This window comes from Cryptomeria japonica, chromosome 3 (genome assembly GCF_030272615.1).
Source record: "Cryptomeria japonica chromosome 3, Sugi_1.0, whole genome shotgun sequence".
NCBI lineage: Eukaryota > Viridiplantae > Streptophyta > Pinopsida > Cupressales > Cupressaceae > Cryptomeria > Cryptomeria japonica.
The window spans coordinates 787,425,520-787,497,608 of NC_081407.1; positions in this window are offsets into that span (position 1 = coordinate 787,425,520).

Sequence of the window (72,089 nt, forward strand, 5' to 3'; positions counted from 1 at the left end):
ATCCTCTAGCTCCTTCACATTCTCATCCTTTCTCTTTTGTTTGTTTCTGGTTTGTTTATGGACTTTAGTTTTCTTTTTCTGAGAACCCTGGGGTTTCTCCTTCTCTGAATCTTCCGAGACCTCCTCCTCCGAGGAGCTAATCTGGAGAATTTTGCCTTTGGGTTTCTTTCCCTTTGAGGAGGAAGGCCTAGTTTTTAGATATTTCCTCTTCTTACCTACTTTGACTTCTGAGTCATCAATACTTTCCTTAGACTCGCTCATTGGTTCACTATCAGTACCCTCATCCAAGGAAAAGATAGAGTCTGACCCATCCTCCTCAGACTTTGAAATAGAGGGTTGTGGGTAGGCTATTTGGTTAGCCTTGAGATGGTCATAAATAAGAACCATTAAACCCTGATGCATTGTAGTGTCCCCCGTGGGGTTTTCCTTATAAGCTTTTATGGTGGTGTTCATAGAACATAACATAAAATATGGAAAGTTAACCTTCTCGTTATGCCTAAAATGATTTAGCAAAACAAAATGGTAGTCGTATACTTTAGTGAATCTACCATCTAAAGTAATATAGTGCATAATAATAAAAAGGACCTCCCTCCATGGTTTGACAAAAGCCTTAGGGGGATAGTAAGTTTTACTTAGCTTCACCAAGCATTTTTTCTCCTTTTCAGTTTCAAGATATCTATCAATGGCCTCCTTGCTCATTTTTCTATCTTTGTAGTTGTTACTTCCTTCCCTTCGGAGTCTCCTAGCCTGGACAATAAGGTCTTCATCTATGACAACAGACTAGTCTCCCATCTTCAAAATGCCCTTTCTCCAATTTTTACAAAAGAAATTGGTGACTGTGGCATCCCATCCATGAAGCCTCTCCATACATTTTGAAAACCCATGCTTCTGTAGTATGTTCCAGACTGCCTCCTTTTGCTTCCATTCCTTGCAGCTGCTAGGCTCATATCGACATTTGTTTCCACCCATAATTTTGCTATTCAGAGAAGAATGTCAAAACTTGCAGAGAACTTTAGACTGAAAGTTTCTCAGAGCTACCAAATTTACCTAGAAAGCGTGGGAAGTGATAGATTGAGTGTTATAATAAATGGTGCTGACAATATTATAATTGCTCAAAGCACTCCTTTTAATCTGTTTCATTATTAATTTGTCCATCAAAAATCTTTGGGATGCTATGATATCGGTCCTTGAAAATGATTAATTTGACATCCTCAAGGAGGCCTTGTTCACCCTGCCAAGTAATCATTTCATCTTGATTGACCACCACATTGGCTGCCCAGTCAGTAAACCCAATAGCTTCATAGTAGATATGAGAAACTCTGACCTTATCTTGACCTTATCTGAGAAACTACAAGTTCTGAGGTGAACTTAGGGACAAAAGCATCCTCTAAGTTGGTGTATATTATGAACCTGTCTCCCCACATTAGGACCAGCCTCATTAACTTAGTAAAAGGGTATAAACATGTTTTTCTTGGTCCTATGAGGACCTAAATGTGTATAGAAAAGACTCATTTCAACATGAAATTCCTCTGCAAGTTGATGCTAAGCCTTTTAGACAAAAGCAAGGACCTATTAACCCCCTTTTGGAGACCAAAATGCAAAAAGAATTAACCAAGTTAAGGGAAGGTGGGATTATAAAACCTATAGGACATTCTTCATGGTATCCAACTTGGTCCCTGTCAGAAACAAGAATGGGGATATAAGGCTTTGTGTAGATTTTATAAATTTGAATGCTTCCTTTTAAAAGACAATTATTCTTCCCCAAATATGGAAGCCATGTCACAAAGGGTAACTGGTTGTGATTTATTATCAATGATGGATGGGTCCTCAGGTTATAATCAGGTATTAGTAACGGAGTTTGAGAAATTTAAGACTTCTTTAACTACTCCTTGGGGGACTTATGTGTATGTGAGAATGCCATTTGGTCTAAAGAATGTTGGAGCTACTTTTCAGAGAGTAATGGATGTAGCTTTTAAGGATTTTATCAACATCATAATTGTTGTTTGCTAGGATGATTTGACATGTTTCTCAAAGAAGGTAGTTGATCACTGTGGTCACTTAGAAAGGGTCTTTTGCAAGGCTTTGGAGTTTGGTGTATCCTTGAACCCAAAGAAATGTCATTTTGCAGTGACTGAAGGAAAATTCTTAGGGCATATTGTCTCCAAGGAAGGGGTTAGGATAGACCCTGAAAGGATTGTAGCTATAAATAATGTACCTCGGCCAAAGAATGTTAAGTGGATTTAGTCTTTCTTGGGCAAGGGGGATTTTGTTAGAAGATTTATAGCTAACTTTGTTGAAATTGTCAAGCCCATTGTGAAGCTTTTGAAGAAAGATGCAAAGTTTTCTTGGGATGAAGAAGTTGCACAGGCTTTTGACAAAATTAAGAAGGATATTCAGGAAGCACTGGTGCTAAAATCACCTAATTATAGTAATCCTTTCTCATTATTTTCTTTTGCTTCTGATCACACAGTAGTCGTAGTTCTACTATAGAAGGATGATGAAGGATATGAACATCCAATTTCTTTCTATAGAAAATATTTACAGGCTAGTGAGTTAAAGTATGAAATCATGGAAAAATAGGTGTATTCTCTAGTCAAGGCTATTAAAGTTTTTCATCCTTATCTGGTAAATGCCCAAATTGTAGCCTATGTACCACATGCAACTGTCAAGGATATCCTGTCCCAGTTTTAAGTAATTGGAAAAACATGCAGATGGATAAGCAAAATACAAGAGTTTGATCTTGAGATCAAAATCACAAAACTGGTGAGAGGTCTATGCTTAGCCAAGTTAATGACTAATTAAATGATATTCACATAAATAATGTTGAGATTGAATAAGCTTTTGTAACTAGCATTGAGAGGTAGCTATGATATTTAGATGTGGTATACTTCTTGAAGAGTGCCTCATGTCCAGAAGATACGACACATAGTGAGAGGAGAATATTAAAGTTAAAATCATAGAAATATGTTCTTATTCAGAGAGACCTGTATTGGAGTAAAATTGATGGGATGCTACTGGTTTGCTTGGACAAATTCCAAGCTAGGAAAGATCTGAAAGAGATGCACAGTGGAGTGTGTGGATGCCACTATTCAGCTAAGACTACTGCTCATAGAATAATCCGAGTAGGGTATTATTGGCCAACTTTGTTCAAGGATTCTCATCAATATGTTCAAAAATGTGATCCTTGTCAAAGGTTTTATTCTAAACTAAGGTATGTTGATGCTTTGCCTTTGAATTATGTTACCGTTGAAGCAATTTTTTTCAATGTGGCATTGATTTTATTGGAGAGATAATAGAAAAATTAAGAAGAGGTCACAGATGGATTCTTGTGGCTACAAACTATTTCACCAAGTGCATTAAAGCCATACCTACCAAACAGGCTACTAGGAAGATAGTAATTATTTTCTTGATGGATAACATAGTGACAAAGTTGTTAGCATTTTTCACAAAGGGAGATTGTTGGCATTTCTATAAGGATATTAAGAAGGTTGTTGGAGATTGTTGATATAACTATGAAACGATGATTACTGTCCTAATAATATTATTTTGTCATTGATGTCAAGAAATTGATTTTTTGATTCAGTATGATGTTGCCATATCTTGAGAAGTACGTTTTGATAAGTATTAAGAGGTTGGTAAGTGACACAAAAAGAATGTGACAATGAAAGGGAATAATAAGTTATTCAATGGGAAACTATTACCAAGTTAGAAAATGATGAGATCATGTTGTTTTTATTGTTTTGATATCCTACCTATGTTGTTGCTTATAAGTTTAATACTGTACTATGTCACCAAGTAGAGAACCTAGTCAGTAAACCCTAAGGTTATCGCTATCAGTTAAAGAAGGCATAATGTATACCGAGTGAAGTTTAGTATTTACCGAGTAACAACCGAGTTATAACAGATCACATTGGATGATTAAAAGCATTATTTAATGAAGGATGTTGATGAGCTAGAAATTTATGGTTGATTGGAATGCCATGCAAGAAGTTTGTTGAGGATCGACTACATGGAAAATCAAGAGGAAGATCTACAACACAGATTGAACTGCAATAACCTAGCACAAGTTCCAAGGAAGTAATGCAAGTTCGAAGGCGAGGTAAAACATTTTTTAGATCAAAGGATACAATGAACCTAGTCAAGTTTGAAGATCTGATGGCTAAGATTGATCATGGCAAATATGATCAAGGAGATTAAGTGGTTAAGAATTTTTTATAAATAAGAAATTGTTGATAAACAATTGATGTGGGAAAATGTATGCACAATGATGCTACAGTAATGTTTACCAAGCACAAAAGCTTGAAGATCTGATTGAAGAATAGATTGAGAAGCCCAACAAGCCCAACAAGGGACAAGATAAGTCATATGACAAGATTGTTTTGAGCAAATAGAATCTGCTTTAGCATTTTAGATGTGAAGTTCCAGATATATTTTATTACTGTTGTTTATTTTGTAAGTGATAGGAAATCTCTTAACTGAGTGGACTTAATAGTCTTATTTGTAAACCCTCTAGCAAGGTAACATTCTAAATGAGTGTTTGAAATCCTTTGACAAGGTCACTTCTAACAAAGTGCAAGACTCTAACAAGTCTAAGGGAAATCCCTTAACTGGGTCACATCTAGCAATGTGTTTGTAATCTGTAATTGGATTAGCTTTTAACTGAGCATACTCTAGAAGGGTATATTTCTTAGTGGGTCCGAAATCCCACAATGGTTTTTCCCTATTTGGGTTTCCACATTAAATCTAGTGTTGAATGTGTTATGATGTCTTATGCATTTCTGTTTATGAGTTTGAATGGTTTACAGTCGTAGTTACATATCAGTAGAGGTTACCGAGGTTGAATCTGATAAATAAATTGTATTGTGAGTTTTTATGATTCACCCCCCCCTCTCATCTTATCTAAAAATTGGTATCAGAGCTTTGGACTCTAGAAGAAAAGTTTAAAGGTACTTGAGGAAAAGATCTAAACATGTATAAAAGGGATGCACCAAAACTAAACAAGTCAAGTTTTTCCACATGGCAGAAAAGGATGAAGCTACACTTATCAAGAATTGGAGAATATGCAACATATTATCTGGAGAATGATTTCATTACACCTAGCACCTACCCATTGACAATGGAAGAGATAAAGGCAAAGCAAGAACATATTCAAGCAATGATTGAAATAACATCAGCTCTAACTGACTCAGAGTTTAATAACCTAGAAGGTTGCAGTGATGCCAAAGCAATGTGGAACAAGCTCATATATGTGTATGGTGGTGATGAACATGTTCAGAGAGAAAAAGTAGATAGTCTAAGAGGTCAAATTGAATCCATGAGAATGAATGAAGGTGAGAACATAACCCAATACAATACAAGGTTAAAGGAGACTGTCAATCAAATCAAAGGAGTAGGAGGAACTATTGAAGAAAAGATGTAACAAGTTAGTTGCTTAGAACACTTCTACCTGCTTTTGCCATTCGAGTCTCTACAATCAATGAATTAAGGTCTATACCAAACATGCTAGTTTCTTTAGATGCTACTATTGGTAAGATACATGCATTTGAGTTAAGTAATTTTGATAACAGTGGGTCTTCGATAAATAAGGTTGAATCTGTATTCAGTTCTTTTCATATTGGTGAATCTGATAATTACAATGATAGAATGTATAAGTATACTAAAGGAAATCACAGTGGAGCAAGTGAAAGATTTCACAAAAACATGGAAGAGGTGCACAAACTATATGAGGAAATTAGAAAGCAAGAAGAGTTTGAAGCATTATTAGCCAGAAGGTTACCAAGAGGCAAGGGTAAGTATAAGGGAAAGTTACCTTTAAAATGTTTTAACTATGATAGAATAGGACATATGGCTTCTAACTGTCCTGACAAGGAATCTAGTGAAAAGAAAGACTACCAAGATGACAGACAGAAAGACAACCAATACAGAGGACACTGAGACTTGAGAAGGAGATATAGAAAGACATGCCTAGTAGCTGATGAGGAATCCAACGATGATAAATCTGATGGGATTGATACATAGGAAGTTGTTTATGTGGCTATCAAAGATGGATCAGATGAAGAAAGGTATGAAGAAAAAGCCCTAATATCTCATATAAATAAAAATGATTCTTGGATCATAGATAGTGGATACTCACATCACATGACAGGTGATAAACACAAGTTTGTTAAATTAGAAGATTATGATGGAGGTTATGTAAGATTTGGTAATGATGCAACATGTCTAGTAAGAGGTAAAGGATCCATAACACTCCTTGACAATGCTAAATGTGATGATGTATACTAGGTCGAAGGTTTGAAATACAATTTGTTGAGTGTAGCACAGCTAAACAATACAGGATACCGAATAGAATTTCAGAAAGGAAGTGTCAAAGTTCATGACAAACATGGAAAGCTAGCTACTACTGGGACACAAACAAAAGGTAATACATTTCATCTTGACTCAACTCAGAACAATTGTTTGTATGCTAAAATAGAAGATACCTGGTTATGGCATAAAAGGTTTTGTCATGTAAATTTTGATAACCTAATCAAAATAAGCAAGAAGCACCGAGTAAGAGGTCTACCAAGCTTGGAAAAACCTAAGAATGCAATATATCGAGGATGCCAGATGGGCAAGATGACAAGGTCAAGATTTACAAGTAAGTCCTACACTTCTAAAGGAATTTTAGATCTTGTACACACTGATCTTTGTGATCCTATGAAAGTTCAAAGTTATTATGGAGATAGATACTTCATATTATTTGTGGATGATTACTCAAGAATGATGTTAGTTATGTTTTTAAAAGAAAAATTAGAAGCCTTTCAAATGTTCAAATGGTATAAGGCTAGAGTTGAAAAAGAAAAAGGAAGACAATTGAAATGTCTAAGATCTGATAGAGGAGGAGAATTCATTTCTGATGAATTTAACCTATTTTGCAATGATCATGGTATAAAGAGACAAATGTCTGCACTGAGAACACCTTAGCAAAATGGGATAGCTGAAAGAAGAAATAGATCAATTGTAGATTGTGTTAGAACCTTGACGATAGAAAAGAGGGTACCTCAAACATTTTGGAGAGAAGGAATCAGCACAGCAGTTTACACCCTGAACCGAGTACAACTGAAGAAAGGAACTTTGAAGACACTGTATGAAATCTGGTATGACAAGAAACCAAATGTAAGTTATTTTAAGATATTTAGAAGTAGATGTTATGTTCACAAAGATGACAGAAATGGAAAGGTTGATCAGAAAAGCGAAGAAGGAACATTTCTTGGTTATTCTTCTAGAAGCAAAGCATTTAAATGTCTCATCAAATCATCCAACAAAATAGTGGAAAGTGCAAATGTAAAAATTGATGAATTTGCAGAAAGAAATGATGAAGAAAATTCCAAAAAACCAAAAGATTATGAAGAAATTGTTTATGTTCAACCAAGAAGTCCTATCGAGAAATTTGATGAATAAAATGAAGAAAATATTTAGTTACCGAGTGATGGAGAAGATCACATAGAGCCTACCAAGCCTATATTAGCCAAGTATGTCAGAAGAAATCATGCTTCAAGTCAGATTATAGGAGATAAGGATGATCCAGTAATGACAAGGAACAAACTGAGACAAAACACATGTCTGATATCTGAATTTGAACCAAGGATAGTAAAAGAGGCATTTAGTAATGAAGATTGGATAAATGCTATGATAGAAGAAATTGAACAAATCAAGAAGAATGAAACATAGACACTGGTCCCAAGACCAAAAGAGAAAAATGTAATCAGTACAAAATGGATTTTCAAAAATAAGCTAAATAAAAAAGGAGAGGTCATTTAGAATAAAGCAAGACTAGTTTGCAAAGGCTATGCTCAAGAAGAAGGAATTGATTATGGTGAGACTTTTGCACCTGTGGCAAGACTTGAAGGAGTGAGAACATTGTTGGCATATGTTGCTTACAAAAATTTCAAGGTATATCAAATGGATGTTAAATCTGAATTTTTAAATGGTATATTAGAAGAAGAAGTTTATATTGAACACCCTGAAGGATTTATTGAAGACAAGAATAAAGATCTGGTATGTAAGTTGAACAAAGCATTATATGGTTTAAAGCAAGCACCTAGAGCATGGTATGAAAGACTGCACTCTTATTTAATCAAGATTGGATTTATAAGAACAAGTGAAAACAACATGTATATGAAGAATGACGAGAACAATGGAATACTGCTTTCAACCATATTTGTTGATGATATTATTTTTTGTGGAAATGACTCCTTATGCAAGAACTTTGGAAATGAAATGTGCAAAGAATTTGAGATGTCATTAATCGGTGAAATAAAGTATTTTTTAGGTTTACAGATACTACAAATGAAAAATGAGATTTTCATTACTCAATCCAAGTATATAAAAGAAATCTTGAAGAAATTTGGAATGGAGGATTCTAAACCTGTAAGTACTCCTATGACTACCAACTGTAAACTATCAAAGAGTGATGAATCTGCATCTATTGATGAGACACTTTACCGATCTATGATTGGAAATTTGTAATATGTAGTTCACAGCAGGCCGGATATAGCACATGCAGTAGGTATAGTTGCAAGATTTTCTGCAGATCCCAAAGAAACACATATGATAGCAATCAAGAGAGTTTTCAGATTACTAAGAGGCACTGAAGATTATGGATTAGTGTATCAAAAGAGGAATGTTTTTGATCTAAAAGTCTATACAGATGCTAACTAGGTAGGAAACATTGATGGTAGGAAAAGCACAAGCGGTGGAGCTTTCTTTTTGGGAGACAGGCTAGTAAGTTGGCTTAGCAAGAAACAAGGATGCATTTCATAGTCAACAGCTGAAGCTAAATATGTCACAACAACATTGAATTGTACTAGTATTGCATGGATCAAACAATTGTTGGAAGGTATGAATGAGATAGTTACCGAGCCTGTAACTATATTTTGTGATAATACTAGTGCCATTAACATTTCAAAGAATCCAGTAATGCACTCTAAGACAAAGCATATCTCTATAAAGTATCATTATCTCAGAGAAGAAGTTGAAGAGAAGAAAGTTGTGCTGGAATATATTAGTTCAAAGGAACAAATAGTAGATATTTTCAAAAAGCCACTACCAAGGGACACTTTTGAGTATCTCAGAAGTAAGTTAGGGGTCCTACCCCTATCTAGTATTCACTAACAAAGCTCAGCGAAAGCATCAATTCTATGACTCAACAAGATAACTATTTATAAGTTGATGCTGCCTTACACTTTAGGAGGTCGCCTAAAGTTGTACAAGAAAAGTGATTGAAGACAAAGCTGCTCTGATCGAGAATGAAACTGTAAGGGAATTACTTCATAAAGGAAGAAATCATGAATTAGTTTTTTTCTTTTCTTTTTGGCATTGTTGTCAAAGGGGGAGAAGACTAAATGAAGAAGCTAGGAGAAGACTAATGACTGGGGGAGAAATCCATAAAATTTCAGGAGAAGTTTTAACAGCAATCTGAAATCCAAATCAATTGAAACAAATCATGTTGGTATTGCCATCAAAGATGGTTTTGCCATCAATGCCAAAGGGGGAGATTGTTAGCATTTTTCACAAAGGGAGATTGTTGGCATTTCTATAAGGATATTGAGAAGGTTGTTGGAGATTGCTGATATAACTGTGAAAGGATGATTACTATCATAATAATATTATTTTGTCATTGATGTTAAGAAATTGATTTTTTGATTCAGTATGATGTTGCCATATCTTAAGAAGTACATTTTGATAAGTATTAAGAGGTCGGTAAGTGACACAGAAAGAATGTGATAATGAAGGGGAATAATAAGTTATTCAATGGGCAACTATTACCAAGTTAGACAATGATGAGATCATGTTGTTTTGATTGTTTTGATATCCTACCTATGTTGTTGATTATATGTTTAATACTGTACTATGTCACCAAGCAAGAAACCTAGTCGATACACCCTAAGGTTATCGCTATTGGTTAAAGAAGGGAGAATGTATACCGAGTGAAGTTCAATATTTACTGAGTAACAACCGAGTTATAACAAATCACATTGGATGATTAAAAGCATTATTTAATGAAGGATGCTAGTAAGCTAGAAATGTATGGTTGATTGGAATGTCGTGCAAGAAGTTTGTTGAAGATCGACCACATGGAAGATCAAGAGGAAGATCTATAGCATAGATTGAACCACAATAACCTAGCACAAGTTCCAAGGAAGGAATGCAATTTCCAAGGTGAGCTAAAACATTTTTCAGATCGAAGGATAAAATGAACCTAGTCAAGTTTGAAGATCTGATGGCTAAGATTGATCATGGGAAATGTGATCAAGGAGATTAAGCAGTTAAGAATTTTTTATAAATAAGGAATTGTTGATAAACAATCGACGTGGGCAAATGTATGCACAACGATGCTACAATAATGTTTACTAAGCACAGAAGCTTGAAGATCTGATTGAAGAACAGATTGAGAAGCCCAACAAGCCCAACAAGGGACAAGATAAGTCGTATGACAAGATTGTTTTGAGCAAATAGAATCTGCTTTAGCATTTCAGATGTGAAGTTGTAGATATATTTTATTACTATTGTTTATTTTGTAAGTGATAGGAAATCTCTTAACCGAGTGGACTTAACAGTCTTATTTGTAAACCCTCTAGCAAGGTAACATTCTAAATGAGTGTTTGAAATCCTTTGACAAGGTCACTTATAACAAAGTGCAAGACTCTAACAAGTCTAAGGGAAATCCCTTAACCGGGTCACATCTAGCAATGTGTTTGTAATTTGTAACTGGATTAGCTTTTAACCAAGCATACTCTAGAAGGGTATATTTCTTAGTGGGTCCGAAATCCCACAATGGTTTTTCCCTATTTGGGTTTCCACGTTAAATCTAGTGTTGAATGTGTTATGATGTCTTATGCATTTCTGTTTATGAGTTTGAATGATTTACAATCATAGTTCCATATCAGTAGAGGTTACTAAGGTTTAATCTGATAAATAAATTGTATTGTGAGTTCTTATGATTCACCCCCCCTATCATGTTATCTAAGAAAAGTTTGGTGTGCCACCTAAAATAGTCATGGATAATGCTATGTGCTTCAAGTCTGAAGAGTTTGTAGAATTCCATGCTAATTATGGGATTATTATGTCATACTCTTCACCCTACCACCCACAGGGAAACGACCAGGTAGAATCGAGTAATAAAAGACTCCTCAATATCATCAAGAAGATCCTAGAGGAAAATAAAAGGTCCTGGGATCAAAAGATCATATTAGCTTTATGGGTTGATAGGGTGACTGTAAAAAAGGCCACTGGTACTTCCCCTTTTGACCTAGTTTATGGAGTGAAGGCCACATTACCTATAAATAATTTGCTTCCAGTTTACCAATTTTTGCAAACTGAAGAACTAGAAATGTCTGAACCCATGGAAGAAACAATGATTCAGTTGGTAGAGCTGGAGGAAATGAGGACTGCAGCCCATAAAAGGAATATGAAACTTCAATTACTATCGAAGTACCTTTTTGATAAAAGGACTAGTGCAAGAAAGTTCCAGATTGGTGACATGGTGTTGTAGTGGAATGCAAAAGACCAAGACAAAGGCAAGCATAAGAAATTTGAATCACTGTGGATAGGCCCTTTAATTGTTTATGATATCAATGGAAATGATTCATACTTCTTGCAAAGAATGAATGGCAAAGTACAAGAATTCCAATACATGGACAATTCCTAAAATATTACTTCTCTTGATTTGTTTCAGTCCATGCATAGTAGTTGTAGGCCATATATATTTGCTTTTAGTTCTGTGTTTTTCAATAAGAAGCCCCTGTTTTGATTTGAGGAGAAGTCATTTGTTCCTATTGGTCTGTGTTCCAGAGTTTTTGCCAGATTCTTGTGTTGGTCTTGCATGCAACCATCCCCAGTCATAACCACTATTGGGACCTATAAAATCTTGAGGGTTTAGGGTTTTTGCTTTTTTGTGAAAACATTTATAAAATTAAACCTTTGTAGCGTACTATTGTAATTCATATTGAACTTGAACCCTTGAACCTTTTTGGTTCAAGGTTAAAGGTTCAACCGCTTCTCCTACTTGTGTCGTTGCTTTGTATTGTTCTTTAATAAACAACTGAGAATGTGCTATGTTTGTTTTGAACAATTTGTAAATCAGTTCAAGGTTCACGGTTCAAAATATCCCTTTACTTTTGATTAAAAGTCTTTTCTCATCATTTTTCCACTTAAGTGGAAGGGTCTGTGCGTCATCAAGAAGGGCCCTTTTAAGTCTAGGCCTGGGTGGGTTCTGATAAGTTTTAATTTTGCCTAAGTCTTAAGTCTTTTCCTATGTCTCTGTCAGGCTTACTAAAGATCGAGCAGGTTCTTGTTGATCTCGTGGTTGTCACTATACTGCAACCCAAAAGTACTCAATGGTTATTCACCACAAAATTTCAACTAAGTGGTGGGACCTGTGAGAAAGGTGGGAAATGCAGAAAGTCCAAGAAGATCAGAAGTTAGGTTTTCAGACTATCATGATGACCCGATGGAAAGGCCTAAGGCAAACCATTTATCCCACATTGGTGGTGGGGAGGAGCATTTTAGTATTTAAACATAAAGCCATACACATTCATAGTGTCAAATCTTAAAGGCTTTTGGCAAGTGGTAGATCAGAAGCAATGGGGCCCCTACGCACATCTCAAACTGCCCAAAAGTTTGTAGTAAAAGGGAAAGTTAAATAGCAAGCAGGTTGAATGCAGATCCATGACCATCGCTATACCTCCATGCGAAGGTGATTGACTGTTAATGGCCGCGACTTGGCAACTGATGAGGTAGCATATAAGTAGAGAACACATGGTGATACTGTGGCATAGGATGTAGCCGCTCATAGGGGCTAAGGGTTGGGCAGTTCAAGAAATTTCAATAGTGATTAAGATGGATCCAAGGGCTATCACTATGTTGTGACGAAAAAATGCTCGCTAGATATCGCCTCTGACTTGGCGACAAACCACTAGCAGTGAACCATGGCCAACAATTAATGCAAGCAATTAAGGCAGGTGGTTCATTCCGATGATTAGTGGAGGTCGTGCTAAGAAGTTAGAGTGGAGAGCCCGAAATGAATACCCTTGAGATAGGTGGTGCCCTATTTTGAACTCTGAAGCCAATCAAAGGGTGCCACATGGTAGATAAGTGGCATATCATCAAGGTGTATATCGAGCAGACCTTGGTTTCGATAGATCTCAAAGAGGACTCACCGAAGGCCTTAGTTTCATCGATATAAAAGGTGTCAATGAAACTAAGATTTCAATCAGACGTGTAGGAAATTCACCGAATGCTCGATTCGATCGACAAAGGCACATCGAAGAAACATCAACTAGTTTCATCGATAAGTAAAGGCATCGATAAATCTGCGGTTTCGATGAGACAAGAAAATGGATAGCCGAAGAGGAAGTTTGGCCAAAAGGCTGATGCCAAACAAGCCAAAGGAGGTGGTGGGTCCGATGGAGATGACTTGGCCACTTCCATGTGGGTCAGGTGGTGAACTAGAGGTTGACAAGTGGTAGGCCTAACTAGATAGGTTGAGTCCAAGTAGATCCCAGAGCAAATCTAGAGATGTTGTGTGGTGACACCGTGGGATAGGTGAGAGCCATTTAGAGAACGTAAAGTCCAAGTGGGTTAAGAGGATCTAATGGTCGGGCAAGATGATCGAACTATTGTCACCATGTTGTGATGCGAAAGTGATCGCCAAATATCCTATGTGACTTGGCGACAAACCACATGCACTAAAAGGAAAGCGGCCAAGGCGTTAAGGATTGAGTAGCTTGATGGAAGAGCTATGGCCGTCGCTATACCACCATATGAAAGTTCCCAATGGTTATCACATGTGACATAGAGATTGACCATGTGGTAGTTAAGGTGGTAGTCCAAGTGGGCTCAGTGCGAATTAGGTTGTGTCACGTATTAGGGAGTAGAAGAAGAATCAGGGTGGGCCCAAGTCTAGTGGCAAGTCCAAGGTGGTGTCTAGATGGATCCAAAGGTAAATGAGGATGTGCCACATGTCGGGCCCGTTAGAAGACAAAGTGATAGAGGGAGTTGCTCAGGCGAGATAAGGGTTGGGCAAGTGAAGGCAGATCAATGGTGATCCAAGGGAGATCGACAACTATTGCCAAGATGCAATGGAAAGTTTCTCGATGGCTAAAATCTGTGACATGGCAACTAAGTGGTGGGACCCGTAGGAAGAATAGTTTGGAGGAAGTAAGGAACAAGCAAGTTCAAAGAAGATCTACAGTTGTCGACATACTACATGCTAAAGGTGCTTAGATGTTAATGGCTACAACTTGGCAACTGATGAAGAGGCAAGACAAGTGGAGTCCAGAGGGTTTCACAAGAAAAATAGGAGGTGACATGTGGCCGAGATCTATGAGGGTTAATTTTTTCCTAGATATGGATTTGTCACATATCAGTGGATGGCTCTTGAACTGAGGAATTTGATTTTGTAGTCAAGTGCAACCCATGAAAAGTATTTTTAGGATAGTAACCTCGGGATCTCAGGGTTTATTCTTCAGTCAAAAAGATTGGATTTTCTATAGGCCAAGTGCGGTAGCAATTATGTTTTTAACAACCAGAGATCAGGTGGTGGGGCCTGCTTCTAAGTGGATTACTCAGGAAAGTTAAAAGGCATGTTAGTTTCCAATGATCAGATGGCTTTTCTATACTACGATGGAAACTCGTTCAAACTTTAAAGGTCATGACTTGGTGACTAAAGGAAAAGTATCTAGGAGATTCATAAGGATATATGCAAAGAACATAATAGTATGCCACTCTATGATAAGAACTCATCAATACTTTGGAACAAGATGATCCACCGAAATTATGAGGTTGCTGATTGTTGAAACCATTTTTGGGTAATAGGAGCCTACCCTTTTGGCCATCTTCCAAATGAATGGCAATTGAATTAATGAAACACACATCCCAGAAAGAATGTTAGGTTTCTCCCTCAACTGCAATGGCACAAATATGTAACTTTTGCATTAAATGATTGTTAGGGTAAGATTTTCTTCTAGGTGGTCCGAAGCTTGTTGCATCATGATTTTTATAAAAGGATACCAAGGCTACCTAGAAAAGGGACACAATTTTTGTAGCTAAAATCTAGCAAAATTAATACTGGCCTTTATCTTAGCAATTTATGAGTCAAATATGAAGTACTTGTAACCTTCTGATAGAGGAATGAAATAAATAGCCTAGAGAATTGAAACTCAGACCTATATTGTCTCTATGTCATTGTACTGGTGTTTATTCCATTTAAGTAATCAAGGATTGCTTATTTTGAATGATTTGTTAGGCATCTAATGAAGTTGTTCTAAGTCTTTTTCTTAAGGAGAAAAATATAAAATACTTTGAACAAAGTCATTGATATCAGTACTCTTGGTGTGGATTGGATGATGAAGTTTGATGTAGATTAGGACTCTGTGTATGTTAGGCATATTTAGAGTTGATAGATCAGAAACTTGTGATTTGTGTACTAGTTTCTCTTGTCAGGTTGGAGTTTGTTGTAGATGACTCTGTTTCCCAGATAAGGCACTGATTTATCTATTGGTTTTTTGTTGCATTTTGTGATCCTCTTTTTAAAAAGTCAAATCAATTTTCCATTTATGTTAGTTGTACTGGTCAGTAAGGAAAATTTGCAGGGATTTACACCGGTTTTATGCAAACCATTTACTATTTTTGTGCGAAAATAGTCTTTAAAAGGGTTCACTTGCCCAAGCTTTTGTAAGCTTAAAGTGTAGGAGGTTTCTTAATTCTGGAACCTAATATTGTTGTCTTTATTTCAAACTTTTGTTGTTCTCTTCTATTGCAGCACAGAGGCAGTAATTTTCACTTTTAAAGAGAAGAAACAATAGTTTTCAAAATGGAGAAAAACCAGAGGAAGACTTGTATTTTGGAGTAGCAAGAAGCAGAGTTGTATATCTTAGTCCATTGGTGAGGTTGAGTATGTTGTAGCTTGTATGAACTATACCCAGGCTATCTAAATGAAACACATTTTCGAAGGATTCAAGCTGAAGTTTACAAAACTGGTAAAGATCTTATGCGACAACACCAGTGCCATAAATATTTCAAAGAACCCTATTTTGCATGCTAGAACCAAGCATATTGAGCTGAAATATCATTTATTGGGAGAAAAAGTGTAGAGTAAAGAAGTATTGTTGGAGCATGTTTCTACCAAGGAGAAGCTTGTAGATATCTTTACTAAACCTCTGCCTAAGACTAATTTTGAGTATCTTAGTGGTCAGCTAGGGGTTGTACCCCTACATGAGGTCAATTGAGCATGATGTAGAATACATCAGTCCTGGAGCTACTTGCAGAATATTACAATAGGATTGTTGTAGAGTGGAAGTTATTCCACAGGGGGAGAATCAAGTTGCAGGTTGATGATGCTAAATAGTGAAGTTTGACATTGCATGTTTTACTTTCACTTTGGCATTGTTGTCAAAGGGGAGAAGAACTTAATGATTGGGGAGATGATCTATATGATTGATAGAGAGAAGATCTATAGCCAGTTACCAACTAAAGACATGGAGACTTAGTTGAAGGAGAGTACATGGTAAAATGTAAACCGGGATTCCTATTCACAATCATAGCAATCAAGGGTATTGATACTTTTATTGCCATCAATGCCAAAGGGGGAAATTTTTGGCATTTTCATGAAGATTGCATTAATGAAATGTTATGTTGTCATTGATGTCAACTATAACTAGTAATGATATTGTTATAATATTGTTTTGCAACTAGTAGGAAGAGATAGTAAAGGGAACTTCAACCGGTAAGTGAGCTTGTTAAGGAAACTGGTATTACTAGAGAAGAAGTGAGATCAACTGATAAACCCTACCTATTGATATGCTAAATCCTAACTGATGGAGCTTGGTGAATCAGTTGTATTGGTTTATGATCTAATGGTGAGTGGTAATGATAATGACACATATGCATGTTGTATGAGAAGAGTTTCAAAAGGTTTTTGGCATGTAGAGATAATGGTTTTATCTTGGGAATAGTTCATTGCATGTAATGGAAACCGCATGATGAGTTGCAGTGTCCAATGAAGCGGTGATCAAGGAGAAGTCGAGGTTGTCTTGAATGATGTGCAGTGTTTGTTATATAATCCAATGGTCATACTTGAACCGATTTATTTGTAATCTCTATGAGATGTTTAGGTTTGTAATGTTTTACCGATCGATTGTTTTGTTTATAAGGTCGATGAGTTGTTTTGTTGAAGTGTTGGCAATTTGTGGTTGAGAGTAAAAGATTGTGGTTTCCAAACTAGGAGATGTATCTTTAGTATGTGTAAAGGAAGATAGGAGCATGAAAAGGATCAGAACAAGCAAGTGTGGTGCTATTCAAACAGATCAGCACACCCCTGTTGTTTTCTAATAATCACAATAGTCAAATCCCTTAACTGGGTAAGCTCTAACAAGCTTAGTGTTATTAAAATCCTCTAACTAGGTGGTCCATGAGCTTGGATTCCAAATCCTCTACTGAGGTTACTCCTAATAGGATATTGCTTCTAATAGGGCATTATAGTCAATCCTTTAACTGGGTGGTCATTAATAGGATCTGTTCTTAAAAGGACTTTTGTAAAGATTTAACAGACTAGGCTCCTAACAGGGCAAACTTCAAAAGAGTTCAAAATACTTGTGGGTATTCATCCCCACCATGGTTTTTCCCATTTGAGTTTCCACATCAAAACTATTGTGTCAAGTGGTGAATGTTTTTGTGGTTATGTTTACTATGGTTAAATTGCTTAACTGCTAAATCCACATTGATATGATATGTTAACCGAAAACAATCTGAAATATGTTTTAACTACTATCAGTTAAGTATTTGAATGATTTAGTTAAAAGGTTTTGAGAGTTTCAAAGATACTTTATTATTAGTCTATTATAACAGTTAGCCAATTTCATTTGTCAGTAATATTGTATTTGAAGTTCAGTGTTTAAACCAGTCAGTTTAGAGTTTTCTTTGAGAGGTTGATTTTGAGTTTGGTGAAAGTCTATACAATTTAATATCTACTAATTCACCCCCCCTCTCAGTAGTTGACCTGATCCTTATTATTTCATCATACCATAACACATACCCTCTTAGCTTCTTCTTGTTGGAGGTTCAAATCACAGATTAGTTTCTTTGACTCCCCTAGTGATTGCTCCAACTACTTTTGATCTTCTACAGTAGCATGCCTAACCCTTCTTAGTTCTTTTCTTGTTTTGCCTAATTCTTCAAGGGCACTTATGAGTTCACCTTCTAGGTCCTCCTCACCTTTAATATCCTCATCTTCTTCTTCTTCATTTGTCAGTTCATCTACTACCATGAAGATATTAAATACTCTTTCTTCCTTACAACAATCATCCTCATATGCACTCTCTTCATCTGTGGCATCATCCTCAATGGTGTATCGGTAGCTCCTTCTTCCTTGCTGGTATACCTTCATCTCTTTGTTGTTTCCTGAAGATCTTTCAGTTCTTTGTAGCTCTTCTCCATCATTCTCACCATAGGGACACTTGGTGGCAAACTGTCCTATTTTTCCACATTTAAAGCATTTTAGAGGTAGTTTTCCCTTGTACTTACCTGTTCCTCTCTTGAGCTTCCTTACAAAGTTTTCCAATTCTACATTAGAGTCTTGACTGGATTTTCCATGTACAGTATCTTCTTTGCCTTTATTGATGGAGTTGAAAGTAGCCTCTCTCTTAGGAGTCCCTTCACCGGTTGTTCTCATTTCATATGCAGTTAAGGAGCCTAATAACTCATCCATTGAGAATTTTTTCAGATCCTTGGCTTCTTCGATAGCGGAGACCTTTGTATCATATTTAGGAGTGAGTGATTTGATAACCTTTTTGATGACAACTACATCTATTACATCTTCTCCTAGCCCTCTAATGGCATTCATAGTTTCATATACCCTGTGAAGATAATCTGCAATATTTTCTTCTTCTCTCATCTTCAAGCCTTCAAGATGACCTCTTAGAGCTTGCAATTTTTCTTCCTTGACTTTGGCATCTCCTTCAAATAGTCTCTACAATTTGTCCCAAGTATCCCTGGCAGATGAGCAGTGCATAACCATAACAAACTCATTATCTAGTAGCCCACTAAGAATAGCATGTTTAGACTTTGCATTGTTCTCATACTCCTTCCTGGCATCTGAGTTTGTGGGAGGAACACTATGGAAAGTATACCCATTCTTAACTGACATCCAAGCATCATAACAAATGGAGAACATATAGGTTTCAATTCTTCTCCTCCAAAAGGCATATATGGTTCCATCAAACATGGGATCTTTGGAGCAGGAGGTCTTATTTCTTGTCATTATGTTCTTAAACTAGAATCTACCCAACCTAGAGAAATCTTTGACTAACCGAGAACCTGAGGCTCTTATACCAATTATTGAACACAATGTACCACTAAGAGGGGGGTTAATCAGTGGTTCCTAAGAAATATTTTACTTTGAAACCAAGATTTGAGTACCGATTAACAACCTAAGTACTAAGAAATCAAACCGGTAAGATAGAAGAGGATACCAAAGAGGCAAATACAAAAATGCACAACCCACAACATCGAATATACAAGGAAAACCCAAGATGGGAAAAACCACAATGAGAAATGATGTTGGAGTCTACTGCTCTAATCCAACCTCACAATAAAACAATGGATTACAAAGATTTTAGAGCACCAACCCAAGGACCACCAACCCTTATTGATTTAGGGCATCGATCCAAGGAGCACCAACCCCTACACCAAGCACCAACTTGATGTGATACAATGAAGTACAACTAAATACTATGAGATTATCTTGTTACAAATAGATTCTGCAACACTTGATCCACTTCTGTCTACCAGTAACACTATTCTCAGCTACACTAGTTCTTTCACTACTAGATATTCAGTTTCTTTCACAAATCACCAACCGGTCTCCTTCAACCTTTCTCCTCTATCTATGAATCTCTCCTTGCACAATAAATCACACACAGATGCTTTCCTACCAGTACACACTCTGGTGATATGCAAGACTAATAACTTTGTTTCAAATCACTAGTTGCTTTGTCACTGCCGATGAAGACCTCTTACCAGTTTTCCCTGCTAACACTTCAACACTCTGATTCTAGGTGAGATATCTCACAAACTTATTTCTCTCTTCTTTCTCAAACTCACCCTCTTCTTCTAACTTGTATTCAACATCATCAACTTTAGTCTTCAGTCCACATATTTAATTTTGAAGGTTCTTGCCAAAACTAGAGTTCAAATAGTGGCATGTTAGGGTTTCTTCCACCATCTCCACCTATGTCATATCGGATCTCTTCACTAAAGTTCACACCCCTACTCTAGATCAGATCACACTTACAATATTATATTCCTTCAAGAACACATTCCCTGTCTTTAGCAGAGTGCACTCAGTTTTTTGACCATACTTTTTATTATTTGTTGGCCATGCTTTTTGTCAGGCATATTTAATAAATTGACAACTTCCTTCTTTAGATCGACAAGGTGATTAGATGTCCTTCATGATTGAATCAAAAACTTTGTGTCTCAGTCCACCTCAAAACACATTCTTCTATCATTGAACCAAGATTTACACAGTTGACTTTAATGTTGACCTACTCCCAGCTACCCCATCAATGAATGCTCCACCAATCTTTGCATGCTTGCCACACAAAGTCTATGTGCCATCCTCAGTCACAATCTACCTTGACTCAATCTACAACATCAGTTTGAGCACATTCATCAACCAAGGCATACCACCAATTTATCTCAGCTTACCGATATAACCTAATCTATTTTTCTTCAAACCTGCAAACATATCTTTTGCCAATGGATCTACTTGGCTTTCCATTAACCATACTAGTCCTTTCATTGAGTCTATTTATCGATTGTTTTGTTTTCTTGCAATCTTGATTACTGGTAAATGTTGCACTTTAATTATACCAGTAATATACCATCTTTGTCAACTTCCACAATCCATCCTTTATGTTGGTGGCCTGCACATACTTCACCTCCGATGTTGATGTTATTCTTTTTACATTCTACCTCTTCATCACAATCAACATTCACCATACCTGGTGTCCTCTGGTGTTGTTGTGATTCTTGTAACAGTTTGTCCCTTCATCACAATTAAAATCCACCATACCTACTACCATCTAGTGTTGGTGTGATTCTTTTAACATTTCATCTCTTCATCACAATCAACATCCATCATACTAGTTGACTGCACATAACAACTTGATTTATCTACTTGCATACATTGATCATTATTACTCACTGGTCACCATTACTTACTCATCAGTGATCATTCCATACTGGTTGACATCAATGACAACTTAATGACAACATGCTCATTAGGTACCTAGATCCTATGTGTCTTCTTTGTCGGCATCCACCTCTATTCCATGTGTTAGTTCAGGCTTAGTCATCGACCACAACACATAATCGATATATATCTTATACTACTGGTCATCTTACCCTACCAGTCATGTAATAATTGATCAACCTATGAGCAATACAATTCTCTTTTTTGTCGGTGGGATCACATAAGCCCGATCACCAAACTTGCCAATCCACTGCATGTATCTAGAGTGAGTCACTATGCATATCTCCATTTGATGAGATCTCTTCACTTTGCTTCTTTTATCTCTTACCAGTTGACATACTTACCAGTTGACATTGACATGTCAACAAACTATAATGCACATCTTCATATCATACTAGTAGCATGACAATCTCAGACATCAATCATCAACAAGGATCTCTGTTGATCTCAACATTCTGGTAACTCCATGTTTGCAACTACTAAACCTTACCTTCATCTTCATTTGATCGGTTCTCCTCTCAACCTATTTTTCAAGGTGACAAACTCATCACACTTACTCTTCCTCTTGTGTCCCATTTGTTGGCATATGCACACTCCAATGAGACATTGTATGTGATTGAAGGTTTTGTCATTGATGGCAACCTTGCAATCTTATGGAACTGACAAAAACATTATACTAACATCAGCAAATCACAGTCTACATCGGCACTCAGGATACCGGCACCGGCATAGAAGAAAGGAAGTATACCAGCATAGAGGCCGATAGGATTTTGTTATTTTGTTTATTATTGCAAAAATGTGTAAGCAGACTTGGAAAATTGTAAAATGACTCTTATATATAAAAGAGATCATTGTAGACATTTGGGATGTGATGTAGAAGATATATAGAAAAATATTAGGCAGACCTATTATGCGAAATATAGGTTAAGGTGTATATGTAAAGAATAGAGCAGGAACTAGTACTGAATCTGGCATTGAAGATGCTATTGTAAAGCAGTACAAGATATTGGATTTGTATAATCCTTATTGTAAGTCAGTGAGACTTCCCTTTGAGCAGTGAGCTTTAGGAAGTTGGCCTTCCTGCATGTGTAGGCCCCTATTGTAAGTAATATTCTCTTATTGGCCAGTGAGTGAATATTGTGGGTCACAAATCCCATTGAGGTTTTTCCCACATTGGGTTTCCTCGTTAAAATCTTGTTTTATGGTGTGCTTTTCATGTGGATGTTCTTGATTCTATTTATTGCATTATTTCTTGCATACCAGTACACTGTTATATTATGTTCTGCATGTTTTAAGTTAAGAAATTTCATTAACCGGTTAGATACTGATTCACCCCCCCTCTCAATATCTGTGGTATCCCTAACAATAGTAACTCATCATGCCTTCTCTTGCTGATCTGATGCACATCTCTGGTTTCACATGTTTGAGGCTTCCTCATATTCCACTTTGGTCATTTGGTATTATGCCTTCAATCGTCTAGAGGCCAACAATTGGTGGGAACCGGTTGACATTACATTTCTTTCCCTGCTTCCAGTATAGCACTGATATGACTTTGCTGACATAGAGAAAATACATCTTCAATCAGGCACATAACACTACACATTAGACATTAGTTCAATCACAAAAACACAAAATGTAATGATCTAATCCTAAACAACACTCAATAGAGACATGAAATAAAAGCATTCAAAAATGAAAGATTATGCAAACCATAGACATGACTTGAACGCTCCTTCATGCGGCTCCATTGTTCTTCTTTCCTCTTCAAATGGTTAGATTGTGGATCTCACCTACAAGTGCACACACACTATTGAAAGCAAGATGGACATTGATTATTGATCAAGAGTACTAGAAGCATAAATTCGATAGTCTAATTAAGGATTATTAATTAGCCTTGATTGATGAAGATCATCCAATTTATAGAAGAATTGGAGAGATGACAAGATTAGCATGATCCAATTCAAATGGAAATTGCAAATCAATATGACAAATTATGACAAATTATGCACTTTCTATGCAAAATTTGTTGATTGATAATTTATGACAAAATATGACACATTCTATGTCAAAATTGATTGATTGTCAATTATGACAAATTATGACAAATTGAAATGTCATTCCCATGGAATTAGGAGATGAAATAGGAGGAAATTGAATTAAGAAATTAAAAAAATGAAATTGATGAAAATTAGGAATTAGAAATTGATGGAAAATAGGAAATTAGGTAAATTAATTAATAATTTGTCATTTATTAATTAATTCACAAAAAGAGGAATAATTAGCCAATTAAATGAATATTTAATTGTAATGAGAAGACTTAGGATAAATAAAATAAATTATTTAATCCTAGAGAGAGAAATGACACACAAGGTTAAATGATTAAATCATAAAACCCTAGAAGATGAATTAGCAATGCGAGAATGACAATTAGGTCTTGATTGAAGATAATTAATGTTATGATTTTGAATTGATAAATGACCAATGCGATAAACAATTTGACTAAGAAATGCACCAATTGATGAGGAACAATGACAAATTGATCCAAATTGACATAATTGAGACAGACAACGATCGATGACAAATCGGTCGCAAAATGACAAGATTGACAAAAGGACAAGAATCGATGACAAATAGATTGCAAAACAACAAGATTGAAAATGACCACGATCAATGACAAATCAGTCGCAAAATGACAAGATTGAAAAGAGGACAAAAATCGATGACAAATAGATTGCAAAACGACAAGATTGATAAACTGATCACCAGATGATAAGATTGAAAAGAGGACAAAACCCTAATTAGGATTGACGATGTCCAAAATGATAAGATTGATGATAAGACAAAAATCGATGACAAATAGATTGCAAGATTGATAGGAGGACAAAACCCTAATTAGGATTGACGATGTCCAAAATGATGACAAATTAGCACGCACATTGATGCAACAAAATAAGATCGATCAAAATCATGACTGGATAATGTTGTCAACAAGATCAAATTTGAATACGAGATGAATGAAGAATGTAGAAGAATGACTCAATGCTTGCAAATGATAAAGATCAAGTGCGAATCATAGGAGAAATGTTAATGCGATGAAAAAACCTAAAATGAGGCAATGCACAAGTGTTAAAGCATGACTCCACAAGCATTGACCATTTTTAGGTGTCTACATTTTGCCCCTCTTTGAGACAATGCGACAAAATAAGATCGATCAAAATCATGACTGGATAATGTTGTCAACAAGATCAAATTTGAATACGAGATGAATGAAGAATGTAGAAGAATGACTCGATGCTTGCAAATGATAAAGATCAAGTGCGAATCATAGGAGAAATGTTAATGCGACGCAAAAACCTAAAATGAGGCAATGCGCAAGTGTTAAAGCATGACTCCGCAAGCATTGACCATTTTTAGGTGTCTACATTTTGCCCCTCTTTGAGACAATGTGATTTTAAGCATTGTTTCAAAGAACAATAATGAAAATGCCCCAGACAATAATAATGACATATGCATGCCCCCTCGAGGAATCGGCCGGAAACATGCAGAAAAGAGGCCAATTGATCGATAAAAATGATAGGATCGAATAGACTGACAATCAGAGATCGGATGCATGAAGGACAAGCAATGTAAGGTGCACAAGACTATGACCAACATAAGATGGAGAAGATGCACGTCCATCTATGCAATGACAAAGAGCTATAAATGAGACCAAAAGGGTGAAAATTGCTCATTTGCACTAGCTAAAGAGGAGGATTTGTTGCTCTGGACAAGGACACTTGCAGAGAGATGGTGAACATTCCAATGGCGGATCACCTTGGAGAACATGTACACACATTCAGATGACTGGATGATGCAGGAGCCGCGGTATGGATCTCAAAAACCCATGTTTTCAATTTTGTGAATTGTGAATGCTTGCGAGACATTGCGGGGCCCACGAAAACTGCAAAAATGGACTCCTGCGCTTGTGCAGGGCAAATCCTGCACTTGTGTCAGGTGTTCTGCACTTGTGTAAGGGTACACAGGTGCAAGAATCAAGACACAGGCACAAGAGGCAAGACACAAGCGCAATTGTGCATGTAAGACTCAATTTAGGTTCAAAACTGCATGCAAAGGACCTGAAAAGGGGGGACAAGGGTAGGATAGGGTAAAATAGATGAAAAACACCTTGATTTGGACATGAAAATGAGGAAATGCAACCCATAGGAGCAAACCCTAAAACTGACAAAAAGATGCCCCAATTGTGATGCAGAGTCGACAGTATCCGTTGATCACGCGAGAGAATCGACCAGACTGTTTCATGCTACGACATAGACTCAGGAGCACGGACAGAGACACATTAGCAGGACTTGGCATATATTACATCACATACATGCCCAAGATTAGGGCAAACATAGGATTGCTTACCGCATTGGCAGAGCGATGGCACTCGGAGACCTCCTCATTCCATTTGGTGACTAGCGAGGTGACAGTGACTCTAGAGGACGTATGGTGCGTCCTCCGCATTTCGATACATGGAGAGATGATAGAGTATGACCCAGTGACAGGGAGAGACGCGTTGTGCAGGCTATTTGAGTGTGACGCGGATGATCTGTCGAGAGGGAGATCCGCTGGGAGACTATGGCAGGAGAGTATGATCAGCGATGTGTGGTGATAGCAGTTGTGATAGCATGTCTTCTAGCAGGTGATGGACGAGGACATGGATTCCCTATTGGATGGGGAAGAGTGCTAGAGCAGATGGCGATAGAGGGGATAGTGTACGCGTGGGGACCATGTGTACTGGCTATGCTATATTTTTAGCTACATCAGATAGCATATCAGGGAGTTCAGACTTTGAGCTGTGGAGTCACATTGCTTCAGGTATGGGCATTTGAGCACATTGCCATATGTCGACCGATTACAGAGAGACAAATCATACCACACCGACCATATGTGTATTGCTATGGTGGAGCACTGAGATAGGGTCCGTTTGGATATATATTGTACTGGCGACATGAGCTAGACAAACTGAGAGATTTCACATGGAGGCCATATCTTGATTGCCCTGGATGGTCAGATGATCATGATGAGCTACCATATTGCAGACAAGAGAGGTACTTGATTGGATGACCAGTGAACCGCTAGAGAGTGATTGAGATGTACCTGCCAGAGAGGGTCAAACGACAGTTTGGAGAGCGACAGGATGTACCTAGGAGGACTGCATGCTTTTCCCGATCTCATGGAGAGACAAGTCAGTGGGGGAATATGATTCAGCCACACATAGCATATGCCGACTTTGCAGAGCTACAACAGAGACAGTGGGATTGGAGGTCAGATGTGGTAGATTTCAGGATGATAGAGGAGTATGAGACATGGTTTGCACAATGATGGCTAGTGCCTTTGACTGATCCTGATATTCTAGTACCGAGGAGACAGGAGGACTTCCCACTCATAGGAGAGGAGGGAGATGATGAGAACGAGGAGGATGATGAGGGTGATGATGAGGATGAGGGAGATAGGGATGAGGATGGAGTTGATAGTGGGGGGAATGATGACGGTGATGATGGTGGAGAGGACGATGAGGAGCTAGACTCAGCTGATCAGGAGACATTGCAGGATATTCTTATAGAGCCAGGGACAGCTAGGACAGAGGAGATGGATATGTGCAGGGCTACCATAGTGAGCCAGCAGGATTATATTGTGACATTGGAGAGAGAGCATGAGCAGTTCAGAGCGGAGATAGCCAGACTCAGCAGCTTGAGATACAACAATAGCTCAGGCACAGCGAGAGGGACAGAGAGTCACTGAGTTCATTGGGTCAATTAGGGATGCCAGTGCATGGGAGATGGCACAGATGCTGGTAGAGACTGGAGAGGAGAGACTGTATTGAAGGACACTATATGAGAGTGCAGTTCCACCGGAGCAGAGAGCACCTTCATATCGGGCACGATCGAGGACAGAGAGCAGGTCATGCTCTCGGAGGTCATTGAGTAGCATGGGGGTGAGTGGACCGATGAGACCACCATAGCCAGGACCAGGAGGGACATCATTTGCGAGACATGGCAGGGATGAGGAGGACAGAGGGAGCACCCAGTGACAGAGGCACGTGCTCCTTAGGACACACAGGGGACATTATGTAGTTTGACATGTTGTAGTCAGCCTGCGGGCCATACTTAGGACAGACAGTCCAATTTTGTACTCTGATATTATTATGATATGTGATATGAAATGCATCGATATGATGGGATGCAATGTGTTATGATTTGTAGTTGTTTTGCATGTATGGACATATTTTTATGTATTTTTGATGCATTTATAATATGAAATGGATAAAATGCTTGATATGATACTCGATGTAATGCAAATGTACTAACGAATGAATGCAGGATGCAACATATGTATGGAGAAATCGGAGCACTAGACCAAACTGACTATCCGACTGGACGGAAGAAGTGTTAGTAAGAAGAACATGAGACAAAGGATAATTGAAGAAAAATTTGCTTTTAGTAATGCACTTTGTAGGTGAGAACCTTTATTTTTATGTAGCAAAATGGATGCGTAGCTTCATGGCATTGAAGGCTAGAGCTGAAATGCGACCCTATTTGCGAAAGATAGACACATCATAGACAAATGACAATCACAATCAAAAAAGAAAGAGACCATGAGCCATCCTGGTCACTCTAAATCACTCAGTGACATCATCGAGCAACATAGGAACATGATCGAAGCCAAAGATAAATCAATAAAAAGATAAGATACACAAATTCAAGCAAATCAGACAAACATCTTGATCTTCATTGTCAAAAGTTGAAAGTGCTGATAGGGCGATCATGCTGTCTAGTTTCAGGAAATGCGGTACCCTGTCTAAGATAGGACACAGTCTGGTTTCGAGTATACCACACCCTGTATAAGAACCATGATAATAGGAACAAGGACAAATGATTTGGATACTAATATTCGATTGAGATGACAATTGTGATCAGTTTGAATGTTTGGTTTTGATTGAAAAAGTTCATTTGTTAATGCATGATTTTAGGAAAGCACAGTGTGAAATGGATTGTGAGTGTCGTTGGATGAATGCTCAGTGATTTGTCTTATGCACAAAAGGAGTAATTTATTGCAAAATGTTTGTTTTTGTTTTTGGAGTTTTACAATTTATTTTTTTTCATTTTTTCAGGACTCTATTTGATTTTTATGGATTTTTTCAGGACATTTTTCAATTTTTATGACTTTTTTCAGGACATTATTCGATTTTTTAAGAATTTTTTCAGGACATTATTGGATTCAAAAGCTCCAGTGATTGATCATGATAGGGGGAAGGCACCCAATGCGCACTTGAAAGACACATAGATCGGGACCAAAACATATGTACAAGAAACTATAGTAGGCAAGACAGTGATGTTGACCAATAACAGGCCTGGAACAGAACATTGGGTCGAGACAAATATAGGCATGATAAACCGGCCGAGAGAAAGCATAGCTAGAAGTCATGATAGATGACAGAGCAATAATCTCATTACTCATGGCGCCTGATTGCCAGGTTTTCACCATGGTACTTGCCCAAAGCGCCTGTTTGCCAAGTTTTCACTAGAGGGCGAATCATTTTTTACTCTTTACTTTTTTTGCTTTTTCTTCTTTTTCTTTTTTTCACTTTTTTGATTTTTGTCATTTTTTTGTATTTTTTTGCTTTTTTCATTTTTTTGTATTTTTTCAGGATCATATTTGAAGAAATATCTAACAGAAAACTATGCCCAGTATTTGCGAAGATGCATGCTATTGATAGGATCAGACAGAGGTTCACCTTCTAGAGTCGCAAGCTAATATGCCCCCGAGCCATAGGCTGTAGTTACTATGAAAGGCCCAACCCAATTAGGTTCAAACTTGCCCTTGATGATGTCAGTAGACTGTGCATTCTTGGGATTTGCCTTTAAAACCAGCTCTCCCACTTTGAAGTGTCGCCCTTTGACCTTCTTATTATAAGAGCAATGGAGACAGTTTTGATATGCTTGCAAATGTGTCAGAGCTATCTGATGTTTCTCATCTAACATCTCAAGTTGATGCAGTCGAGAGACTCTGTGTGTCTCATCATCAATCAGGTGTTGCAAGGAAACCCTCAAGGAAGGAATCTCGACTTCCAAAGGTAAAATGGCTTTCGCACCATACACCAAGGAATAAGGTGTTGCACCAGTAGGGGTGCGGATAGAAGTGCGATAGGCCCATAGTGATGGATTTAACTGTATGTGCCAATCTCGACCAGCGTCATTGACAACTTTCTTTAGGATCTTGATAATGGTTTTATTTGATGCTTCAGCTTGACCGTTACCCTGTGGATAGTATGGGCTGGAGAAACGGTGTTGAATATGAAATTTTTCACAAAGCTCTTTAACATCTTTATTCTTGAAGGGGCGACCATTATCAGTGACTATGGCAAGGGGTACCCCATATCTGCATATGATATAGTTCAACAAGAATTTTAAAATTTGGACACCAGTGATATAAGTCATGGGGATAGCCTCGATCCATTTGGTAAAATATTTTGTAGCTGTAAGAATGAACTTGTGTCCATTTGCAGATGTTGGGTGAATCTTGCCGATAAGATCCAATCCCCACTGAGAAAAGGGCCATGGAGATATAACAAAATGAAGCTCTTGAGCTGGTGCATGAATATAATTTCCATGGATCTGGCACTTGTAGCACGTTTTAACAAAATCATGAAGATCTTTTTCTAGAGTAGGCCAATAATACCCAGCACGAATCAACTTTTTGGCTAAGCTAAGACCATTGAAATGGCCCCCACATATACCATCATGAACCTCATGTAAAGCCATTTGTGCTTTGTCAGAATCCAAACACCTGAGGAGGGTATGGTCAAAGGAACAACTGTAAAGGGTGTCGGCGATGATGACATATTTGGCTATTTGTCAGATAAAGGCTCGGCGTTGGTTCGTGGAAAGGTTAGGTGGTAAGGTTTGGGATTTCAAATACTGATATACGTCATTGTACCACGGGGAGTTGGGACCAACAAGAACACACATCACATCAGCTGTTGGAATGTCAAAAGAGGGGACTAGCAATTGTTCGACCAAGAATTCACACTTGTCCATATTATGAGGCATATTCAACATGGAAGCGATTGTAGCCATTGCATCTGCCAACTTGTTTTGCATTCTTGGCACTTGACTGAAATGGATAGCTATGAATTTTGTCTTGAAGAAATCTACCATGTGCTTATAGGGAATAAGCTTTTCATCTTTGGTTTCGTAGTCATCATTGACTTGTTGGATGACTAATTGAGAATCTCCATAGACTTGCAAATGCTTGATGTTCCAGTGGACTACTACTCAAAGTCTTGTGACCAGTGCTTCATACTCTGCAATATTATTGGTACAATGGAAAGTTATTCTGTAGGACTTTGGAATAGCATCACCTTGAGGGGTGACAAACAAAATACCGGCTTCGGACCCGAACTTGGTATGGGATCCATCAAAGTATAACTTCCATTCATTAGATGGTGTGAGAGCAAAGATTGATTCATCTGGATAATCAGTCAACATGGGATGATCGTCAGAAATAGGAGCGTCTGCAAGTTGATCTGCTATGACTTGTCCTTTTATCGCCTTTCGCTCCATATACTCAATGTCAAATTCACTGAGAATCATGACCCATTTTGCTAGGCGACCTGTCAAAGCTGCTCGGCTAAGAAAATATTTTAAGGGATCAATTTTTGCAACCAACAATGTTTGGTGGCTTAGCATATAATGTCAGAGCTTTTGTGTTGCAAATACCACTGCTAAGCATGCCCTCTCAATAGTTGAATAATTTAATTCATAACCAACCAGTGTCTAGCTGATATAATAAATAGCTCTTTCTTTGCCATTCTCATCTTGTTGAGCCAAGAGAACTCCTAATGTTGTTTCAGTTGCAGAGATATACAATAAAAAGGGCTTTCCTTCTATAGGAGGCATTAGAATAGGCGGTGACAACAAATAGTCTTTGAGAGCTTGAAAGGCTGATTGACATTGCTTAGTCCATTTAAAAGCGACACCTTTGTGCAGTAGATGTTGGAATTGATGACATTTGTCAGCCAACTGAGCTATGAAGCGATGAATTGACTGGAGCTTTCCTTGCAGACTTCTTAATTGCCGGAGGTTTGAAGGTGGAGGCATATCCATTATTGCTTTGACCTTGGTGGGGTTGACCTCAATGCCTCAGTGAGAAACAATGTATCCGAGTAATTTTCTAGCTATAACACCAAAGACACACTTCTTTGGATTGAGCTTGAGTTTGTAGGTCTCCATTCTGTCAAAGATTGGGCCCAAGATGGCTAGATGACTATCTCTGGTAACAGATTTGCATAACAAGTCATCAACATAATCCTCCATCAAAGTATGCATGAAATCATGAAAGTTTGTCGTCATTGCTCTTTGATATGTTGCGCCTGCATTTTTAAGGCTGAAGGGCATCACATTCCAGCAATAGGTGCCTCAAGCATAGGTGAATACTATCTTATGCTGATCTTCGGGAGCAATGCGAATTTGGTTGTAGCCAAAGAAACCATCCATTAATGAAAGCATCTCATATCCAGCCGTCATGTCCACTATGATGTCTATGTTTGGCAATGGAAAATCATCCTTAGGGCATGCTTTATTGAGGTCCCTAAAATCTGTGCAGATTCTGATGCCCCCAGTTACTTTGCTAACTGGTACTAGATTTGAAATCCAGTCTGCATAATCAATGGGTCTGATGAAGCCCACATCTAGTAATTTTTTCAATTCCACTTTGACCAAAAGAGCCACCTAAGGATGCATCTTTCTAAGCTTTTGTTTAATGGGCTTGGCATCTGCTTTCAATGGCAAATGATGAAGGACTAACTCTAGATCAAGGGCAGGCATATCTGCATAAGACCACACAAAGCTGATCTTCTTCTCCAGAAAGAAATTGATAAAAATTTTCTTCTCTTGTTTTGATAGAGAGGCAGCAAAATGAATGACCTTAGGGTTCTCAGGTGTTCCTAGATTGATTTCCTCGGTCATCTCCACAAGCAGTGTTGATTTATCCTGAATTGATAGGGGTACGTCCACTCTTCCACCTTTGGCCGCCTCAGAAAGGTTTTCACCCGCAGGTACGTCTTTTATTTTTACTTTTGTATGATCAGAGAGTGCCTTACGGTTTTCACTCAAAGATCTATTCTTTTGGTTTTTTTCTTTTTCTTTTTCTTTTTCATGACTGGAAGAGGGAGTTGACTCCCCAAAATATGCTATGGAATCCAGGTCAATAGAAAATCCTGCCTTATGATCGCCTTGTGGTATGCCTTCTCGTAGTCCCAGGAGTTCTGCAATTGCTTCGTCATTTTGAAAATAGTCCAATGTGAGCGGTTCTTGTTGGTCATATTGGATAAGCTGGGGATAAATGAGGGGGCATGTCATCATCGATTGTAAGGATAGAGAGGGCTGATATGGTAAAAATGTGAACATCTGTGGTGTCACTATCTAAACTGCTTGTATCGGATTCGAAGCTTGGATCCCAAAATGACTCTATCCAAGCATGAGGACATGTTTTAGGAAGAGGAGTTATTTCATGTTTGTCTTCCATAGGCAAATTATTAGGGTCAATGAAGATATTGTCAAGGGCATAGGAGCTAGAAGAAAAAGAACTCCACTCCCATTCATTAGAATCAGTCTCGGGTCGGGTATCCTCAGGTGTTATTTCATCGTCAGAATCATGCCCTTTTCGACACGTGGACATTTTGGTAGATGTGGATCCAATTCGTAACGGTACAAAACCTAACCCTAAAGTTGGGGGTCACCTCTTGGGTATGACAGGTTCTAGCCTTCCATTGTTGTTCAGGCCTAAGCCACTGTAGCCATCATATCCTTTCTTTTGCAGCATAGTAAATTGTTTACCATACAATTCCACTGGCAACTTGATAGGTGGGGTTTCAGTTGGATCTTTATAGAGCCAATCTATGACATCATCATCTACAATTTCTTTGTCAAGTTCTCCCCATCTTGCAAATGTAGTGGGAGGCTGATATTGAATAATGACCTTGGGTTCCTTTTGCAATAAATGCGGTTTTCCATATGATTTTGGAGATATTGGCAAATTCCCGATGAGGAATGTTTGGCCCATTGAATATTCTCCACACCCTTGGTCCTGTATCTTCAGTTTTCCTTTGACAGCATCTAACAATGCATTGGGATCCACATAACCATCTGATTTGGCTTCTCTATTGACTGGGACTTGCTGCTGAGGAGTATCCTTTAAGGTAGCACAGAACTGAAATGGATTAGGATCTCTTGGAATTGTTATCTCAGTTCCATTGTAAGGATATTTTAGACATTGATGATAGGTGGATGGAACTGCCTTCATTGCATGGATCCATGGAAGGCCAAGAATCATATTATAAGGGAGATCAAGGTCTAGGACTTGTAGGAAAGTGTTTTCCATCACTGGACCAACTCTGATAGGCAATGTAATTATCCCTTTGGATGGGCATTTAGCATCATCATATGCTTTGATTGTTATTCTTTTGGAAGCATCAATGTCATTTTCTGTATATCCAAGGCCAATGACCACTCTCAAGGTACAAATGTTAAGACCTGCTCTGCCATCTATCAAGACTCATCGGATTTTACAATTATGGACAAAGACTTCAAGGTGCAAAGGATCATTATGGGGGAGCTTATCAGGTGAGATATCACTATCAAAAAATGTGACACTTTGGGAAACAGCTAAATGTCCAATCCGCGCTTGAAATTGGTCAACATCAATATCTGTCAGGACAGTGGACTCAATCAAAGCTTTATCTAGGACTGCACGATGCATGGGAGACATTTTCAACAACTCTAAAATGGATATTTGTGTAGGTGTTTTTCCTAGATGATCCAAAAGATTATACTGACTTGCAGGAGTTGGTTTGGGAGGAGCCATAGGAGCTCCTTTCAAGATTATTTTGGATCGATGAGTGGTGACCGTGCAAGAAGGATCTTGTCCTTTTATTCTCAAGGTGGAAACATACTCATTTGATGCATGAAAACAATTAATAACATTGTGATAACCGGTATTTGCATAATTGGTCGTTTGAGTAGAGTTGGAAGAAGACGCTTTACCCTTGTCATGATCTAGCAAAGGAGTTTTGAAAATGGTATGATCAGTGTTGGAGGTCGGATGGGGTGGATCTACCTCAATTACTCCTTGCTCTAATAAATCTTGAATCATATGTTTTAATTGAAAACATGAAGCAGTTTTATGTCCTTTGGACCGATGATACTCACAGTATGCATTATCATTCCACCAATGCGGCTTTACTACTGGTTCTGCCTTAATATCTGGTAGCTTGATAAATTTCGCTTGTATTAATTGCTTCATTACTGATTCGATAGGCTCTCCCAATGGTGTAAACTATCGAGGGGGTCCATCCCGCGATCAAAAGGGTTTGCGTTGTTGATTTTGTTGTTGGCCTTGTTGTTGATTATATTGTTGAGCATGCTGTTGTTGAGCATGTTGTTGATATTGCGGCTATTGAGCATGTTGTTGATATTGCGGCTGTTGAGTAACATTGCTCATTGGTGCTTGATTTGGTTCCATAGTTGACATGTTAGGAACACTCAATTTCTTGATTGTGAATGGGGGTTGATTTGCATTCACCGCTCTCGCATCAACAACACCATCATTAGTGACATTCTTGTTCTTATACCAAAATCTGTTTCTGTCCCCTGAATAATTTGTGTTATCATTATCTTTATTGAGCTTGATAATTCCTTTAGCTACAAGAGCCATTTCAATGCTCATTCCTTTCTTAATGAGTTTCTCTATAGTACTAGGACTTTTCAATTTTAGCTCATACATCATTTCTGGGACCAAATTCTGGATAAATAGATTCACTTGCTATTCTTCAAGTATATTGAGAGAAGAACAACTATACAAGCTTCACCAGCGTTGCAAGAAAGTCACTAATGGTTCACCTTGCTTTTTCTTGGTGTTGCATAAATCTGACATAGTCACGTCACTGTCAATATTGAACGCAAAATGAGATAAAAACTTTTGAGCCAACTCCGACCAAGTCTTTATATTTCCTGGCAAATGTGAATACCAATCCATGGCTTGTCCCGTGAGACTTCATGCAAATAATCGCATTAAATATGTCTCCTCATAGCTCACTTCCGTACATGCCGCAAAAAATGCTCGAATATAATCTTTTGGATTGCCATTCCCTTTATATTTCTCAAAGTTAGGTGCCTCAAAATGCTTAGGGAATGGAGGCATGTATACACTCTTGTCAAATGGATTAGGACATAAATCTTGATCTATATACAACTTCTTTGTTCCTTTAGTTTCTAATGCATCAACTTTTTGTTGCAACTTCTCAAGTTGTTGCTCAATTGTATCAGATTTTAGAGGTCCATCATTAATCCCAGTTGGTATTCTTTGTTGATATATCGCATTTCCGATCGGTTGTTGATACTCTACAATGGGCATTTTTGGTGTTTTCGGCATATAAAGTTCTTGGTACATCTCTTGTTGTTGCGGTTGTGCTATGCCTTGATATTGACCTTGTTGTTGTGCTTCTTGGAGCCTAGGTTGATATTGCAATTGAGTAGGTTGTTGATATTGCATAGGCGCCACTTGCGGTTGTGAAGTAGGATAGCTTGTTTGCCTTGGCACATATTGTAGCACATGTTGGTGTTGAGGCTGACAAATAGGAATTTGTTGACTTTGTGCCAATTGTTGTCATGGTGTATATCCCATCAATTGTAAAAAACTTTGTTTAGATGGTTTTTGTTGCTTCTCCTTAGGATGGGGTATGGCACTTGCATTATCTTCCTGTGTTGCTTGTCCAATCCATTGTGATGGTTGCAAGTTTGCGTTAACTTGTAATGGTGCCGAAGGTGCTGCAATTTGTTGTCGTATGCGAACTTGTTTTTGTTGTACATTGCTTGTTTGTACATTCGATTGCACTTTTTGTATATTATTCAATCGTTGCAAAAATTGTTGTTGGTACAAACCACTATCTATAACTCTTTGTGTCGCCATTATCGAAGGATCTGTCGCAATAGTGTTTGGCAGATATACTGAATTTAACAGGACATAAGAACTTTTTTGCATCGTGGAATTGCTTTGGACATTATTGATATCAGGCATTCCAGTCATGAAGCTTTCCTACATCTTAGATGTTGATCCAATTTTATGCATATTAGGAAATACTTCTTGTTGAGGGATATTTGTCAATATTTTCGTGGTCCTTGTTTGATCTTGTGTTGCAGGTGTTACATTGAATAGTGGATTATTTATTGTCTCAAATGGTGACTTTTGAGGAATAGTCACTATCAATGCCTTTGAAGCACGTTTACTCATTAAGGTAGGCTAAGTTTCAGATTGCACATTTTCTTCAGTTGGATGCGGAGAGAAACTTAACAACTCACCACTTTGTTGTTTTTGCACATTGACTTGTTCGCTTGAAGAGGTCACATTACTCATCATGTTAAGATATTTTTGTGGAAATATCTTAAAGACCTTACTCAAGAACTTATCCATCTTTTTTGTTATCTTTGGATTTTGAAGGAACATGTCAACATCATCTGAATCATCAGAATCGGATGAAGAGTCTGGTTGGATATTTGGATTTGTTTCTTGGTGAATGCCTTGATCTAAACCAAATCCTTGTGAGAGAGTTGGTTCTTCATACAATGTTTGTATTTCATGTTGCAAGTTGGGCTGATTCCAGTTGAAAGGTGCATTTCCTCTTGGAGTTGGTGGGACACTCCCATGTCCTGGTTTCATAGGTACAAACACTGGTTCATATAATGGTGGTGGTCCAAGTTGAACCATTCCATATGGTGGTAGAGATGTGTTTGATGAACCTTCAACTTGCACTGTTTGACTAGTTTGAAACTGCGAATTTGCTATGTTGTCCATGGGTTGATACATTGGTTCACTCATCTTCTTAGATCTTGATCTTGTCTCAATAGGCATGTCACTTATGCAATGTTTTTTTTTGGAATTTTTCAAGGATAATATATGATATGCAACTAAATGCAAACTAAATAGATGAAAATGCAATCTATGTTTTTGGTTGTTTTTGAAGATTTTGACAAACTTATGAATGCATATCTAAAAGAGCCCTTTAGGAAATTGAAATGATGTCTAGACCTCAAAGGACAAAAGGACTTAATTGACAAAGGACAAGATGACAATATCTCCCCTATATGCTTGGATACTAAGCTAGGTTTGACGAAATGATATTAATGACAAAAGGACAAAAGATTTGATAAGGTCTAGACTTCTTAACAATGACTTAGGGTTTATCAAAGATTTGGATTACTCAAGTATGACAAGACCTAGTTTTGACACTATATGCAAAGGGACAATTTCTATGATATGATAATGATTTAAGCTTAATGAAGAGACTTAGAGTATGCAAATATGAATGTATGACAATGGTATGACTTTAATGCAAGAGGACACATGCAAAATGGATGACCCCTATTGATATGCAAAGGAGTATGACTTAGGTGAAATCTAACCTTGGTACTTGACAATAAATTTTGCAAAATGCAACCTAGAATGAACCTAAATGTAAGTGACATAAATGTTGAGACAAGTTTTTGAACAATGTTGGATAACCATACTTTAGGAAGATGATCTTTGAATCTTGTTGAATTTTTGTTGGATGAATGTCTCTTGTGCTTAATCTTATGTTAGATCAATTTGTTTTTCTTTTTGAAATGGGATGCAATTCAACTTTTGACAAGCAAAGAATACAAGATATTACAACTTAGAATCAAGACAATCATGCTCATTTCCACATTTCTTATGGTAGGCAAAGACATTAGGTACTTGAGAGGTAGACTCATTATGAGATTCAAGGAGAATACATAGATGCTTGACCCCATGGGCTCCCCTCCACGACACTCACTTCTCAGGGCAGCCAAGCATCAGTCCCCATGGAAATCTCCCCATGGCGAACTTAGTATCTCTTCCAAGTATCTGAACTTGTCCTTCTCAAGCAACTAGAAGGGTTTTTTGGCCTCTAAAAACAAGGTATGTAGTAAGGATTTCTGTTAAGCATTACTCCTTGATGTCACGCAAGCGTGATTGAGACATTAAGCCCATCAAGATACCAAACAAATGTAGTCACGCAAGCATGATTTAGACCAAGAGGCCCTACTTAGATGTTGATATGAGAAAGAGTTCAAGGGTCATCACTTCACAAGTATCTGCAATTCCCACGTAACACTTCCTTCAAAGCTTTCGCTCATTGGGTATTTTTTTTATAGTGAGTTAGAATGCCAAGGAATTCTAGCCGTACTCACTTTGGGTCGTTCCCTTCTCACGATTATCACTTGCTTGCAAAAGAAAAGTGGTCGGGAAGGCAGGCCCTCTAAAGGAGACACACAATCAAAGACACGAGCATGGTATCGAAGATCTGGATTTCTGATCACCCTAAGAAGGATGAGAGCATACTCTCCTACTCCAATGTCACACTCAATGATCAAAGCACAAACACGTTTATTCCAACCTATTTAGAAATCACTAAGTGCCTAATTAAAAAACACAAACACAAAGTTTGGTTGTTTCTCCAAGGCAACCTGCAAAACCCAAGTTAGAGGTTTGATTTGTTGTCTTTGACTATTGAATCTGCATAAAACATGTTAGTAGTTTGATTTGTAGTCTTTGCCATGCATATGCCAAGATTCTGCATAGATAATTAGTACCAAAATCCAAAGCACAAAAAACAAAATGCAAAAACACAACAAATTTCAAGTAAACACTGCATTTTTTTTACCTCTGTTCTAGACTTTACACAGGCACAGAACTCATGACATAGGCATAGAATGTCTGACACAAGCACAGAATGTCCCCTACACAAGTGCAAAATGCTCAACACAGGCACAAGTTGTCTTACACAGGCGCAAAAGTCTCCAGAATACCCTGCACGACCCTATTTTTGGGTTTTTCTGACCTGCAAATCAACCTCAAAGCACTCAAAAACATAGTAAAGGGATTAGAAGGTTAGTTTTCATGTCGGGTTCACCAATTAATGTACATTAGGATTTAGGAAATCATCACATGCAAATATATCAAAACACTAGACATTAGTTTAATCACAAAAACACAAAATGTAATGATCTAATCCTAAACAACACTCAATAGAGACATGAAATAAAAGCATTCAAAAATGAAAGACTATGCAAACCATAGACATGACTTGAATGCTCCTTCATGCGGCTCCATTGTTCTTCTTTCCTCTTCAAATGGTTAGATTGTGGATCTCACCTACAAGTGCACACACACAATTGAAAGCAAGATGGACATTGATTATTGATCAAGAGTACTAGAAGCATAAATTTGATAGTCTAATTAAGGATTATTAATTAGCCTTGATTGATGAAGATCATCCAATTTATAGAAGAATTGGAGAGATGACAAGATTAGCATGATCCAATTCAAATGGAAATTGCAAATCAATATGACAAATTATGCACTTTCTATGCAAAATTTGTTGATTGATAATTTATGACAAAATATGACACATTCTATGTCAAAATTGATTGATTGTCAATTATGACAAATTATGACAAATTGAAATGTCATTCCCATGGAATTAGGAGATGAAATAGGAGGAAATTGAATTAAGAAATTAAAAAAATGAAATTGATGAAAATTAGGAATTAGAAATTGATGGAAAATAGGAAATTAGGTAAATTAATTAATAATTTGTCATTTATTAATTAATTCACAAAAAGAGGAATAATTAGCCAATTAAATGAATATTTAATTGTAATGAGAAGACTTAGGATAAATAAAATAAATTATTTAATCCTAGAGAGAGAAATGACACACAAGGTTAAATGATTAAATCATAAAACCCTAGAAGATGAATTAGCAATGCGAGAATGACAATTAGGTCCTGATTGAAGATAATTAATGTCATGATTTTGAATTGATAAATGACCAATGTGATAAACGATTTGGTTGAGAAATGCGCCAATTGATGAGGAACAATGACAAATTGATCCAAATTGACATAATTGAGACAGACAACGATCGATGACAAATCGGTCACAAAATGACAAGATTGACAAAAGGACAAGAATCGATGACAAATAGATTGCAAAATGACAAGATTGAAAATGACCACGATCGATGACAAATCGGTCGCAAAATGACAAGATTGAAAAGAGGACAAAAATCGATGACAAATAGATTGCAAAATGACAAGATTGATAAACCGATCGTCAGATGATAAGATTGAAAAGAGGACAAAACCCTAATTAGGATTGACGATGTCCGAAATGATAAGATTGATGATAAGACAAAAATCGATGACAAATAGATTGCAAGATTGATAGGAGGAGAAAACCCTAATTAGGATTGACGATGTCCAAAATGATGACAAATTAGCACGCACATTGATGCAACAAAATAAGATCGATCAAAATCATGACTAGATAATGTTGTCAACAAGATCAAATTTGAATACGAGATGAATGAAGAATGTAGAAGAATGACTCGATGCTTGAAAATGATAAAGATCAAGTGCGAATCATAGGAGAAATGTTAATGCGACGCAAAAACCTAAAATGAGGCAATGCGCAAGTGTTAAAGCATGACTCCGCAAGCGTTGACCATTTTTAGGTGTCTACAGGTATTATGCCTTCAATCATCTGGAGGCCAACAATTGGTGGGAACCAGTTGACATTACATTGCTTTCCCTGCTTCCAGTATAGCACTAATATGACTTTGCTAACATAGAGAAAATACATCTTCAATCAGGCACATAACTCAATAGACATCCCCTTTGTGTACCTTAATAACTTGTAGCAGCATAGTTTCTGTCCTTCTCTTCATCTTGTGACAACATCTTTATCTGGTGGGAGTCTTGTTGTCTGACATCAAACTACATACCAGTTTCTACAATTTCTCCATTGGTTCAACCTTGCTATCTTACCGATCACATGCTTACCAATTGGTAACAACACACTGCCAACATATCACTCAGTAGTTGATACTAACTATATACCGGTGACTCCAATGACCACAATGCTGGTTGACATCGTATAGTTACCAGTGAAAAGCTATACTAGTAACATGCTATAATGGTTGACATCAATGCTAACAATCTACCCCTTTGGCATTGATGTCAACACATGTAGTATCTGGTATACTACATGTTTTCTCTCCCCCTTTGACAACATTGACAAAGGGTACTGATAGAAATTTTTATCGGTTGTTTTTCCCCCTTTGACCATTATACTCTGCATCCAAATGTATATACAAATCTGATACCAATTGAAGAAAAGTGTGTGAGTGAATTTCACTTACCTGTTGGTCAGACTGCATCTTCTCCCCCTTAGGAATGTAAGTAGATTGTTGGCATTATGTGAACTAGTATGAGGACATGATGACATTGTATGTTGTCATTGATGTCAATATGCTGAAAAGAGAACCATTATAACATTGTGAACCGGTATATGTGCCAAAGTGAAGTGGTATGTTTGTTCAAGGTGAACCGGCATGTTGGTATGGGAATCAGTACATGGAAGTGTTGTATGACTACTGGTTGGTAGTCTCAACTTCAGGGTTTCCAGTTGAAGTGATTCAAGCCTATGTGACTCAACCGATGACTTTGTGTGATGAGTTAGCATTGTAACAAAGAACAGATCATGTTGCCATGTCAGCCTTGTGCACATGAAGGATCTCGCATGAAGGAGATTGCTCCTATCTACCTCGGGAATGTGTGAAGTATGTAAATGGTGAAAACACATGATGGGCTATCAGTCGCCATCAAAGCAGTGGAAAATGAATCATGGACAATGTCTTGAGATTGGTTCAAGACTGTTACATTTAATGCAATGTGCTCAATGATCAGGATTGAACCGTTTGAATTGCTTAACCTAAATGTCTTAAGGTTTAGGGTTTTGCTTCTAACCTATCTATTTCCTATAAGGTCGATGTTGTGTTTCTTTTTGAGGTTGTTGGCAAAAGTTGTGTGTGTGTATCCAAGTGAAGAGATACGTGATTCTTGCCAGACCAGAGGAGAGAAGTGATACCTACATAGTGTAAGTGCAGAAGGTGAAGAGGAGCTAAAATGGATCTGCATTGGCATTAAGTGATGTTACGAGATCATTGTAATACCTATTGATCTCTAACCACTTCAACAGTTGGGAAATCCCTTAACAAGGTAGCTGTAACCGACTTGCTGTAAATCCTTTAACGGGGTGACTCAAAACCATTGAGTTCTTGAAATCCTCTAACAAGGTAACCTTTAACAGGGTTTAACCCTTAACTAGGTATTCTAGCCATCCCTTAATAGGGTGATCCCTAACAAGATTGGTTCCTAACAGAACCAGTTGTATCAATCTTTAATTGGACAAGGCTCCTAACAAAGCAAACTTCTAAAGAGTTCAAAAATAGCTTGTGGGTATTCATCCCCATCGTGGTTTTTCCTAGCTGGGTTTCCATGTGAAAAATCTGTGTCATGTGTGGTGTTTTTCATGTGATGGTTTAAGTAATTTGTGTCTAAAGGTAAATCATGTTGATCCAGCTATTTATATATTTTTGATGATAGATTACCTGTTCATGTACTAAGGTGAAATAGAAATAAAGTATTAGATTGTATGAAAAGATAAGTGTCAACCAGTTTATGCTTGTCTCAGTTATTCTAGGATTTACCAGTTGTACTTTGTTTAAGACCGGTGTTACTATTTGTTTGCCAAACCGCAGTGTCTGCAGACAAACTAGTTTTAGGAAAGTGTTTTTGTCTGTACAGATTCACCCCCCCCCTCTCAGTACCAGTTTGTTACTATCTGTTCATCATTGAGTTATCAATTGGTATCAAAACATCCTCCAGGTCCTCTGTGTTACAAGCTTAACCACTTGAGGAAAAGATCCTAGTCTAATGATGAAGATAGAAGGTCCAAAGTTCAATAGAGATAATTTCAATATATGGAAAGATAGAATGAAGATATACATCAAAAGCATGGGTGCTCAACACTGGAGCTATGTTGAGAATGCTTATGTTTCCCCTACCGGTACTCTCATCGATGACCAAAAGAGAGAGATGTGGGAGAATGGGCAAGTCATGGAAGCCCTAATTAGTAGTTTATCTAACATTGAGTTTATTGATGTCCAAGATAAAGTAAATCCCAAAGATGTATGGGATACTCTTGAAAATATCTATGGCAGAGATGAGCATGTAAAATAGGCTAAAGAAGATAGCCTTAGGGGTAAGTTTGAAGACATGCAGATGGTTGAAGGAGAGACCATTCAACAATATGGAATAAGAATCAAAACCATTGTTGGAGATATCAAGAGTGCTAGAGGGAAAATAGAAGACTCCACTGTTGTAAGAAAAGTCTTGAGATCCTTATTACCAGTCTATGCAATAAGGGTTGTAGCTATTCAGGAGTTGAGGTCAATAGACAAGACTAAGATATCCCTAGACTCCATCATTGCAAAGGTGACTGCTTATGAGTTAAACAATTTTGATGGTAGTGTGCAGAAGACTGAATCAACCTTTAGAGCATTAGCTACACCATCTAGAAAAGGCAAAGAAGCAAGCACCAATGGTGAACCAAGATAGACCATAGAAATGGATGATGAGGAGATTCTGATGGAATTTGAAGCTCTTCTTGCTAAGAGACTTCCTAAGGGAATGGGTAAATATAGAGGTAAACTCCCTTTGAAATGCTTTTCTTGTAACCAGATAGGACATATTGCTGTAAAATATCCTAATGGTGACAATAAGGACAAATTGGAAAGGTTCAAGAAATTCAATAGAGGAAACTGGAGAAACTATTTTGTGGCAGTTGATGAAGGTGCCACTGATGAGGAATCAAAAGATGAAGAAAATGAAGATATTGTGTTTGTTGCTGTCAAGGAAGATGTGTCAGACAAGAAGGCTCTTGTCTCCCACTTTGATAATTCCAATGAGTGGATTATTGATAGTGGTTGTTCTCACCATATGACTGGTGACTAGAGCAAGTTTCTGTCCTTGGAAGAGTATGATGTTGGTGTGGTTCACTTTGGTAATGATGCACCATGTATGGTCAAAGGTAGAGGGTCCATCTCTTTGAATGGAAAGAGCAGTGCTGACAATGTGTATTGGGTTGATGGTCTCAGACACAACCTTCTAAGTGTTACCCAGCTGAATGATAGTGGTCTCACTCTGGAATTCTAGAATGGAGTGTGCAAAATCAAAGGAAAGAATGGTGAATTGGTGGCCATTGGTATGCAGACCAAAGGTAACCTGTTTTAGCTGAATGCAAATATCAGTACCTGTCTTATGGCTAAGTTTGATGATAGCTAGATATGGCATATGAGACTCTACCATGTTAATTTTGATAACATTGTGAAGGATAGTAAGATCAAGATAGTCAAAGGATTGCCAGTGTTGAGCAAACCAAAAAATCCTCTATGCAGAGAGTGTCAATTGAGGAAAATTTCTTCCTCAACTTTTAAAGTTAAATCTTTCACTATAGACAATTTACTTGATCTTGTGCATACTGATTTGTGTGGTCCTATGAAAACTAGGAGCATGTAGGGAGATAGGTATTTTATGATTCTTATAGATGATTGCTCAAGAATGATGTGGGTCACATTATTGAAAGATAACTTTGAAGCTTTTGGAAAGTTCAAAGCTTTCAGAGAATTAGTGGAGAAGGAAAGCGATAAAAGGATCAAGTGCCTTAGAACTGATCAAGGAGGGGAATTCACGTCTAGTGAATTCAACCAGTACTGTGAAGAACATGGCACCAAGAGGAAACTATCTACCCCCCAGACTCCACAGTAGAATGGCCTAGTAGAGAGGAATAATCAGACTATGGTTGAAGCAGCAAGAACAATGCTGATTCAAGGAAAGGTTGCTCACACCTTTTGGAGAGAAGCGCTGAGCACTGCAGTTTACACAATGAACTAGGTACTCATGAAGAAAGGTAAGGATAAAACTCCTTATGACTATTGGACTGAAAAGACTCTTGTGGTAAGATACTTCAGAGTATTTGGTAGCAAATGTTACATCAAGAGGAGCGAACACCAGAGAAAATTTGATGCAAAATGTGATGAGGGAATATTCCTAGGGTATTCCACCAAGAGAAAAGCTCTCAAGTGTTTTAATAATAGGACTCAGAGAATAATGGAAAGCATCAATGTGAGAGTTGATGAAACCTCTGAGAAAACTGAGGAAATCGATAGGGAGCAAGCGGTAAATGAACCGGTTGCCAGTCAACCAAGTACCAGTAACAATGTTCCTACATCGGTAGATGTAGATGCTGATACTGATGGAGAAGAGGATGAAGAAGAAAAGAAAGAGGAATCTGTCAAGACCATTCCTCGGTATGTCAAGCTGAATCATGATCCTAAGAAGATCATAGGAGATAAGGATGCAGGAATCCTTACAAGAAAAAAGGTTAGAGAAAAATCATGTATGATCTCCAAATTTGAGCATAAATCATTCAAAGAGGCACATAGGGATGAAGACTGGATCAAGGCTATGGAATAGGAACTTGATTAGATAGAAAAGAAAGGCACATGGTCTTTGGTACCTAGACCAAAGCATAAAAATGTCATTGGCACCAAATGGGTTTTCAAAAATAAGCTGAATGAGGATGGTGAAGTGGTTAGAAACAAAGCCAGACTGGTGTGTAAAGGATGTGCCCAAGAAGAAGGAGAAGATTGTGGAGAAACCTTTGCTCCTGTAGCCATATTGGAAGGAGTTCGTATGCTTCTTGCATATGCAGCTTTTAAAGGATTCAAAGTATATCAAATGGATGTAAAATCTACATTCCTAAATGGTGTACTTGAAGAGGAGGTGTATATAGAGCAACCAGATGGGTTTACCCTATCTGAAGATAGTGACATGGTGTGTAGGCTACATAAAGCCTTATATGGTCTACAATAGGCACCTAGAGCATGGTATGAACTCCTACATTCCCATCTTGTGAAGATTGGATTTGAGAGAACAAGTGAAGATAGCAATATCTAATTGAAATCAGAAGGAGATCAGATTCTAATCTGTGAAGTATTTGTTGATGACATAATCTTTGGTGGAGATGACAAGATGAGTCATGAGTTTGTAGATGAGATGAAGAAAGAGTTTGAGATGTCACTCATAGGGGAGATTAAGTTCTTCATTAGACTATTGATTCAGCATATGAAAGATGGAATCTTTATCACTCAGTCCAAGTATGTCAAAGTGGTGTTGAAGACCTTTGACATGGAAGATAGCAAACCGGTTGGTACACCGATGGTGACTGGTTGTAAACTATCCAAAGAGGATGACTCGACATTGGTTAATGAGAAGGAATACCAATCAATGATTGGTAAGTTGCATTATGTAATGCATAGCAGACCAGATATTGCACATGTAGTTGGCATTACTGCAAGGTTCCAGAAAAGTCCAAGAGAATCCCACTTGGTTGTAGTCAAGTGGATTCTTAGGTATCTGAAGGGAACTATTGATTATGGATTGTGGTATCCATATAGCAATGATTTCAACTTGAAAGTATTCACAGATGTTGATTGGGCAGGTAATGTGGACGACTGGAAGATCACAACCGGTGGTACATTCTTTCTCGGTGGTAGACTAGTCTCATGGATGAGTAAGAAGCAGAGTATGTTGTTGCTTTCATGAATTGCACTCAGACTATCTGGATGAAGCATGTACTAAATGGATTCAAAGTTCTTGTATCTGAACCAGTAATCATATTTTGTGATAACAAAAGTGCTATCAATATTTCAATGAATATGGTTTTACATTCTAGAACCAAGCATTTTGAGCTTAAGCATCATTTCTTAAGGAAAAAGGTTCAGTACAAAGAAATTCTATTGGAACATGTTTCCAATAAGGAGCAGTTAGCAGACATATTCACCAAGCCTCTCCCGAAGGCTACATTTACCTACTTAAGAGGTGAATTAGGGGTATTGCCCCTTCAAGAGGTGATCTAAAAGTGTGTGCTCCACATCAGTCAGGTATTACACTATCAAATATTTTTAGGATTGGTGTGTTGAAGGATGCTACTCCTCAAGGGGAGCAGGATAATGGAGCAAGGAAGCTTGTGGCTCCAATTTTTCATTGATGTGAAAGGGAGAGAAGAAATGAACTAGAGAAGATATCTACATAAATTGGGGGAGAAGATGTGAAGTGGAGAGATACCTTTATATATTTCCATTAATGCCAAAGGGGGAGATTGTTGGCATTATGTGAACTGGTATGAGGACATGATGACATTGTATGTTGTCATTGATGTCAATATGCTAAAACGAGAACGGGTATAACATTGTGAATTGGTATATGTGCCAAAGTGAAGTGGTATGTTTTTTCAAGGTGAACCGACATGTTGGTATGGGAACTGATACATGAAAGCTTTGTATGACTACCGATTGGTAGTCTGAACTTCAGGGTTTCTGGTTGAACTGTTTCAAGCCTGTGTGACTCAAATGATGACTTTGTGTGATGAGTTAGTATTGTAATGAAGAACAGATTGTGTTGCCATGTCAGCCTTGTGCGCATGAAGGAGATTGCTCCTATCTACCTCAGGAATGTGCGAAGTATGTAAATGGTGAAAATACGTGATGAGCTGTCAGCCACCATGAAAGCGGTGGAAAACGAATGATGGACAATGTCTTGAGATCAGTTCAAGACTGTTGCATTTAATGCAATGTGCTCAATGGTCAAGATTGAATTGTTTGAAATACTTAACCTAAATGTCTTAGGGTTTAGGGTTTTGCTTTCGACCTGTCTGTTTCCTATCAGGTCAATGTTGTGTTTCTTTCTGAGGTTGTTGGAAAAAGTTGTGTGTGTGTGTCCAAGTGAAGAGATACGTGATTCTTGCCAGACTAAAGGAGAGAAGTGATACCTATAGAGTGTAAGTGCAAAAGGTGAAGAGGAGCTAAAGCAAATCTGTATTGACATTGAGTGTTGTTACTAGATCATTGTAATACCTATTGATCTCTAACCACTTCAACAGTTGGGAAATCCCTTAATAGGGTAGTTGTAACCAGGTTGATGTAAATCCTTTAATAGGGTGACTCAAAACCATTGAGTTCTTGAAATCCTCTAACAAGGTAACCTTTAACAGGGTTTAACCCTTAACCGGGTATTCTAGCCATCCCTTAACCGAGTGATCCCTAATAGGATCAGTTCCTAACAGAACCTATTATATTAGTCTTTAACTAGACAAGGCTCTTAATAGAGTGAACTTCTAAAGAGTTCAAAAATAGCTTGTGGGTATTCATCCCCACCGTGGTTTTTCCCAATTGGGTTTCCACGTGAAAAATCTGTGTCATGTGTGGTTTTTTTCATGTGATGGTTTAAGTGATTTGTGTCTAAAGGTAAATTATGTTGATCCAGCTATTTATATATTTTTTATGATAGATTACTTGTTCAGGCATTAGGGTGAAATGGAAATGAAGTATTAGATTGTATGAAAAGATAAGTGTCAACTAATTTATGCTTGTCTCAATTATTCTAGGTTTTGCCAGTTGTACTCTATTTAAGACTAGTGTTACTGTTTGTTTGCCAAACCACGGTGTCTGCAGACAAACCGGTTTTAGGAAAGTGTTTTTGTCTGTATGGATTCACCCCCCCCCTCTCAGTACCGGTTTGTTACTATCCTTTCAACATTGACTTATCAGTTATTATGACACCAATTAGCTGATACCACTTGTTGATGCTGACACTGATACTAATTTGATGTCACTTGTATATTATTTGATATCAAATGTATGTTCTTCCCTAATGCAGGTAACTCTCCCTCTTTGTTCACAACTGGTTAAGTGAGGACTTTTCTCTTCCTTTGTAGGTTATTCTCTTGGTAGAGCAGGCTACTGGTCCTTTCACCCGGTGGCCCAATTGTGATTTCACTTAAATACAAATTGAATAGACACTGAAAGAAATCACAAATAGGCAGCAATGAGCACATTCCAAAGTCTCAAACATACTGATACTATAGCATAAACACTTGATCTCCCCATCTATTCAGCATGTCTAATACTGATCAAAAGATAAGGCTATGAACTCCCCCTGAACCATAGATCTCAGGTCTTGTTTGTCTATCAAGACCTTAAAACAGAACTCCAATCTATGCCTTATAATGGTAGAGCTAAGTATATATGATCTACTAATGATCTTCCAGCTCCATGACATCCATCACAACTTATGACATGATCTTGTTTGACCACATCACCATCATGTCTACTACTAAACCGGTTAAATCAAAATGTTGCATCCATATAAGGTTAGCTACTGAACCAACACATTGTCAATCAGGGCTTCTCCAATATCACCTAAGACATAATTTCATCACTCCATACCATTAGAGTCACTGCAATGATCCTGGAACACATTGTCTCACCTAATCTACAATACTGGTTAATGTCCATATCGGTAACATACTATACTCACCAGTTTACTATACCAAACCAACATCTCCACTGGGACACTTAATCCACTGAACTCCATCTTCTTGAATTAAAATCCTTTGCTAACAATTTTTTTATTTACACTAGTAGCAGTAATCCATCTCACATATGTAGATGTGTAGCCAAGGTAGTAACTACACACACTGTCATCTCATCTTCTTCCTTGTACTAGTAGGAGCCTGTCCTTACATATGTCTTTTCCAAAATTTGGGGTTGAATGATATGATCAATATGTAGCTCCCCCTATGGTCTCGCGTCTCCTTTAAAACTTAGCAAATATCACTCATGCATTGAATGCACAGTGTTGGTCTATGGTTCTACTCTCTTTCTTCTTCCTCCATATCTACTTGATCTCCCTCCTTTTCTCCTTTGTTGTCTCTAGAGAAATGGTAATTTTATTTTGCAGATTGGTCCTTCCTCTACAAGACTTTGTAGCATGACCGAAAGCATTGTTGTAGAAGGATACTATGTTCATACTAGACAAATGATTGGAGGATGTTCTATCAAACTGGTTTGATCTTCTTCTCCTAATCATGCTATTGTGGCCAGCTACCAGAAACAATAGATTTCTTGATCTTGCAGGAACACATCTCCTTTTGTTCCATGTAGCTCTTTGATTCTCATATGCTCTATAACCACTTCCATATTGAGCATAGATGTTATACTAGCTTCCATGTGACTGGAATTTTTTCTTCTTGCATTCATGACTTCTATGGCCAAATCTATTGTAGTTATAACACAAAAAAAATTCATTTCTTGGAATAGAAGAAGACTTCTTGTTTACATAACTGGTAAAGGGCATATGCATGTTTCCACATTCAGACATCTTAAGCCCATAACCATTATATCTTTAACACACTAAATTGCTATTCTCAGGAAAAACACTTTATCTCTTCTTGGACCTCTTTTTACATTCATCTGCTTTATGGCTATAATCTCTATATGTAAAGAAATAACCAAAGAAGGAGGGCTTATTACTTACAAATTTATTCTACCAAACATGTGGTGACCTTGCAGGCTTTTTTTCTTCATTTCTACTTCTCCGACAGTGAGTCTTGGATTGTTCATCTTTCACAGTTCTTCCATCTGATCCCTTCTTTTTCCACTCTTGTCTTGTCTTGTGGGCTATAGCATCTCTTTCTCTTCTTTTGGTAGGAGTTCTTCTATGCTATCTTCTCATGTTCTTATTTTTAGTGAAGCCATCTTCTATCAGCTTTCTCTTCCCTTTAGGATCAACATTATTCCTCCTTGCAACACCGGTCTTCATTCTCATGTCTTTACTAGTTGTAGCTAGGTCAACCTTCTTCATAGGAGCATTTATGACTATGAAGGTTTGTCCTTTGTTATCTCCACTTGAGGAGACAAACTAAATGTCTTTGTTGGAGATATCCTTGCTTGTGGAGCACTCACCAGTATCAAATCCTAATCCTTCAGTATCCTTAGAGTGTTTTTGTTTTTTCAACATTTTATCCAAGGCATCAATGTTGCTATCATACCAGATCCTCACCTTGAGATCATCCTGGCATTTCTCAAGGTCTTTCTTGAGATTCTCCATTTCTCCTTTTAACTTCTCGCACTCTTTATCTTTTGTCTCCACTTCTAGCTCCAACTCCTCACATCTTCTCTTCTTGGCATCAAAGACTAATTTTAATTCATCAATCATTCCTTTGACCTCTTCTAGTTGAGTTGTCAATATGTAGATATTTTTATTTGACTCTTCAAGACATGTTCTCAATTGGCTGAATTCTTCATGAACTGAATTTTTATAATTTTAAAATTCATTTGTAAAATTTTTGAACTGTTCAAGGGAACTTACTAGCTCCTCTTCAAGATCAACTTGAGCCTCAACTTCTTCTTCATCTTCTTCATTACTACCAAACACATCTTGCCGGTAGGATTGATCTATGTTATCCCTTTTTGATGTGTGCATCTCACTGTGAGTCTCTTGAGCCATGAAGAGGTGGGTTTACTCTTCATCATCTAAACATGAGTTTGTTCTATTGTCCTTCTTGCTCCCACAAAATAGTTCTACAGTGCTAGGTTTTGTTAGGATAACCGGTGGACAACTGAGGGTAGGGGGGGTGAATCTGTTGTCAAAAAAATATATTAATCAAACCACTTTATAAGTTTTAACTGGAGTATATAAACATTGAATACCAGAATAGCAGAAATAGATATGGGTAAGCAATAAAACTTAAGAATGAAACCAAAAATTAACACAATGCAACCATACCACATAACACCATGATTTGTACGTGGAAAACCTAGTAAAGGGAAAAACCATGGTGGGAAGCCTACCCATAGTCAGATGATACTTCTGCAGAAAGTATGTGATACAATAAGGGGCCTGCACATGCAAGAAGGAACACTACCTAGAACATACTGCTCATTACAAAGAAGTCTCACTGACTACAGAGAGGTTATAACCACCTCAATATATTTGGACAACAATATAGAAGAATGAACTATCAGAGATAGCATCTACCATACCTAATTACAGTCCCAGTTAAGCTCAATATCGGAGGCCTTTGACCTCTTACTTAGACACAATTATATCACCTATGATCAACCAAATCTCCTTCGCATATGATATTTCATTCAATTACCATGACCATTGCCATGATCTACAATGAGATCTTACATCAATTTATACAAACCCTAAGGCCTAAACTGATTAGGTCGGCCACCTAAAAGATATTATAATAAGAACATTACATACATCCATATTATAGTGATATGCCATGTCATCTTTAGACCAAAACAACATTAACCAATCTATAGAACATCCTGGTAACATGTAGAGAACATGTTAACATCATACTGGTCCATAACCTAGATAGGTACCAGACCTAAATAGATTCTCCACACCAGAGCGATGTCACCAATCAGTCGAGGCATGATCAAGGATCACCTTCTGCATCTTGAATTCCATCCAGAAGCTACACCAACACCACTTATGCATCCTATCAAAGATTCTTAGTAGAAGCTATGTTGGTAAAATGTTAAACCCTTACCGGTAACACTAGTTCTTCTACTGGTAACCCAAACCTATCTTGTTGTAACCAGTCATAATAGCTAGTGTTGACATCAATGACAAAACATCAATGCAACACATAATCAATTTTTTCATATTGCCAACAATCTCCCCCTTTGTCATTGATGGCAACACTAGATGTGAAAAACAAAACATCTAAGTGCCAAGAAATTACAAACATTTCTCATAGAAGATATAACAATGAAAAACTAAAAAATCCTAGCAACTCCCCCTAAGGAGTGCAATCCAATCTGAAACTGATCAGAATCCCATTAACATTATTTTTCACATATAACTCTCCCCCTTTGACATCAATGCCAAATATATGACATAGATATCAAAATTATGTGAATCTCAAAGCAGACTACTCTCCCTAAGTAGTAGCACCACTATATCAACCAGGAGCAAAGGATAAAGTTGATGATGCATACCAGACTGATGGTCTTCTCCATCAATTAAGTTTTTGCTAGAGGGGTAGATACCCCTAACTTGTCTCTCAAATACTCAAATGATTCCTTAGACAGTGGTTTAGTGAATATATCTGCAATCTATTCTTTAGTGTTCACATAAACCAATTTGACTTCCTTTTCTTCCACCTTGTCCTTTAGAAAGTTATATTTTATTGATATGTGCTTAGTCTTAGAGTGAAATACTGAATTCTTAGACATGTCAATAGCTGCAAAATTATCACAATAGATAACTATTGGTTCACTATAATTTACCTTGATATCCTTCAACATTTGCTTCATCCACAAGACTTGAGTTTAATTAGTTGTTATTGCAACATATTTAGCTTCTACAGTAGATAAAGAAATGCATGAGTGATTTTTTTGATCTATGAAACCAATTTCTTTCTAAGAAAGAAAGCTCCACCAGAAGTGCTCTTCTTGTCATCAGTATCTTCTACCCAATCTGAATTTGTATATGCACATAAAGTGAATTTATCATCTCTAGAATACCATAAGCAATATTCTGTTGTTCCTTTCAAATACTAGAATATCCTCTTTACTGCACATTCATGATTTTCTTTAGGATTACTTTGATATCTTGAAATAGTACTTACTACATTCATAATATCCATTCTAGTCTGAGTTAGATATAACAAGCCACCAATCAGAGACATATCTTGTCAAATTTACCGTTGCAAATGTGTCTTTGATAGATAATTTCTCAGTTGCAACCATAGGAGTACTTACCGGTTTGGAATTATCCATACCAAACTTCTTCAACAATTCCCTTAGATACTTAGTTTGATAGATAAAAATGCCTTTGTCAGTTTGAGTAATTTACAAACCTAAGAAAAATCTCATCTCACCAATCATAGACATTTCAAATTCATTCTTCATATTATTAGAGAATTTCATGCATAGTTTATCTTCACCTCCAAAAATGATATCATCAATAAATAATACAATAATCAGAATATCATCATCAGTGATCTTGTAATATAAATTACTATTAGCACCACCTTTAGTAAAACCAAGCTTCAAAAGATATTTATCCAACCTTGCATACCAAGCTCTAGGAACTTATTTCAATCCATGTAATGCTTTCCATAATGTGAAAACCATATCTTTGTCATATGTCAATGAAAATCCATCAGGCTTCTTGATGTATACCTCTTCCTGAAGTTCACCATTCAAAAATGAACATTTAACATTCATTTGATAGACCTTATAGTTCTTATATGTTGCATAGGAAAGAAATAGTCTAACAGCTTCAATTCTAGCTACAAGTGCAAATGTCTCATCATAATCAATTCCTTCCATTTGATAATATCCTTTACAAACCAATCTAGCCTTGTTTCTTACAACTTGACCATCCTCATTTATTTTATTTCTAAAAACCCATTTAGATATAAATAACATTCTTATTTTTAGGTCAGGGAACTAAAGTCCAAGTGTTATTCTTCTCTATCTAATCTAACTCATCTTCCATAGCCTTTAACCAATGTTTATCTCTACAAGCTTCCATAAAAAATGCCAGTTCAATTTGAGAAATAAGACACACCGCTTCATTTGCCACTCTTGTTCTTGTCATAACTCCCTTGTTCCTATCTCCAATGATGTCATCATCAGAAAGATTTAACCTTACATACCCTATGTCTTTTGAACTTCAGGTTCATTGTTCTGATCATCAGTCACATTTGATTTTTCTAATTGTACTGGTGTAACTTTCTCAATGTCTTGTACTGGTTGAGGCATTGCTAGTTCAGTTATGATCATTTCCACTGTCGGTTCCCTATCATATGATATAGATTGATCTTTGTATTTCTCATCCACTTTCACATTTGCTCTCTCCACAATTTCCTGCAATCTTTTGTTATAGCATCTATATGCTTTTCTCTTAATTGAATATCCAAGAAATATCCCTTCATCACATCTAGGATCAAGATTTCCAATTGAATCATCCCTTTTGATATAACATTTACTTCCAAAAATTCTAAAATATTTAATAGTAGGTGTATGTCCAAACCATAATTCATAAGGGTTCTTACTGGTTTCACCTTTGATATGAACTTTGTTGAATGTGTAGACTATTGTACTCACTACTTCTCTCCAGTAGATGTCAGGCAATTTGTCTTCCATCATCATGGTTCTTGTTGCATCCAAAATGGTTCTATTCTTCTTTTCCACTACTCCATTCTACTGAGGAGTCCGGGGTGGAGATAACTGTCTCCTAACTTAATTTTTCTCACAATAACTATTAAATTCATGAGAAGTGAACTCACCACCTTGACCTGATCTCAGACATTTGATGCTCAATCTAGTTTCTGTTTCCACCTTTGCTTTAAAGATCTTGAATTTCTCAAAAGCTTTAGATTTCTCCCTTAGAAAAGTCACCCACATCATTCTAGAATATAATCAATTATCAGCGTGAAGTATCTATCACCTTGAAAGCTCTTGGTCCTTGCTAGACCACATAAGTTAGTATGAATCAAATCAAGCACATCATTAGATTTATCATGTATTCTCTTAAAAGAAGTTCTAACTTGCTTTCCCAATTGACATTCCTTACATACCAGATTATGAGGCTTTATAATCTTAGGTATATCTCTAACTGCCTTTGTTGAACTGATATTAACAATATAATTAAAATTAACATGACACAACCTCTTATTCCATAGCCAACTCTCATCAATATCAGCAATCAAACATGTCTTATTACCAGTGTTCAAGTGAAAGATATTACCTCTAGTCCGAGTACCGGTTGCAATCTCCAAACCAATTATGTTAATGATTTTGCATTTTCTATCTTTAAACTGAAGTTGGAATCCCTTGTCCACCAATTGACCAACACTTAAAAGATTATGCTTTAAACCTTCTACATAATAGACATTATCAGTATTATACTTTCCATCTAGAGAAATAATACCTTTACCTTTGATCATACATGCTTTTTCATCCCCAAATCTGACTTGAATGCCATTGTATTCTTGTAGGGACAAAAAAATTCTTTTATCTCCAGTCATATGATGTGAGCATCGACTATCAATTACCCATTCATCCTTGTCTTCAACTTTTTCTACTAGGGCCTTTTCTTCATTCATGATAGCTAGTTCTAGTTAATCTTCCTTTAAAGCATAGAACACCCATTCCTTTTCATTGTCAGATCCACTAGCAGAGTCTGTTGTCAGTTAATCCTTTGAGTCATCACTTACTCCTTCCTCATCCACTATGTAGCATTGTTTTTTTTTCTTGAATCTATATCTATTCTGATTAGGCTTAAATAATTTCTTAACTCTTTCTTCAAATCTTCCATTCCTTTTAGGACGTTTGGATGCAAAATGACCAATCTTATTACATGCAAAACATTTAAAAGGTTCTTTTCCTTCATACTTACTTCCTTCTAGTCCTTTACCTACTCTTCTAGCAAATAAGGCTTCAAGTTGCTCAAATTTTTCATCCTCTTTCCTCATATCTTCTAATTCTTTTGCATATAAGGCTTTCTAATCACTTTTGTCGATAGATGATGATGCATTAATAGAAGGTTCATATTTTGTAGCTCCAGAGGGTCCAAATTCTTCAAGTTCAAAAGAAGATAGTTTCCCAATCAGAATGTCTCTGTTAACTGAAGTGTTTGCCTTTGTTCTATGTTCATTAATTGGAGTCGCCTTCATCTTGTAAGCTAGTGGAAGGGCTCTCAAGACTTTAGAAACTATTTCATCTTCACTCAGAGATCCTCCACAACATTGAATTCCCATGACAATCTCATTTACTCTTTCCATAAATGTAGCAATTCTTTCATTATATTCCATCTTCAAGTTCTCATATCTTACCCGATAACCATCAAGTTTAACAATTTTGACAGTAGGGTCACCTTCATTCAGAGTTTGCAATTTATCCCACATAACCTTTGTAGATGATTTATCGGTCAATCCCATGATTTTTTGATCAGTTAGTGCACACAAGAAGGCTTCTCTTTCTCTACAATTATTTTCAATATTCTTGTCCAAGTCTGCAAGAGCAGGATTGCCAGATGCTAGATCATAAGGTGTATATCCTTTCTCAATGATCTCCCAAATATCATTTCCAAGACATCTAAGATGACTCTCCATTTGGATTTTACATATCCCATAATTTGTTCTATCAAGCTTGGGGATTTGTCTTCTAAAAAATAGTTGTCGGTGGATTTGAAGTATTAGTTGCCATAGGATCTATCTCAAGTGGTTAAGCTTCTACAAAACAAGACCAAATCTCTGATACCAATTTTTTAGGATAACCGATGGACAACTAAGAGGGGGGGGTGGTTGTCAATAGATTATATTAATCAAACTACTTTATAACTTTTAACAAGAGCACATAAACATTGAATACAATAATAGAAGAAACAAATACCGGTAAGCAATAAAACTTAATAATGAAATAGAGAATTAACACAATATAACCATACCACATAACACCATGATTTGTATGTGGAAAACTCGGTAAAGGGAAAAACCATGGTCGGAAGCCTACCCATAGGTAGATGATACTTCTATAGAAAGTATGTGATACAATAAGGGGCCTACACATGTAGGAAGGCACACTGCCAAGAGCGTACTGTTGATTACAAAGGAGAATCACTAACTACAAAGAGGTTATAACCACCTCAATATAATTGGACAACAATCCAAAAGAATGAACTGCTAGAGATAACATCTATCATGCCTGATTACAGTCTCGATTAAGCTCAATACTAGAGGCCTTTGACCTCTTACTTAAACCCAATTCGATCACCTATGATCAACCAAATATCCTTCGCATATGATATTTCATTCCACAACCACGACCATTGCCATGATCTAAAATGAGATCTTACATCAGTTTATACAAACCCTAAGGCCTAAACCGATTAGGTTGGCCACCTAAAAGATATTACAATAAGATCATCACATACATCCATATTAAAATGATATTCCATGTCAGCTTTAGACCAAAACAACATTAACCAATCCATAAAACATCCCAGTAACGTGTACAGAACATGTTAACATCATATCGGTCCATAGATAGGTACCAGACCTAAATAGATTCTCCATGCCAAAGCGATGTTCTCAATCAGTGAAGGTATGATGAAGGATCACCTTCTGCATCCTGAATTCCATCCAGAAGCTGCACCAACACCACTTATGCATCCTATCAAATATTCTCAGTAAAAGCTCTTTCGACAAAACCTTAAACCCTTACTGGTAACACTAGTTCTTCTACTGGTAACCAAAACCTATCTGTTGTTTACCAGTCATAATAGCTAGTGTTTACATGAATACAACACATAATCAATTCCGTCATATTGCCAACAAGTTCATTACCATAGAGCTTCTTCAATCTGTCCCATAGGCTCTTTGCAAACTTGCACTTATCCACCTGTGAAGAAATATAACCAAAATTTCCACTGAGTATAGCTTTCATGGCTTCAACATTGCACTTAGATCGTCTTTCTACTTTAGGACTGGTTGATGGACTAACAGGACTAGAGAAACCATTAACAACCGACATCCATGCATTATAGCCTAATGAGGACAGGTAGACTTCCATTCTACAACTCCAAATGAAATAGTTAGACCCATCAAACACCGGAATAGAGATTGACTCAAAACTTACCATTATGTTCACACACAAGAATTTAACCAAGCTGGAGAAAGCTTATCTAACTGGGAACCTACACTCTGATACCAATTGTTGAACACAAGATACCACTGAGACAGGGGGGTGAATTAGTGGTTAACAATATTTTAACCTTTTATACCTAAATATGTGTACCGGTTAGTAGATCAAACACTAAGTGAATATACCAGTGAGATCAAGAGAAGACCAAAAGGCAAGAACACATAAAAGGAAAATCTCATAACACCAGATGTACGAGGAAAACCCAATGTGGGGAAAAGCTCAATGAGAAATGCTGCTAGAGTCTACTGCTCCAATCCAGCCTCATAATAAACAACATTGTTACAACATTTAGGGCACCAACTCAGTGGTTACAATGAATATTATCAAAACAATACAATAGTAATAACCATATTACAAATGAGCTTTGTAACTCTCACAAATATCTCTTCACCGGTTCACCTCTACTCTATTCTCTACCAGTTCTCCACTCACACTATTCCTGCTCTTCTCTTCTCTTAGTTGCAGCCTTACTAGTTCAGACACTATCAGTTAAGTGAATTGATAGACACTATAGCTGCTTCATCGGTTGCCTCAACCCTCATCAGTTGAGTCTCTTTCTACCACTCTGCCTCTACTTTACCTTTTTGGATATCCTCAGATACTTACACTACACCGCTTCACTCTCTATTGCCTTCTTATGATTGTAACACTACCAGTTCACTTGTTTGCTACAATATTTAGCAGTTTGCTAGTTACTTTGACCTTACCAGTTAAATCTCTGTTAGAAACTCTTACTGGTTTACCTTCAAATTCTCAGTCGCTTCACTCTTCTCAGTCATATCAACTTTGTGTTTCCACTCTAGTATTTCGCAACATCAATCATTTTTTGGTCTTTGGTCGACATATTTATCTTTTAGCTTTCATGCCAAGATGGACATTCAAACTTGGCATGCTAGGGTTTCTTCACCGACCATGAGGCGTACCAAATCTTATCAGATCTGATCCTACTTGAGGATTGACAACCTGCAGCAAATCACACAACACCGCCATACTCATTCCTTCCAGTGAATGTTTGACAAACTTAGCAACCTGAAACCTATTTGTCAGCCTTGTTGTTTGGTCAATCACAATAAATATTTCCATAATTTTATTCTTCAGGTCGACAAGATGATCAGATCTCATGCTTCATCAACTCACCAAGAGAGGTCCTTCAATCTGCTTCGAGCTACAATCCTTTGCTACTCATCTATGATTTCCACAATCAACGTTTAATGTAGACTTAGTCGACAACTACCTCGCTGATGCACTCTTCACCAACCACTGCTCGTTAGCTACCTAGGTCCTACATGTCTTCTTTGTTGACATCCACCTATGCTCCATGTGTTGGTTCAGGCTTAGTCACTGACCACAACACACAACTATTATATATCTTATACTACTGATCATGTAATAACTGGTCAACCTTTGATCCATACAATACTCTGTTCTGCCAGTGGGATTATATCACCCCAGTCATCAAACTTACTAATCCATTGCATGTATCTAGAGCGAGTCATTATGCATATCTCCATCTTATGAGAGCTTCTCACTTTTCCTCTTTTCTCTCTTACTGGTTGACATACTTACTGGTTAACATTGACATGTCAACAGTCTCTAATACACATCTTCATATCATACTAGTGGCATGACAATCTCAGAAATCAATCAACATAGATCTCTGTTGATATCAGCATTCTAGTAACTCCAGGTCTGCAACTTCTAAACTTTACCTTCATCTTCATTTGACCGGTTCTCCTCTCAACCAGTTTGTCAAGGTGACAAACTCATCATACTTACTCTTCCTCTTATGTCCCAGTAGCTCATCATGCATTCTCTTGCTGATCTGGTGCACATGTCTATTTTCATATGTTGGAGGCTTCCTCATGTTCCACTTTGGTCATCCAATATTATGCCTTCAATCATCTATAGGCTAGAAACTGGTGGGAACCAGTTGACATTACATTGCTTTCCCTTCTTTTGGTATAGCACTGATATGACTTTGCTGACATAGAGAAAATACATCTTCCATCAGACACATAACCCGATAGACATCCACTTTGTCTACCTTACTAACTTGTAGCAACATAGTTTATGTCCTCTTCATCTTTTGATAGTATATTTATATGGTGGGAGTCCTGATGTCTAACATTGAACTACATATTGGTTGCTAAAATTGCTCCATTGGTTCAACCTTCCTATCTTACTAGTCACATGCTTACCAGTTGACAACAACACATTGCCAACATATCACTCACTGATTGATACTAATTGTATACTAGTGACTCCAATGACCACAATATTGGTTGACATCCTATACTTACCAGTGAGAAGCTACACCAGTAACATGCTAAACTCATTTACATCAATGACAACACAATGCCAACATGTAATCTATCAATAAGGCAGTGAGCCTTCCATAGATGTAGCCCTTATTGTATTTGAGTAGTGAGATCTAGGTAGTGTGCCTGAATGCCTATGCATTTCCAATATTGTAATATTGTTTTCCTACTAGCCATAGTGGAATAATATTCTGGGTTCAAATCCCACCGTGGTTTTTCCCATTTGGGTTTCCATGTTAAACTACTAGTGTTATGATTTTGTGGTTGATTGTTTATGGTTTCAGCATTTCAGAAGTTGAATTTGAAAATCCACTAACCGATAGATCACTGATTCACCTCCCCCCCTCAGTGATTTTTGATTCCAACAATTTGTATTAGAGTCTATTTCCTCTAAGGATGCTTAAATGCTTGAGGAAGGTCTGGGAGATTGACAAAATGGATTTCGGTTTTTAAGAGACAACTTAGTGTGGCACTTGGGGATCCTGATGCAGCCAAAAATGAGATTAGTTCCTTGAAGATAAACCTAAATGCTACTGATGATTTCATTAATTACTTGAAGGGTCAAGTGAGTGTTGGCAATTGACACTCATCCGGGCTCATGGTGTTGTCATTGCTAGCAACACTCATTGTTTTTGGGTTGGATACTTATCCGATACTCACTAGTATTTAAGGTTTACATCTAACATTCAAGGAAACCGATAGGAAAAGGTAATCGACAAACTAGGAACCAATATTTGGAGGCCAACATAAGAGATTGATCCAGCAAAGGTTAAAGCAACAACAGTCATGAAAATTAATGTTTTTATTTTTGTCTAGGCCGTCATGTAATTACTTTGTAATATGATTGTAAGATGACATAAGGAATTCATGTTCATTTATGTAAGGGTATATAAGTCAATCTGGTTAGGTCATTTCAGAGATATAGGTATGATAGGTAATGTCATATTATGGAAGCGAGATCTTGATCGACAGAATGTGAATGTAATGATCTGTAGTCAATCTTGGTTATTTGCTAAGAGGATTGAGATGTGAATTAGATTACCGATAAGGAAGGATAGAGTGTTAACCAATACAATCAGTTCTTAAACTAGAACTCATCAAGCATACTAGATGTGCATTCTGAGTTCAAATCTTTGTTTATAATTCAGTATTTTGAATCTGTAGTCAATGAGGCTCCTTTGTGGTGAGCAGTGTACTCTAGGCAATGTGCCTTCCTGCATGTGCAGGCCCATATATGTAATATTTATTCATTTGGCTAGGGGATAATTATTGTGGGTCACCAATCCTATCATGGTTTTTCCTCTTTGAGGTTTTCCGCATATAAATCTCTATTTTATGGTGTTCATCTTTGTGGTTACATTATTATTATTTGTTGTTACTTTCTTTTGTGCATATCGGTTATTGATTTGTTTTGTTAATAAGGTTAAAATTAATTTCACTGGTAGAATATTTTTTTGAACACAATGTACCACTAAGAGGGGGGTGAATCAGTGGTTCCTAAGAAATATTTTACTTCAAGCCGAGCTTTGAGTACTGGTTAACAACCTAAGCACTACGCAATCAAACCAGTAAGATAGAAGAAGATACCAAAGAGGCAAATACACAAATGCACAACCCACAACACCAGATATATGAGGAAAACCCAAGATGGGAAAAACCTCAGTGAGAAATGCTAGTGGAGTCTACTGCTCTAATCTAACCTCATAATGAAACAATGGGTTACAAATATTTTAGGGCACCTTCCCAAGGAGCACCAACCCCTATTGATTTAGGGAACCAACCCAAGTAGCACAAACCCCTACACCAAGCACCAACTTGATGTGATACAATGAAATACAACTAAATACTATGAGAACACCTTGTTGCAAATGGATTCTACAACACTTGATCAACTTCTGTCTGTCGGTAACTCTATTTTCTGCTACACTAATTCTTTCACTACTAGTTGTCCAGTTTCTTTCTCAAATCACCTACTGGTCTCCTTTTGCCTTTCTTCTCTTTCTCTAATTCTCTCCTTGCATAATAACACACTCAGATGCTTTCCTACCAATGCATACTTTGTTTTCGTGCTAGATTTTAGATAATTCTATTTCACTTCACCTGTTACTTTGTCACTATTTTTAATGACCTCTTACCAATTTTTGCTGCTAACACTTCAACACTCTGATTCTCAATGAGATGTCTCTCAAACTAATTTCTCACTTCTTACTCAAGCTCACTCTACTTTTCCCACTCGCATCTAGCATCATCGACTTTAGTCTTCAGTCCACATATTTAAGTCTTAAGGTTCCCACCAAAATCGAAGTTCAAACAATGGCACTTTAGGGTTTCTTCCACCGACTCCACCTATCTTAGATCAAATCTCTTCACCAAGGTTAACACCCCTACTCTAGATCAGATCACACTTACAATATTTTATTCCTTCAAGAACACATTCCCTATCTTTAGTAGTGTGCACTCAGTTTGTCAATCATATTTTTTCTTATTTCTCAGCCATGCATTTTGTCATACATATTTAATAAACTGGTAGCTTTCTTCTTCAGATTGACAAGGTGATCAGATGTCCTTCATGATTTAATCGACACCTCTATGTCTCACTCCCCCTCAAGCCATATTCTTCTATCATCAACCTGAGATTTATGCAGTCAACTTTAATGTCGACCTACTCACCAACTACCCTGTTAATGAATGCTTCACCAACCTCTACATGCTTACCACATGGAGTCTATGTGTCATCCTCAGTCACAATCCACCTTTCCTTAGTCTGCTACGTCAGTTTGAGCATATTCACCGACCAAGGCATACCACCAATTTATCTCATCTTTGCTAGTATAGCCTAACCAGTTTTCCTTCAAACTTGCAAACATATCTTATGTGAATGGATCTAGTTGGCTTGCCATCAACCATACCAGTTCTTTTATTTACTCTATCTACCAGTTGTTTTGTTTGCTTGCTTTGTTTCTTGTGATCCATCTTACCAGTAGATGTTGTAATTTAAGTATACCAATAAGATACCATCTCTATGAGCTTACACAATCCATCATTTATACTAGTGGCCTACACATACTTCACCTCCAATGTTGATGTGATTCTTTTAACATTCTGCCTCTTCATCACAATCAACATCCACCATACCAGTTGACTTATTGTATACTTTCTCACACATAGCGGTCACCATTACTTACTCAGCGGTGACCATTCCATACCAATTGACATCAATGATAACCTAATGCCAACAATCTCCCCCTTTGGCATTGATGTCAATACACCTTTGCCACTGGTAGATTTCTCCCCCTTTAACAAAAATAGAAAAGGGTTATGGTTTTTCATTATCTGGGTCCATTCTCCCTTTGATCCATCTTCAACCAGTTTGACTGTGTATACTCCCCCTTTATCAAATCTCCTTTGTGATCATCATGTGATTCAAGAGATACAGATGTATCTATAAACTCCCCCTGAACCATACATTTCCTAATTTACTTAAGTACATGAGGCCAATGACACAACTCCTAACTTGTGTCTCAAATAGTCAAAATTTCTTACCAGTAATGGCTTGGTGTAGATGTCTACCACTTGTTCACTAGTGGAGACATATTCCATCATGACCTCCTATCCTTCAACCTTCTCCCTAAGAAAGTGATACTTCATGGCTATGTGTTTTTCCCTTGAATGAATCACTAGGTTCTTTGATATATTGATCAAACTTGAGTTATCACACTAGATGGGAATAGGATCAGAGATATCCAACTGTAAGTCCTTGAGGCTCTGCTTCATCCAAAGCACCTAAGAGAAACATGTGACAACAACAATGTATTCTAATTCAGTAGTTGAAACCTTTTAGTTGCTCCATATACACTTCTTCCTCCAAATTTCCATTCAGAAAGGCAGATTTTACATCCATCTGATACACTTTATATCCCTTGTAGGCTGAAAAAGCTAGGAACATCCTAATGGCTTCTAGTCTAGCAACCGATGCAAATGTTTCTTCAAAATCAATGCCCCCTACTTGGGAGTAACCTTTGCACACAAGCCTATATTTATGCCTAACAACCTTACCTTCTTCATTCATCTTATTTCAGTAGACCCATTTGGTGCCAATGTTGTTCTTGTCTATCGGTCTAGGGACTAATTCCCAAGTCTTGTTCTTCTCAATCTACTACAACTCTTCCTCCATTGCAACCATCCACTTCTCATCCTTTCTTGCCTCATTGAAGGTTTTTGGTTCCATCTCTGTCATGAGGTAGAATTTTACTTGCTCATTATTTTGGGCTAGTCTCCTTTTGGTTTGCACACCATCTATTTAATTTCCTATGATCTTATCTTCCTGGTGATTCTTCTGCGCATACCAGTTGCGAGACTTACCTGTTTCATCTGCCAATTCATTATTAGTCTGGACTTCATTCTCTTCATCACCGAAATAATCAAACTAGTAGTCTTGTGGTTGTCCCCTTTGTGCAGATCTTCATCAACTCTGACATGCACACTTTCAATGATTCTTCTTAGTCTTTTATTGTAGCATTTGTAGGCCTTGCTGTGAGTTGAGTAACCTAGGAAGATGCCTTCATCACTTCTAGAATCAAAACTACCCAAATCATCCATGCCCCTCTTGATGAAACATTTACTTCCAAACACCTTGAAGTGTTTGACTAGTGGTTTCTATTCATACCACAACTCATAGGGCGTCATATCATCGTTGTCAACTGCACCCGATTTAGAGTGTATACTGTAGTATGAACTGCTTCCTTCCAGTAGATATTCGGTATGTTTTATTCATTCAACATGGTCCTAGTCATCTCCTTGACTGTGTAGTTTTTCCTCTCCACCACACCATTTTGGTGGGGTGTCCTTATAGTGGAGTACTATCTTCTCATTCCTTGTTTCTCATAGTAGTCCTCAAACTTGTTAGATGTAAATTCTCTACCCTGGTCTGATCTTAGGCATTTTAGACTATAACCACTTTTCTTCTCTACCATCTTGTTGAAGATGTTGAATCTCTCATATGCTTATGATTTTTGTTGGAGGAAGGTCCCCCATGTCATTCTTGAGTAATCATCTACAAAGAGCATAAAGTATCTCTCACTGGCAAAACCTCTTGTCCTAGTTGGACCACATAGATTTGTGTGCACCAATTCCAAGGGCCTTGAAGTGTTTTGTTCTTTAGTCTAGAATGACACCTTAGTTTTCTTTCCTTTAACACATTCATCACAAAATGTCCTTACCGGTTAAATGATCTCTGATATGTGTCTAATATAGCCCTTTTTGCTTACTTTGACTAGGTTGTCAAAATTTATGTGACCTAATCTTCTATTCCACAATCAACTCTCATCCCCTTGTCCCAACATACACTGGGATTCAAAGAAATCTTTTAGATTGTATACATTCTTGTCTGTCCTTTTACCTTTTGTTACAATCTCAACAGTACTCTCCTTCCTTATCTGGCAACCGGTAAAGTCAAAGGTGAATTTGTATCCTTTTGTGAGGCCCTACCCCGACTCATCCTAGCATTTCTGTTATTTTCATGTTGAGACTATTATGGATGCTTTATTTTTATGCATTATGGATTTAGAACTTATATGATTCCATGATTTGGATAACGTTGATGTATATTGATGCTTCATTTTTATGCATTATGGAGATGAAACTTTATATGATGCTAGAATAAAATTACCTTGAGGTGATGTATGTCATTATTGGATTTGCAGGACTTCATTATGATGATAGAAATAGGATGCATGTATTATGAATGGATCAAATTTTGACGATTATGATAATTGTTGATGTGGATTAATTGGGATATATGAGATATTGATTTATTACTGTCAATTGTATGAGTGTTCGATGTGTATTCAAATTTATGTGTTTAATAATATATGTGGTTATTTGGAATTACTAATGTGTAAATTGAGATATAGAGGAAAATTATGCATGTGACCATGGAAATATTATGGAGAGCCAAACCTAGACCTATGTACATTTGTAAAGCCAAGGGTTGTCTATTTGGAGAGACAACACCCGATTTCTATCGTATTTTCTTTGTGAAAGTAAATAATGCATGTGTGTTAAATTAATTTTATTAATTTGTGTAAATCCAACAAGAGACAAATTCCATGTGTAATTTTTATAATGTATTTTATTGTGTCACTTGACACGTGCTGATTAGTGTCATTGATTTTGACTTGTCTCTTGGAGGGAGTTTGTTTCTACCAAAGCCCATCCTAAATATTTGAGTGTGGTCCAAAATTTGCCTTAGGTAGGGAGTCTTGGGAGTGGTCAACTCAGGTTTGACCCGTAGGTTAACTTCAGTTGGGTTTCTAAGGGGTCAAATGGACTCCTAGGGTTAATTTTAGGCTTTTCCAAAGGTCCAAAGGGTATACCTATGGGTTAGGGATATTTTTAAACATGTGACTACTCCCATGTGACTATTTAGTCACCTCAAAAAGTGGTTTTTCCAAGGTGAGCGAAAATTCAACTTAGAAGGTCCCTCCTTGGATAGACAACCCTCCCTTTTGATGTCAGACTCTCTTCCCCATCCTCTCTTACCTTTTCTCTTTTCAGTTTTAGCAACATGTAAGAGGTTGGGAAGACCAACCAATGGGAACTCTCACTCTATCCAAGGGGTTGGGAAGAGTGAGAGAGGCCTTCTTAGGCAAGGATTAGGGACTTAGTGAGTTAATCACCCACTCTCCATTGTTGGAGATTATGCAATTTTGAAAGATAGTTGTAAGATAGAATTTTGGCTGCTCATCTCCAACTGGATCTATCAAAACCTTTGGGTAGTTTAAGGTTGGTTCTTACTCTCTTTTTGTTTATGTTGTATATGCATGTTTGAAGAAATGCTTGTATGAAAGAGTTGTTTATATGTATTTTACTTTGTGAAAGAAAATGTGATTTTTCCCTTTGTTTCTTTTTATGCTTTTTCTTGTATTGAGAGTGTCCAAGGCCTTCTACTCTTGGGAGAGTAGGATGATCTTAGGGTGGAAGAAGTTTGACAGCCTTGGGTGAGAGGCTTTCCTTTAAGGAGAGTGATCTCAAGGGTGTTCTTTTGTGACCCTTGCTGCATAGCCTTGTTTATGCATTTGGGGGTCATAAGGGGAGATGGTATGACTTACATGCCTTTAGGGGGCATAAGGATGTGGGGATGTATTTGTGTTGTATTTGGTTGCCATGAGGTGGCTTGAGATGTTCCATGCTTGCAGTCTCCCCAATGGTATTTGGTCCACTTCCACCCTTGAAAAATCATCACAAGTTGTGGTGAAGTGTAGCCTTGGTTGGCAAAATGGTCTGTTGTGTGTTTACCCCTTGCTTGTTGTGGTTGTATGTGTGTAACCCATCTAGTGCTTGGTTCTCCAAGCTCGGGGGTGCCTTCTAGTAAGCCTAGGCTGGGGAGTGAGCACTCCATGGTCAAGCCTTATGTTATATTTGCAAGTTGCTTGGAATGGGAATGGGAAGGAAAAAGAAAGATAGAAGTTGTTGGTTTTTACTTGAGTTGCAGAAAAGATTAGGAAAACAGATGATGTATTTATGTTGTAGCCATGTAAAGGAAAGCTAAATGTGTATTTATTTTTCAAAAAAAAAGATATGTATTCATTTTTATTTCAAGTCCTCATTCAATGGAAAAGAGAGACTAGTTGGTTTTCATACCCATTTGTAATGTTAACAACAGTCTATTCTAAATATGCTTTTAAGAATTGATTCATTCTATTAATTTACTTTTGGAAAATGAAATGTATATTTCTTTTATTAAGTCCCTATAGTTACTAAAATGATGTTTTGTTGTATTCTAGTTATATTGGAAAATAAAAGTTCATTTTATTCCTTCATGCAAATTGAAATTTTGGATATGGGAAAAGCAAGCATTCAGGCCTATTTGAGATAGATACAAATACAATAAATGGTTAAATAGGTTTAATATGTCTACCTCTAAATTGATTTTAATGTTTCCTAGGCTAAAGTAGTTGCTATTAAAATTTATTACTTTCTGTCATTTTATTTATTGTAGAAAATAAATCTGGATTTTATACCCTATCTCTAAAGTTAGCAACTAGTTGTCAAAAGAAAGTTATATTGCATTATTTAAAATCTGTTTGTGTGAAAACTTGTTGTTAAGTGTCTTTTAAAGAAAGGAAAAAAAAAAGAGGATATTTATAGATTTAATTAGTAGATTTAATTAGCAGAGGAAAGGATTAGTTGGATTTAATATTTCATATGTAATAGAATTGAAAACCTAAATATTAACATAACAGAAAATGAAAATATTGCCCTTATTATCATGTTGTTAATAATGTATTACTTTCCGCATATTATAAAGAGGTTTAAAGAAAAAATAAATAAATAAACAGAATGCTTAGCTGTGTATAGGTATAAATATGTACTTATATATATATATATATATATATATATATAAAGGAGACTATTCTAAGTAGGGAATAAAGAGGCATTTACCCTACATTAGTTCTCTGATTTTTTTTTTGTTATATTATAAATACAGCCTGATATTAAAATATATATATATATATATATATATATATATATATATATATATATATATATATATATATATATATATATATATATATATATATATATATATATATATATATATATATATATATATATATATAACTTATTTACAAAGTATAAAAAAAATTATTAATAAAAAAATATATCATACTGCAGACCCGGGGGGAAGGCCAAGAAACCCTACCCCGTCGGATCGGGGCCCTCTTCCTTCCCTTGCAGATGCCACTCACTATGGGTCATCCGCAGTGATTAGGGTGAAGCCCGCCATTGCAGGTGACCCCTAGCAGTGGTGACCACCACTATGGTAACCCACAGTGGGCGGTAGCTACCACTGTTAGTGGACAACAGTCGCTCCCTATGGGGTACCATAGTGGCCGCCACTTTCGGCTCCCCCCCCTTGCGCATACACTTGGCCTTCTGCCCAGCGTGAGTGCCTTGACTCCTCTGCCCCTCCCTCCATGGCCGCTACTAGACCAGGGCCGCCGCCTCCTCCCTGTCCCCTGCACAAAAAAAATAAACACACACACTTCACACACACACACAAAAAAAAAAGAATACCTTTGTTAAGCCCTAACCGGAAATTAGGGTTAGGGCAAGATAATAAGTTGGTAGAAAATGGGTAGGGGGTGAGTAAGTTTAGATTATTTCAGTTGGGTTATATGGGGTTTTTTTTTTTATATAATAAAGTTTGTTTAGAAAACAAATACCCTCATCTTCAGATATAGATGTGTTCATTTAAAAATATATATGTGTGTCTAATTGAAATAAGTATATATATATATATATATATATATATATAATTAAAAATATAAAGGCATAAATCCAACTTTAAGAATTTTTAAATTATAATTTAATATATTATAGGGAATTTTAAGGACTTGTAAGTTAATTTTGGCTATAAGGGCATTAACTTTATTCTCCTAACTATAGGCTCTTCAAGATTAAATGTGATAGGGTTATTTTCTTAAAAGATTTATTTGGTGCTATAGTTGAAAATTAATATACAATATATCTATTGTTAAATTAAAATATAGGTGTTTTTAGAATCTAAGTGCTTGAGTTAATTTAACAAATTCCTATAACGATTGAAAAGATTAATTGAGAGGAGTAATATCTCTTGCAAATTATTTTAGGGATTTTATCTAAACTAGGTTATTAATTATAATTTGATGAGATAATAATAATTCTTTTAGAAAATTAATATTCCATATTTAATTTAGATTACCTCACTTGTTTGATCTAGTGTTTAGATTATTATTGGTTGTAAAGAAATCAAACGTAGTTAAGACAAGACTTGTTAATGTGTTGTTTAGCAAATTTAGTTATTATTAAGTTATGTTTTTAAAAAACAAATTATTCTGTTTGTGCCCAAAAGTTTGGGCATGACATTTTGGTATCAGAGCAAGGTTTCCAACATTAGGAACCTTTCTCCATTACGTTTCACTTTAATTATTTAATTAATTAAATTATATATATATTTTTTAATTTATTATAGTTAATTTTAAATAAATTAAATCTTTCTCCAAAAAATTATTTATTTATTTCATTTTATTTTATTTTCTTATAAGGATGCCTCCAGCTACATGACAAGCTCACAAATGTGGTAGAGGCCCTAGGCGTGAACACATGGCACATGAAGAGGTCGATAGGGAGGAATCAGTTCTGGAAGGGAACCCAGAGGCTCCTCCCGAACGAGCGGTTGACCTAAATCGAGACATCTTGTTAGCTCTACAAAACCTAATTGGCATAGTCTAGGATAGGCTTCCAGCAGTGGATCATCATGTTGAAAACCAGAACTCAGGGATCCATAGAACAGTAGAATGGGAACGGAGTAGGAGTCCACCTCCTAATCCTGTAGAGAGTCAAGCTGGGCATGAGCACGAGTTTGTTCACCTACCAGCACCACCTCCAGTAGTAGCACCAATGTATTATGAGAGGGCACGTCGGGATCCAGGGGATCTAATCAGAGAGGTTATGCACCTTCAGCCACCATCTTTTGGGGGATCTATCGACGAGGTAGAAGTAGAGGCATGGCTTTTGAGCCTGGATAGGTGCTTTGCATTGCGCTCCTATGAGAGCAATCTAAAGGCACGTGTAGCAATCCACCTATTGAGAGGAATGACCTCCACATGGTGGAGACAAGAGGAATATAAATGTGGCTTAGTGGCAGATACTCTCACATGGGAGATTTTCACAGAGAGATTCAGGGAGAGGTACTTATCAAAGCACTATAGACAACGTAGGGTGTATGAATTCCATGACCTCCAGCAAAAGGGTCTTTCAGTGACCTAGTATGAGAGCAAGTTTTTCAAGCTCTTATCATACGTGGACTACCTGAAAGACGAGAAGTTTCTCATCAATCGATTTATCAGAGGGCT